This window comes from Cupressus sempervirens, chromosome 1 (assembly GCF_028749045.1).
Source record: "Cupressus sempervirens isolate cs-2001-9-10 chromosome 1, ASM2874904v1, whole genome shotgun sequence".
NCBI lineage: Eukaryota > Viridiplantae > Streptophyta > Pinopsida > Cupressales > Cupressaceae > Cupressus > Cupressus sempervirens.
This window is the reverse complement of record NC_143118.1, coordinates 333839804-333911892: the sequence shown is the minus strand read 5'-3', so window position 1 is coordinate 333911892 and position 72089 is coordinate 333839804. Positions and strand designations below refer to the sequence as shown.

Sequence of the window (72089 nt, the reverse complement as noted above, 5' to 3'; positions counted from 1 at the left end):
TTTGTTCAAAATTAATGTGAAAAAAACTTGCCTTAAGTGTGATAAACATATATTTTTATGGCAATAATTTTTCATCCTTGGTCTAATATGTGTCGGTGACTTGATTGATGATCAACTAGGAATCTCCATAAACCTCTAGCACTATTAGTTTCCATTCTAAAGCTAGTTGGAGGCCTAAGCCTAAAGCTTCATATTCTACCATGTTGTTGGTGCAAGGGAAAACTAATTTGTAAGATTTGGGGATGGTAACACTCAGTTTCATGATGAACAAAATACCAACATCTGATCCATGGTGTGTGTAAGAATGATCAAAATAGAACTTCCAAGTTACTGACTATGTTTGAAGAATGTTCATATCTAGAAAATTAGCTACAATAGGATTTGAGCTTTCAATAGGTGCATGTACCAATTGATCAACAATGGCCTATCCTTATATTTCTTTCCTATCAAAATACTCAATATCAAACTCACCTAGGATCATCACTCACTTGGCCAATCTGCCTATTAATGCTATTTTGATGAGAAGATATTTGAGGGGATCAATCTTGGAGATGAGCTTGACCTTATGTGTCAGAAGATAATGGAATAGCTTTTGGGAAGCACAAACCACAAATAAACATTCCTTTTTAATAAAGGATTAATTAAGCTTATAGTTGACTAGGGTGCGAATGATGTAATAGATGGCCCTTTTCTTTTCCTTGGTTGTTTTCTTGTGGTAAAAGGACTCCGATTGATTTATCCATTAGGGAAATGTATAACAACAATAGTTTGCATGACACTAGAGGTACCAACAATAGTATATTCATCAAGTAGGTTTTAAGTAAGTCAAAAGCCTTTTGACACTGATTATCCCATTTAAAAATTATGTCCTTATGTAGCAAGTGGGTGAAAGGTACACACTTTTCTACCAACTAGGAAATGAAATGATAGACTAATTGAAGTCTTCCTTGAAGAGAGTGTAACTAACTCAATTTCTTTGGAGGTTTCATACAAACTATGGATTTTACATTTTCAGGATCAACTTCTATCCCTTTGGTAGAGACAATGTATCCTAGAAGCTTGCCCAATTTGACACCAAAAGTGCATTTCTTTGGATTGAGCCTAACTTTGAATACTTCTAGGTAGGTAAATATCTTGTCCAAGATGGGGAGATTTTCTTCTCAAGTATGGGATTTGGCAAGCATATCATCCACCTAATCTTCCATGAAGATGTGCATCATGTCATGAAAGATAGTGTTCATGGCATGTTGCTAGGTGGTCCTTGCATTCTTTAACCCAAAGGGCATCACATTAAAATAAAATGTGCCCTATGCACTAGTAAAGTCTTTTTTCTCTTAATCCTTTGGCACTATCCTAATATGATTATACCCTAAAAATCCATCCATGAGTGAAAAACATGGAATGGCCTACTATTAGATCTACAATGGTGTCAATGTTGGGAAGGGAGAAATCATCCTTAGGACATGCTTTGTTTACATCCTGAAAATAAATGAAAATGCATATGCTACCATTCTTCTTGTTATGGGAACAATTTTGGATATCCATAATGCATATGCCAAGGGCCAAATGAAATTTAATTCTACTTTGACTAGTTGAGCTATGTGGGGAAGCATCTTTCTAATCTTTTGTTTAACTAGATTGACCTCTAGAGAAATGTTGAGATGATGGAGGATTAAAGATGGGTCTAATACTAGCATGCTGCATAAGAGCATGCAAATTTTATTTGCCTCTCTTCAAAGAAGTGAATGAATGTGCTTCTTTCTTCTGTGCTTAAGGACTATGCCAAATAGATGACCCTCAATTCATGCTCTATACCAATGTTGACTTGTTATGTTGGTTCAATCAAGATAGAAGATCACTTGGGTAAGGTATCAATCACCTCATCTGTGGGTGCCAAAGGTGGGTTTTCACCTTGGGATGCATCACTTGTATTTGTTTCTTTTTTTTTGTCAAGATCAGTTACAACTTGGCAATGATCATTAAGCCTATGAAATGTTGGCGTTGATATTAGACCCAACTATGTGCATCTCTTCTATTCTTCATAGATGAGATGGTTTAACTACATTAAGGTAGACAAATACATCATGGTCAGTGTCAAAATAGAGAATGTGGTGAGGCTTAGTTGTATCCTAGCTAATGAGTTTGGGATGGACTATTAGAAATGCTTTAGAATAACTAAGAGGGGGGATGAATTAGTTATTCAAGGTCCAAATGTCCTATTCAAACTTTTTACTAAGTATAGTGAGCCCATTCAACTATTCATTCATCCAAGCTTTAACTTTTCTAACCAAGAAGTTACTGTAAATCAACATGCAAGCATAACACATAAGAAATCAACACATAACACAATGATTTACGTGGAAACCCAATTTGGAAAAAACCACCAGTAACATGCTACTCAATTCTCACTCTTTTGAAGTGATGCCCTATGAAAGGCCTAACCTGTTAAAGGCTTACAACACATTGTTGAATGTGACCTTGTTAGAGGATTTAGCCACCCTATTAGAAGTGGGCCTAGTTAAAGGACTTTAGAACATTCACTTGGAATGCCATCCTATTAAAGGATTTTAAAATGGCTATTAAACCAACCTAAGTCCATAAGATTTTCCAAATCTAATACAATTGCTAGAGAGTATTAGAAAATCTTGACCTAACTAAAACATACAACTTATCTTGTAGATCTTAAATCACTTCTTAGCTCATACCCTTGCCTAGTCTTCAATCACTGCAACTCAGACAACTTGCCCTCCTTTCAAGCTTAGTCTCCTTGAGTCTCCTTGTTCAATGTACTAGTGCAATAATCTCTTCATGACCACTTGTAGAAGCATAGCCTCTATGCTCTTCCTTATCCTAGATGTCTCCCCCTTGACACTCTTCCAACTACTTCACAGATTGGGCTCTTTGGTAGCAACAATATCAGTAGCTCTTTGCTTCTTGGTCTATGACTCCTTAAGTAGAATTCTTGGAGTTTCTTTTCTTGCTTGATTCATCCATTCTTTAATTTCAATTCGTATGGATTAGGTAGGATTCATTGCATCTAACCCACATTTTGTTTCCTCTAGAAACTTCTTGAACAATCCTTTAGAATTCACCCAAAAATGATTTAAATAGAATTTTGTGCCACCAGCTCATCATTCTTATCTTCCAACTCATTCACAAAATTCAAGGTAACCACTTTATTGGCTTAGATTTGGAAAATCTTCATCATTTGAAATAATGCGGTAGCTTGACACTATTGAAATACTGGTACTCGACACATACTATGTTTCTCGACATCAACTATGTTTTTTCTAATGCTCGGCACCTAAAGATCACTCAACACTGGCTAAGAGTTTTCTGATGCTTGGCACTTGATCTTCACTTAACACTTGAAGATCACTCAATACACACTATAATTTTTTGTTACTCAGCTCCAACTGAGAATTTTCTTAGCTTTAACTAACTTTCTTGGAACCCACTAATGATCTTAGTTTAAGCTTTGCAGTCAACCTTGTTACAACTTCTTCCTACAATTTTTCTAAGTGTAACCAACCTTTGTATCTTTGAGTATGCTATTAATACATCATTTAACCATTTTCTTAAATAATCCTTATACTTATTACAACATCATAACTCAACCTTTCCTTTAGGTACTCTTGTTACATCTTTTTGATCAAATCCTCTTCATCAATCAATTAATTGATAGTACTTGGATCTTATAAGAAAATGTCATTCCTACAAGTAGCAAGTTTGACATCAATGAAAAAAAAATGATTGAAAACAACAATCTTCCTCTTTGATCTTCAACAATGAGCTTTTCAATTAGATTTCCAACATGGATTGGGGAGAGTAATTCATAATATGGAAAGGGTTCAATGGAAGTTAAATAAATGATCTTGTTAGATGGATCATATGCTATATCAGTTGGGTATATGACACATGCTTCCTCTAAAGTGTCAGAAAAAGTAGAGCTTGTGAGGGGCTCATGGTAGTCATCTTTGACTTCTATTGGAAAGAAGTTAGGAAATAGGGTTTGAAACTAAAACCTTTCAATATTTTCATCATCCTCTAAGCTACTTTTTTGTACTCTGGCTCTTGGTGAAGTAAAACTCAGGTGAGAGGTTGATCCTTGTGTAGTGAAACTATTGGATGCAGGCATGTGAACAACAACACATTCTTTGTCATGAAGAGACTCTTCAGATAATGATTCAAATTCCCATTTAGTGGAATCATCATCATCTTCATTATTAGAGGTGTCCATGGGTGGTTCTCCTTTGTGATGTGAACCTGAGAGGGATGAATTTACATTTATGATGTCAGTTTTTTTCTATTTATTACCATCCATTTTTTTAGGTACCCACACCAAGGTGGAAGAGGAGGAATCACTATGCTTGTAATAAGACTTAGAAGATCTTTGTGTCTTGTATAGTTTACCATACCCCACCCCTATTTTGGATATGTTGGACCTAAACTATGCTATTAGAGGTTTGATGATGCCTGTCCCTTTCCCTAAGGGACCACCTCCCATATATCCCATCTTTTTTATTAATTCAAAACCTTTTTCATGTAGGTGGGGGGACATGTCAATATCTGGTTGACAAATTTCTTCTATCGAGCTTAGAGGTGTTCCACTTGCTTCGACAAAATGTGTGTGATAAGGTCTAGTGGTGGATGATGATTTTCCATGAGATCTCAAAGAAAGTGGAGATCAAATAAGGAGACCGAGTGCTTACCTATGCCTTTGGGTTGCAGCTTATACTTTCTATCAAATTCTTTCATTAATCTATCCATTTTTTTGTAGTGTGACTATTAAGCTCTTTGGATGCTAATGGTGAAGGAAGGGAAGAACTGAAAAAACTAGCTTTCTCTTTACCCTTAGTTGATGTAGACAAGTGGTTGTCATTTCGATTGATAGAGCATGAAGTGTCTGTAGATGTGGATTGGTTGGTGTTGTCTGTTAGGGTGCCAGTTTCTTCCCTATTATGAGGAATAAGGGAATTATAATATTGGAAAAAGTGTGGATCCCCAGGTATGGTCACCTCTTGACCCATGTATGGAAATTTAAGACATTTATGGTAAGTAGAGGGAATGGCCCACATGTCATGAATCTATGGTCTTCCTAATAGGATGTTATAAGTTAATTGCAAGTCTAAGACCTAACAAATGATTTCTTTAACAATTGGTCCTACCCTGATTAAAAGAATAACCATGCCTTTGGAGGATCTCTCCTCATTAATAAGCTTGGACAATGAATTTTCTCCTTGGGTCAATAGAATCCTCTATATATCTTAGGGCTTTCATTAAATTTAGTGTGAAAATATTGAGGCTTGCCCCACTACTAACCAATGCTCTCTTAACTCTATTTCTATGGATCAAGACTTTAATATGCAAAGGAGAGTTTTATGGTTGGATGAAAGACATGTCATTTTAGGCTAAACAAGATATGCATTGAGGGACAACTAGATTGTTGACCATGTTTTGAAATCTACTCACATCCAAGTCATTTGGCACTAAGGCATTGGTGAGTATTTCTTTATGCTTTGGGGAAATTTACGACAGTTAAAAAATGGAGATGTGGACAGGAGTCTTAAGCAACTGGTTGACTAGGTTGTATTTGGGAAAGGAGGAACTTGTAGTGGCATGGTCAAAACTTGTCACAGGTCCTAATAAAATGACTTTAGAGGCCTAGCCTCGGGCGATAGCATTTGATAATTATTTCTTATTTTTATCCTTAATTATGATGACATTTACGACATCATTAAATCCAAAGATAATGTTGATGGCATTGGCATAATGGTGTGTGTAACTAACCTTTGTGTGAGGGGGTGTGTTCTAATTAGCTCTAGAGGATTCACCCTTTTATGACTCATGAAAGGGTTCTTGAAGGCCGTATGGTCTTCATTATTGCTAAGGTTATTCACTTTGATAGTTCCATCATTGATCTATTTTTGTATGGCCCCCTTAAGGGGAAAACAATTATTTTTTAAGTGCCCCCTATTTTGGTCGTAGGCACAAATATGCTTGTCATCCCACCACTTTAGCTTGACTTGAGGTTCATAGGGCTTGGCCTCAGGAAGTACAATGAGTTCATTAGCCAAGATGATCACTCTCATAAGATACCTCGATAGGTGTATGCTCCTTGGGTATATCAAAAGATTGATATCTTTGTGGAGGAGTAGCTTGATTATGAGTGACTTATTGATTAGATGTTGAGGGTGTTGTCGTGTTACATCAATAAAATAGACAGGCAATATCTTGTCAAGGTGTGTTTGGATTAGTGTTTTTGATGATAGGATACGACTGATTTGAATGGGGTTGGGTTTGCTATTTAACATGGTTATCTTTGACCACCCCATCATTGACAGTGTTTTTGTTATTGTTTCTCCACCATGAATTTTGTTTCTCAATGGTCCAATCAAAGGAATTATGAGTTTGTGTGGAATTTTTTGACAAACCCTTACTATCTTTTGATTGTTTAATAATGCCATTATTATTAGGGTATATTCTACCTTAGTGACATTCTCTAAGGTAGTTTTAAAATCTTTAGGCCCTTGGAGTTAGAGCTAGTAATTCATAGGTTTGGAGAGACTATTGATGAAGATGTGAGTCTTCTCTTTGTCTAGTATGTCTCTATGATACTTGGCGAATGTGTGTCTCCATCATTGGAGGAAGATCTTGAATGAATCATCAAGAAGTTATTTTGTGTTTGACAAATTGATTATTGTAACTTCCCTTTTGATATTACAGGAATATTGAGTGATGAACGTAGAAGCCAATTGGTCAAAGGTTTTGATGTGGGAGTGTAGTTTGGAGAACCACTCCATGGCTTGCCCTTCGAGATTCCTAGGAAACAAACACATTAGGTAAGTCATGTCATGGAAAAAATCCATACTTAGGGTATAGAATTGTCTGATGTGATCTTGTGGATCTAATGTGCCAAAATATTTATCATATTTTGGCATTTGCACATTTTGGGGGAAATGTGTGAAGGTAACACTTTTATCAAATGGAAGAGGACACACCCTTTCGAGGCTAAATTCTAAAATTTGTGTTTTTCCTCACTTCATCTTTTCCATTTCCATTTGTAGGTCTTGTAATTTTTGTGTGAAAACAACTAGGGGTGACTCTTCTTCATCTTGTTTTAGGTTGGTTATATCAAAATCAAACAACAAATTCACACCTTATTGTGCGAATGCTAGTATATAATGTTCTTTGTTTTTCTCGAGTATCTTGTCCATGATGTCGACAAGTTTAGGATTTTGTTGAAAATATTCAATTTTAGTTTCAATTCTCTTGTCATCCCATATGCTAGATGAACCCATTGTGGCAAAGGATTTTGAATTTTGGATGAACAAGGGTGACTCGTGGGTAACTATGTTTGGTCAACAATCTATTGGTGTGATAGGTTCAATGAGATTCAAAGGTTTTGTGTGTTTGATGGTTCTTTTGGCTATTCTAGCACTCACTATATAGGTGATCATTTTGGCTTCATGGCTATACTAGTTTTATATGATGGCATGAAATATGAATAAGATTCCTTTAATTTTTATACATTTTCACAATATGAGGGTGTTAGTTGACCATGATTCATCTAGAATAACAAGATACATTGGACAAGGTGTTTTGGAAATGTTGATAGGGTGAGTTCACTTTCATGAATTCAGGTAGGGAATGGATGTGTGTCTCCAGATATTTTTGGCTTGATATGCGAAGTGAAGCAATAATGACTATTAGATAAATAATGATGTTTGTATCTTTCCTAGTTTCGAAAATGGTTTCAATCAATTTTAGGATCTCTCAAACTTGGAAAATATTAGTGAGAGAAAGGGTATCCAAATTTGTTGTTTGTTTGCAAGTATCGTGTATGTAGATAGCCTATGTTTTAGTTTTTCTAAAATGCATCACAGGATTGATCAAATGCACTATTTAATTAATTATATGCATTATTTAAATATTCAAATGCATTATTTATCTAAAATATGCATTATTTTAGGATTTAAATGTGTTGTTTTTAATTAGATAAAACATGTTTTACATGGATCCTAAAACCCAAAGTTTAATAGAAAAAATAACAAAAAGAAACAGTCTTAGACAAACAAGAAACAACAACAAAAAGCCAGACACCAAAGAAAGCCCAAAACCAAAGAGCCAAGGCCAGAGACAAAAAACCAAGTGACCAGGCTAATGGACATCCATATCCATGGCCTATAGGGTTTTAGTAGCATCATTATCTTTTTGGCTGACCGCACCCTTCTGAATCCGAGTGAGTGTATCCATCTAGTTCCCCTGAATCCCCTAGTCACTAGCTTCTTTTTGAAGTTCCTCCCGGTTGAAACTTTTCTCTTTGTTCTACCTTGCTTCCCTATCAAGGCTAGCTTTGGTTAGATAGTCCCCCAGATTGACAATATTCTCATTTAATGTGTGAAGGGTGTCCACAATCTGTTTGGTGATTATCTGGTGGACAAAATCAATCCTTTGATCCTTCTGCTCGAGCTGGGTGAGCCTGTCATCCTGATGGTCTCTAGATTGCTGACCTCTATCTCTCTCTTGTCTTCCCACCTGGTCTTTGCTACCTCTGGCATCTTGGTCATTTTCAGTTCCTTGGCTAGTGGGCTAGTTGTTCCTATCCTTTAGAGCCTCAATTTCTTGAAAGAGCCACTTGATGGAATGAAAGTTGTCAATCAGGCTATTCTTTGCATTGTTCAGGAAGTTGAATCCAATTTTGGGCACATTATCAGAGAGGACTAGAAGGGCCGAGTCAATGAGCTCATCGTAGTGGGTTCTTTTGTCAAGGTCCTCTAGCACCTGGATTCTGGTAGGTTCTCTAACAATTCCCAAACTGACCTTGTCCCCATAGAAGTTTCTCCAGACCCTCCTGTTGTTCTTTTTGATTACCTCCCCCCCTTTTTCAACCATGATTTCAATCATCTCCTCTAGAGGTGAAATGGGAGCCTCCTAAGGCAAATTGGGTGGCGAAGGGCTAGGGGGCAGAACAACATGAATGCTAGTATGTTCCTAGGTCGAGGCTTGGTCCAATTTTCTTTTCTTGGGGTTAACCTAGGTGTCTATAGGGGTTGCCCCTTCCTTGTCTTTTTCTCTCCCCTTAACTTCTTCCATCTCACTTTCCTTGCCTAACTCTGAATCCTCCTCCTCAGACTCCATGTAAGACTCCACATCATCTTCCTCTTTCACCTCCTTGGGAGAGGGGGGGGGGGGGGGGGGGTAGGGGGTAGACATTTGGGGCTCTTCCTGCTAGGGATGCGGGGATCACTGGTAACTAGGATAGCTTTGCTTGAGGTGTCCATTTTCTCTAATTTCACAACAAGATCATCCCCTAAATCAGAGCTGGTAGTATCCTCCGAGGCACTACCTGAATCCCCAATGGTTTTTCATCTGGTTTGAGTTTTCAGAAATTCATAAATCAAAAGTAAGAGACCCTCATGGAGGGCAGGATTCTTGACAGGGCATTTCTTAAACCCCTCTATACTCTTAGCCATGGAAGTAAGAATGTAGAAAGGGAAAGAAATTTTCACTTTGTGTCTAAAATGATTTAACAGAACAAAATGATGTGTTATGATTCTATCAAACCTGGGATCAAAAGTGACATATTCTACGATGATCCTAAGAACATACCTCCTAATCTTTTTGATGGATTTGATGTCATAGTAGGTGTCAATCTTGACCAGTTTATTTTTCTCCTTTTCATCCTTGACAAAGTCATTGACAACACTAGTAGACATCTTCTTGTCCCTATAGAAGTTCAAGCCATCTTGAGGAAAGCCAGTCACCTCCACAATGAGACCCTCTGTGATTTGGTGGGAAACACCATCAATTTTGACCCTACCATTTTGCCAGGAATCAACCATAGCTTTGGCAACCTTTGCATCAAATCCATGAAGCTTCTCCATGAATTTGGTAATTCTACCCTTGTGGAGCTTTCTCCAGACCTTCCTCTTCTCTTTCCATTTCTTCGCTTCGCCCCAAGGCTCTCTTCTGATCCTTTCTCCCACCATTGTAGTTTTCAACTTGACTAACCCTAAAACACAAGCAGTTTTGCCTTGTTCAGAGTAGCAGAAAGAACTGAGAGAGAAAATAAAGACATGTTTTTTTATGGGTTTGTTTTTGGCTTCATTCTGCTCATGTCTTCCATAAACATGATTATGGAGTGGAGACAGTTTCGCATAACTCCAAATTATTACCTTTTTGAAGTATGATTTTGTAAATCCTATCATCATTAAAAAGACTTGATGTAGGTGCCATAGATTTTCTCATTTCGGATGAGCTCAATCACCACCACCGAAAAAACCTTATTACTGCCCCACATCATCACCATATTGCTAGCGATTGCTTCATTGGCAAACCAGTCAGCAACCGTATTGGCTTCACGATAAATGTGGCTGATGTGGTATTTTGAAAATTTTCTAAGGTTCGATTTAAGGTCCTCCATAATTATTTCAATGGTCCAAGAGGGTTTGGTGATTCCCAAAATACAATTTATTATATTTAAGGAGTTTCCTTCCAGCCATAGCTGCTCAATCCCTAAGGCTAGGGCCAACTTAACTGTGATCCTAGCAGCACTAGCTTCAGCAAGATGATTGGTTTGGTGACCAATAGCGAAGAGATAGCAGCAATGCCACCTCCCAAGCTGTTTCTTATGATACCTCCATAGCCAGCTGGACCAGGATTCCCCTTGGCTGCCCCATCAAAATTGGCTTTATGCTAGTTCTCAGGGGGAAAAGACAATATAGCCTCCTGCCTTCTTTTGATCCTATCTTCTTTCCTTGCTTTACTGTTCCCCCCAACCATTATGTCTCCTTCTCTGGTTATGGCATAGTTCTCTATCATAAGGCTTTCAGTTTTCTCAACTATTATAACCTTAGGACTTCTCTATCTCTAAATATCTTGTTGTTGCGCTCCTTCCAAATTCCCCAACAAAAATGTGGGAGAATCCAAGAGCTCAATAACTGAGAATTCAGACCTTGGTGTTGGCTTCTCCACTGACTAAAGAAATCCTAGATACTAGCTAGAGGGCACCAGTTGAAGTCAAGTTTAGTGGTCAGGTGGCTCCACACCCTAGAGGATAAGGGGTAGTGGATGAACATATGAATAACCGTTTCAAGATCTTTCTTATAGAGGCAACATCTATTAGTTAAGGTATGGCCTCTCTTGGTTAGATTATCTTGGGTGAGAATTTTATCTTGTAATAAGAGCCAGAAGAAAATGTTTATCTTAGGCATAAGCCTAGGGATCCAGGCTTTGGCCCAGATAGGTTTCTCCTCATTACTCACAAGGGAGAGATAGCTAGAGGCCATAGTGTAAAGGCCCCCTGAAGTATCTCCCCAAACTAAGGAGTCACTAGTCTAGTTTATGATGATGGAATTCAGAGAAAGCATTAAAGGCATGAGATCCTGTGATAGATCAGCCAGATTATGACATCCATTACAATTTCTATAGTTCCTTACCATCAAATAGTGTCTACCAATACATTGATCAGCCCACCTACCAAAAATGGGATGATTAATGAGGGGTTCCTGAACAAGCCAGCTATCGTGCCAAAAAAGGATTTTGTCTCCCATTCCAACTTTCCATTTAGCCTTGGATTTAGCAAGGGGGAGGGCCTTCAAGATTCCATTCCAAAAGTTAGATCCTGCTGGCAACTTAGCCCCTTGAAATATGGAATTGAGAGACAGACTACCTAGGTATTTCTTAGCCAGAATGTCCCTCCAGACACATGTGCCTTGGAAGATACGCCAAGAATGTTTAGCTAAAAGGGAGAGATTGAGGTGAGAGATTTTTCTAATACCAAGACCTCCTTGGCCTTTGGGCTGGCAAACTAGGTCCCAGGTGACTAGGTGGTATCTCTTGTGGTCTTCAGTCCTTGACCAGAGAAAATCCCTTTGAATCCTCTCCATTCTTTCCGCATACTTAACCAAAATCCCAAAAAGACTGAAGGCATAGGTAGGGAGGTTTCTGAGAGTAGAGTTAACCAGGGAGCATTTTCCAACTTGGTTAAGGGTGGCCCCTGTCCAACCAGAAAGTTTCCTATTGAAATTGTCTATAATGCTGATCCAGAAGGAATCCAGAGGTTTAGTTCCAAGAGGTAGCCCAAGAGAAGTCACCGGCATGGACCCAATGCCACATCCCAGGATTCCAGCAATTTTCCTCTACCTCTCCAAGGGGGTGTTAAGAAAGAACACCGAGCTCTTATTCAAATTAATGGCTTGTCCTGAGCCCCTAGTGTAGGAGTTCAGAATGCTTTTGTAGGACCTAGCCTCCCGAACTGAGACTTCACCCTCCAAGATAGTGTCATCCACAAATTGCTAGTGGGTGAAAGTAGAGGGTCCCAAAGAAGGCTTTAGGCCTTTCAAACTCCTATCCCAGATCTTCTTTTGGATGAGTCTACCTAGGAATTTCGCTAAGATAACAAAGAGGACAGGAGATATGGGGTCACCCTGCCTTAAACCCCTTGAGGGGGAAAATAAAGGAGAGGGGAGGCCATTTACTAGAATAGACAAGGAAGGAGAAGACACAAGCTGAGAGATGAGCTTGCAAACTTGAGCATCAAGACCAAAAGCTCGAAGAACAACGAACAGGAATTTCCAGTCAACCCTGGCGTAAGCTTTAGATAAGTCTAGTTTGAAGAGGAAACCTTCCTTTTTTCCCGCCTCAAGGGAGTGAATGACCTCATGAATAGTGACAATGGAATCGAGGACCTACCTGCCAGGGATAAAACCAGTTTGCTGGGGTGAAATGATTAGGGGAAGAATGCTGAGGAGTCTGGAGGTAAGAACCTTGGATATGATCTTGTAAAAGGAATTACAGAGGTTAATGGGCTTGAATTTGTCCAAAGAATTAGCTTTTGGAGTCTTGGGGATGAGGACCATGAATGTGGCATTTAATTCTTTGAGCAAGTTTCTAGCCCCAAAGAATTCTTGAACCACCTTTACCACATCCTTGTTAACCACATTCCAAAAAGTCTGAAAGAAGAAGGTAGGGAAGCCATCCGGGCCTGGAGCTTTATCCCCCAAGAGGGAAAAGATGGCCTGGTGAATCTCCTCCAGGGACGGAAGAGCTTTTAGCATGGAATTATGATGATCTTGTAGCAAGGTGGGGATAGCTGCCAAGATATCCTCTTGATCAGACACAGAGAGGGAGGGATCAGCTGAGAGGAGAGAGGAGAAGTAGCTAACAACTCCCTTCGCAATTTCTTCTTCCTTAGAAACTAGAACCTGGCCCTTTTTGATATTAGATATCCTATTGTTAGCCCGATGCTTAAGGATTGTCAAATGGAACAATCTGGTGTTACGATCTCCTTCTTTCAACTAGCTAACTCTAGATCTTTGTTTCCAATAAAGCTCTTCCTTAGATATGATGTTATGCAGATTTGAGAGAATAACTTTTTCCCCCTGCTTGTTAAGATTATTATATCTGAAGAGCTGAATTTCTTCCTGGATAGAATTAAGAAGGTCAGTTTTATCGTCTTTCTCCTAGAAAATGTGGCCAAAGTCTGACTTATTCCAAGATTTGATAGTCCTTTTCACATTTTTCAGCTTTTGGGTAACTCTGTACATAGTAGTGCCATCCACCTCAAAGTCCCACCAAGAATAAATTTTTCCTTCCAGTGTAGGATGGGAAAGCCACATTTTCTCAAATTGAAAAGGGAAGGCCCTTTTGCAGGATAGGGGGGAGACAAAGAGAGAAATTGGGGAATGATCAGATCCCACCCTAGGGAGGAGGGACAATCTATAGAAATGGGAAATGAGCCATTTGGGAGAGATGAGGGCTCTGTCAAGGTGAACCTGAATGCTATCTCCCCCAACTCTCCTGTTAGACCAAGTGAAACTTCCCCCTTGAAGGTCTATATCCAAGTAGGCAAGATTCTGAATGAACAAAGCCAGGTCACGCTTACTATCCTGATCCGGGGTGAGACCCCCCCATTTTTCAGCATCAGAGAGAAGCAAATTGAAGTCCCCCATGATAATCCCTTCATTAACCTTGCAATTGGAAAGGATGTCAAGGATTTTGGCCTAGAAATAGTTCCTTTCCTTCTTGGTGTTGGGGGTGTACAGGTTTAGGATAAGCTAGGATTCATTATTGTGGGTTAGAGATACCTCACACAAGAGAGCATTAAAAGTGCTAAAAATAATAGATAACTTGAAGGCCCTAGAGTTATACAAGATTAGAACCCCTCTGGAGGCACCTTCCAAATCCAAGGGTAGATGTGCTATTTTGCAATCATATGCCCTATAATAGAGTACATATGCATCATAGGATAAGCTAGATGTATTATTTCATATAGTAGATGCACTATTTAGAGTCTTTCAGCAATGTTCTTGTTTGGAACTTGGTTTCTTATATCAGTTTATACTTGCATCTTTTGGAATGAATGTGATCCGCATTGGTGTTTTTTATTAAGTTTTAAAACACATCCAAGAAAAATAGTAGTAGAAACTAGAAAAAATTATAAAACCACACACACCTAGAAAATGGAAGAAAAGGGCTTCCTAGCAAGGCTATCTAAAGCTGGTGACTAGTGGGTTTTAGTTTTTAACTAACAATATTTGGATATACCTCTCTTGTAACAAAGAGCTTTCCACCAATGCTAAGGAGATTTGGCACAATCCCTAATGAGACTACTAGAGGAAGGCTATATTTCAAACACACGTGGCTTGCATTCAATTGGGAATACATTGAACTTGCTAAGGCAACTCAAGAGGTAGCCTTTCTATAGCAAGATAATCCTACCTAGTGGAAAGTAGGAAAAAAGAAATCACAAAAATGCTTGGAAATTTGATCACTTGGAAAGAGTGTCGAGCATATCCCTACTATCTTGACTTCCCAAACATAATAGATAATTTTTTTTAATCACCAGCTCTTATACTATGGAAGAAAAAGGGGCTCTTAGTTAAACTATGTGTGGGTTCTTTTCTCATTTGATTGTAATTGATCTTTACAGAAGGTTGGGCATTCTGATTAACTAAAGAGAGTTGAGAGCATAAGGCCTACTCCCATTTAGATCAATGAGATCAAATGCTTCTATTAAACTAGGCTTGGAAATAAAGAATGTTGCACTTTGAATTAAAAAGGGTCAAGGTCCACTTACCTGATTTGGTGCTAGCAAAGGCTAGGTGCATTTTTGAGGATCTTCATTCTTGTTGTCTGTTGTCTATAGTCTGAGAGTTCCCATTAGCTTGGAAGAAACCTTCAAGCAATCAATATTTAGATCTAGAAGTTAGATTTAACAAATTATAACTTTTATCAAATGCACTATAGGAATAAACATTTGCATTACAGAATGTATTGTATGTGTTATTTAATCTGGAAAATGTGTTATAATAAATAGCAAATATGTTGCAAGAAACTTTATATGCATTGTATAAATGCTTAAATGCATTACAAAATTCTTTAAAAGTGCTATAGAAAGTTTTAAATATATTAAAATAGAGTTCAGATGCATCAGAAGGTTGCTTGAAAGTGTTAAAATAGAGTCTAGAAGTGTCACAAGATTCAGATCTAGCCTTTGTGCATTCAGAGAAGACTTTGAGAGTTTACTATCACTATTACAAAGCCTCCAAAATGTTGTACAATCTACAACCAATCAGATCTATGTAAGAAAAAATCAACAAACATAGATCTATACTAGAAATAAAAGATTATACATAAAGATTGAAAAATAGAGAGACTTTGAGTTCAAGTCCCACAGTGGGTGCCAATTTGTACATGGTATATTTGCATATTCATGAGACTTTAATGTAGAATGTAGATAAAATGACAACAAACTAGACTAAACCTAAGAAATCATTTCCAAAATGTAAACTCTACAAGTGTCTCATGTTTCCCTAACTACAACTAATAAGAAATCTAGATCTCAAAACAACATCTCAATGATAGTTCTAGAATGGGAGTATGCTTAAAATATAGATCTACCAAAATGCATGCAAGATCTATGACTATAATGCAGATTATATGTGGGTAAAAACTCTTAGAATGCTATCCAAATGGACATGAAATGAGCTAAAGATGTAATAAATGCTAAATAACATAAAAACAATGCTAAAATGTTGTGAACTTGTTAAAATGACAAATTAAAATGTGCCTGTAGTACAAATGCCTAAAACTTGGGTCCTTTAGCTCTTGGATTTCCCTCCTATTTATAGGATTTTGGAAGGGGTTGGGGTAAGAATAAGGATTTTTACCTTTGACTAGTGGATGGAAGTGAAATTGAAAATATTTCATAAGAGACCAGAAGAAAGAGTCCAACAGACTTGGTTTTGAGGCTAAATGATAATTTTTCTAATTCTTTTAAATGTAAAAGGGAGATTTTCATTTTTGTGAGGATAAAAGACTTTATTGATTTAATAAATGTTCTATTTATTTTCAAAAGTTTTTCTTTTTCTTTCTCCCTTTTTGAATTTCATTTTATGATTTTGAATTCTTTCCTCCTCTTTTAAAAGTTGATTTAGGTTTTGTTGATTTGATAGATGATTAATGATCTGATGTGATTTTTGATTTGAAAGTCTATTGTGTTCTTCGGATTTCCTCCTTAATTTATGTTGATTGATTGAAATTGTGTAATTCAAGTCTTTGCCATTTTTTTGGGTGTCTACAATATTAAATCCTCAAATAAACCTTGAAAAAAACTAGAAAATGATTTGTAGGAACTGAGATGAAATAAATAAAACCTAGTTCTTGCTCAATGAACATGAGATTAGTGCCTGACCTCTACAGAGCTCATCTAGATTGACCTAGGTTCATTTGAAAGGAAAATTGGAACCAAAACATTTTCATTTCAACATAATCCATAAGAAATATGAAACAAGAACTTAAAATCTACATGTAAGATAATAGACAACATACCCAAAAAAAATGTGACATAAGATATACCCTAGGAAACCCTCATCGAGGGAAAATCCTAGCCTTCAAAAACATCGACTAATTTATTATTTAGAAAAAAACACCATTGTAATACAACCATGGAATCTTTTAAAGCCATAGAAAAAACTAATTAATCCGTGTAACCAAGCATGAATTGACACATCCCATGCTATGCTTCCAACTTTCATAAATTCTCCCTTCTGCTAACTTGTCTTGCTTGACTTTCTTGTTTTTCTTTCTTCCCTTACTTCTAAAAATACTCTTATGGTTGATTTCATAGTAGCGGGCTCCACAAAATAACCAAGAGCTATTACATAAACCATGTGCTAGCAAACCCTCATTGACCTACATTTAATATTGGACATTTAATTCTTTTTTCCAATATTAAACAATTACATTAAATATTATGACAATTGTAAGATACAACTCATCAAGTATATCCCATTAGAATCTCTACATGTTTCATATCCATCTAGGTGATCCTAGCCGGAACATTACGTAATAATATAAAATAATACAATATAAAAATATTATGCAATATCTATAATACACATTATCTTGACAATCTCCCACTTGTATGCATTGTGTAGGGTCAATCCATAGGCACATAAATAAACAAGGAAAAAATCCCTACTACTACATCCACCATCATGGATCAAAGTACACCATGTGCTCCATCTTGGTACCCACAAAAAAAAAAGTATCCAACATCTCAACCATGATTGATCCACCTCCTATTATGTCATTTCCACTAGACATATACATAGAAGCCATCCAAAGAGAATGCTACCCAACCTGTCACATACTAATAATAAAATATTGTACCAATTGAAATACTGAGAAAAAAAACATATTCCAAAGGTGATCACATGTATTTATAACTATCAAAATCCATAGCTGAAATAGAAACCACACAAATTGCCAACCCATCCAACTATCCATACCTCTAAAGGTATACCAAGCAAGTCTCATATCATCAACATATCCAATCCATAACCTACAATAAAAAACCTCAAGAGAAATACATGTCATATATACAACAAGAAGCTCACATTATAAAAGATAATGTCAAATCTATAACCAATCCACTCACAATATGTCATAGAAGTGAATCAATTGATGTAGTATCAAGGACATCCACAACATACATAAACAAATACATTACAAGAAAAAATCTCATAACAAGTCTCCAACACTCTCCCAAATTCTCCACAACCAACAAAGGAAAGAGATAAAGGAATAATCGTGTCATCTTTCACATGACATACATGAACACAAACCATTGATCACAATATCCAACAAATAAAAAATCCAATGTAAGTGAAATTGAACATCTAGGAAGATAATTGAGCTGATCAAAGAGAAACCATGCAAATAATAACTTGTATCATGTCCTTCTACACACACCTCTTGATGTAAACTATGCCAAGTAATATTCCTCAATAAAACCTCAAACAAGAATTCATAATAACATCATAACCAAACTATATAACTATTCATGGATGTAACGCTCTCATAAAATTCATAATCCATTACTAAACCAAGGAATATGCCCAATATAAAACTATCTCCATAACTCAACCAACATAACAATAAGATATGCAAAGGACATAATCAGTGCTAAACCATCTCTCAAATGAACCCTCATGAACTAACTCATGTTCCATGGCTCAAGATCCATATCAATGAAAGAAAAGCATAAACTTAATGCACCTAAGAGAAATAATGGGCTTTACCTCTCAAGTAATTTTTTGAGTAGACTAAGAGTGGGGAATGGGAATGCTCATCAAGATGTCCCAGTCTCCAAACCAAGACTAATCTAAGAAAAATCTCCTCTCAAGTTATATCAATTGAATAGTATTGTTGTAGGGGTGTGTGAAAAGATGAACACTATTAGTAGTCAATCTAGGTTAGCTACTTGATCCTTTAATACTTTGGATAATGAGGTTCTCAAAATGTGGCCAGACTTGAAGTTAACTTCATACAAGACTTACAATATGAGACTTAAGGGTAACAAAAAGGAGGTGAGATGGTGTGAATTGATTGCCCCGTGCTATTCAAATTGAACTTTGATTCGACATCATGGGGTTATCCATGAGAATCAGTTGTAAGTGTTTGTATAAGGAACTATAAGGAAGATGTCATAGTTGGAAGAGCTATACCATTTCCTTTGGGAACTAATAATCAAGTAGAGGCCATGGTAGTGTATTATGTTCTTTTATTGGCCATTTGAGATTGCACTTCTGAAATCTACATTGAAGGAGACTCAATGTTAATTATTTAGGCTCTCCAACAAGGATGGTCTGATAATTGGGAAATTAACTAGATTCTTCAGAAAGTGCTACGATTACTAGAGCAGTTTCACTATTATGAAATCTTGCATGTAAACCAAGAAGGCAATTCTCTAGTAGATTTTTTAGATAACCTCATAGTTGAAAAGTAGTATTTTGAGTTACTCCCATGTGAAGGAGTTATAATGGTTTAACTGAATGTGTTTGACATTGTTGAGAAAGAAAGGAAACTTTATAATGATGATTTGGAAACCTCTGTTAGTTGAACTATGTAGTGTTGAGTTACATTTTGATATGAGAATATGCAAGTTGGGAGGATGTGGGGATCCCTAATCCCAATCAAAGAGACTAAACATTCAGCTAGTTATTAGTTGTAGCATAAAAATATCCTACAACCAAATTCAAATAATCATCATTAACCAAAATTAACATCTCTTGTGCAACAAATTTCTTGCTGTACAGATGTCAGAGTTTATATGATTTTAGATTTCTTTAGTTGGGATATGTCTTTACACCTTTGAAGCTGAGATGTATTTAACCCTAATTTATTATACCATTTTGAATATCATTTTTCATGGTTACCTTTCAAATGGTCACATTCTTGTGTAATGAGTGGATAACTATTATATATTTACTTGGTGAATAGAATAAAATCTATGATATAATCACCACTCTGGCAGAAACTATTAGGGGAATCAATTAGTACCAAAGGATTTATAAGGTTCTATTATGTCTAGTGTCAAAGAATAGGGCAATTTAGCTACTTTTTTTCACGTTGATGATTCTCATCTTGCATACAATATGCTCTCCTTACTCGGAAGAGAATTCAATTAGCAAGGATGATGAGAAGAACACAATTTTCTTCAGCATTTTTTTTTCTACTTGGTATATCACACACGATAGAGGTAATCCTTGTAAAGATGCATGCAACAATCTTAATTTACTCAAATTACTATTTCGTTGAATGTTTAGTAGGATTTTTAGCCTTGTTATTTTCTTTGCAAGTAATTCTTAGTTTAGAGTTTGAGGGTTAGACTAATGTGTACATGGGCTCATTATTCTAGCATGACATGTTGCATAGATAGAGTTAATACTTATATAATTTTTTTTTCCTAGTGTCTCTTTCCATGACCACTTATGTAGTTGACAGGTATGCAAAACCTAGTTTGAGACATTCAAGAGATCAATTGGATTTTGATGATGGGGGTGCTTCACTTTATACTAGAGTTGCATATCGTCAATCAGTGAGGCATGGTCGAGCTCTTGAAGAAGGTTTCAGTGGTCATCAAAGGAGTTCATATAAATGGTTATGACAAAGGTTTTGGATATGCATGGAGTTCACTCTATTGTCAACATATTCTTGCTGCATTTACCCCATGAGGCACTAGTATGGGTGTAGCTTGGAGTATCTTTGAGCTTTAGATGTCTTGGTTAGGTTCTTCTTCTCATAAATGATAGATTATACGTTATCTTTGAATTCTTATATTTACTTGTCCATTTTTTAAATGGTTATTTTTCATATAGAAAGGTATGTTTTACCTCTTCTAGTTTGAGATTGAATGAAGATAGGATGATCTATGCTAGCATCATTATTGTAGAAACAATATACTATGAATAAAAATATACAACCATTTTTTTGCCTTTTGTCCAAAAAAAGTAGAAGATTAAATAACATGTATATCTTTGATTTTTTTTTTGAAGGCTTGGCATTTGGTTATTTCTGATTAAAAAAAATTCTAGCTCATTGCTTGGTTTTCATGGCCTAGGGTGTAGCTAGGTTGTCACTATTTCATGGGTTCAAGGAATTTCCCTTTCTTCTCTATAAAAAATAGAATATGACATGATATTATCCTTTTTAGTATTATTATATCACTCCATAGTTGTATTCATAGTGATCTCTAGGGATGTGTTCCTCTTTGATCATTTAGATGTAAAATCTTCCTAGTGAAATTTCATAGAATCCAATGTTTTGTGCACTAAATCCTTGCTAAAGGCCACCCTATCACCCAAATATATTCCTATATCCATTCATTTCCCTAGGTAGGAAAATTTTCCATAACCATTTTCTTTATTTATTCTTCTAAGATCACATTTATCCTTAACATCCATATCTAGATTATCTAATCACATAACTATCTTTTCTAGATCATTAGCATAACGAATGGTTTTTATTTGAAATAGTGTTGATTAGATGTTCTATTTTAAGGAACTCAATATGCATGGTTTGATTTTAATAAAGAAAATTTGGGTGGAAATTTTGAAGGTGAATATCTAATACTTATCATCGGATGGTAGATTAAATATAGTTTATATGCACCACTTTTGTTCTATTCAATCAATTTAGACATAATGTTCATATATCTTTCCATTTCTTCCTTTATTCTTCACTTTCTAGAAATATCAAAGATTGGGCTAAAATCATGGAAATCTCATTTTATGTGAAAGTCGTGTCTTCTTTATAAAAAAGCCCTATAAATCCTTATCATCCCTTCAAATATAGGTTTACTTATTCCTCTAGTCTTAACTGCATGATCAAGGACTCTAGGCATGATACTCGAGCTAGTTTATACTGAGAAAGTGGATGAATAAATATCTTAAAATTACATTGATTGTGTTTCACCCTCTAACTCCCCAAGTTGATTCTTTCTTTCAAAGAAATTCTATAGAGATGGTGCCCAATAATCAAGCATGTGGTGAGAATAGGGAGAGTAGGTCTTCTTTTAACCATGAACTTCCCATTGACTCTACCTTGCTCAATTTTAAGCATAGAACTACTCTATATTTAATGGCCACCATAATGTGGCTAATAATTTATTTATAATGAATAAGTTGATGCTTCAAGAGATTTCTAAAAATGATATTAAGCTTAGGGGCATTAAGAGATGGGTCAAAAAATAAGAATATTTAGAAAAAATACATCACCTAGGATGAAAATGAAACCAAATTCCTCATGGTATGTCTAAATAGAGGTATTGAGTATGTGGAGATAATGTGGACTAATTCTGAAGGACAAATTATCAGTCCAAAAAATAAAATTTACAACATAAGTAATAATAATTTTTTACTCATTACTTTTAGCCATAAATTAAATTGTTGAGAACATTCATACCATGGTTAGTAAGTTGGAAACACTCCTTAAGCCTACTCTAGTTATGAATATATATATATATATATTGGAGATAAGAAGACTCAAAGGAGTGTAGATAAAAATAGAGGCATTTGTATCAAAACAAGATGGTGTGTCAAAAGGGCATGGTTCAATTTGTTCAATTATTCCATACTTGAAGAAAATCATCTAGGATACTTCTTGACTAGAAGTCATGACCAATGAGGCTATGAAGTTTTTGTTTATTCTACTCAATCTTTTTCATTTCCTACTATTGTCTTTTAGTGTTTTAAGTTTGTAGCACTATTAGAACAAAAGTAAAATTATTTATAAAGGTATTAATAGTAGTAAAATATTCCAATAAATTAAAGACAACCTTTGAACATTAAGACATATTAATGGATAATTTAATTGTTAAATAATAAAAATGATACCTAAACATCCCACAAGTCATTCTTCAGGATAGCCTTAGGATGAACAATGTAAAAAATATAGAAACAAAAATCCTTTGGTGATATTTTAGAACACGTCAAACTAGAGCCCATGAGGATATCAATACTTGTTTAACCATTCACTAAACATGATTTTGTGACCAATTTCTCCCAAATAAAATTATTATCATTGCAAAATTATTTAATCATTTAAAAGATCTATCAAATTAAGTTATTGATTAAATGCTTCTACTTGATGAGCAAAAGCTTATCATATTTAGTATCTTGAGAATTATTTTTTGAAGTTGCTCCTTGAGTAGTCACAATGTCTCAAATCTCCAAAGCTTAACACCAACATAAATATTTATGTTGGAATAACTTAATATCATATAATAAAATAATGAAAAAAGATTAAAATATCATTACACAAAAAAATTGAGATTGACAATAAACTTCATAGAACAAGAACACCCAACATAATTTTATCCTTGGAAGCACAAGTAAAAATCAATAAGATTACTTGATTTATTAAGTGATGCGTCAATATGTAGAAGAAGTTGATAGATGAAAAATCACTATAAAAATAATTCTATGTTAAATTATAACATTAACCAAACAACTATTTTACAACAATCATTATACTATGTTTAATGAGAAGTGGTGGGTTCTTCATAGAGTTAGCGTATCTTTATTACAACATGCTTAGTATTTTACTTTTTATCTGTATGATATTTTGAAAAATTAAAGAAAAAAAAACAAAATAAGGAGAATGACATCTATAGTAAGAAGGAAGTTCGGGTATTAGGGTTTCAAGTATACTCTTGACTATGTTGGGGCATTGGTGATGAAAAGGAAAACATATTACTAACATTTTGAATGAAAATGGTGAGGATGAATAAGAAAGTTATATATTTATCATGTATCCATATTTTAAGCATTTTCCAAAATGAAAAAATTTCAAGATTGTCGCTAGATAGAATCTCTTCAATTCAAAATTTGACCATGAGCAAAACAAAAAGCGGATATAGTGTAATAATTGAGCTTAGCTAAAAAAAAGTGCAAAGCTACCATTTATTTGATACAATTTGTAGTTATAAAATTCAATATAACACACAACATAAATTTGATATATCAAAAAATTATTTACCGAAAATCTTGAACTTCGCAAAGATGATCTGTTATAGAGACTATGGCCTCTCAAAATACAATAGATCAACTAATAAAGAAACTTTAAAAATCTAAATAAAATTATTTTAGATTCTCTTTCTAAACATTCTAATTGTATATCTAAGTGGCATCATTAACCAACATAACCTTATTTATTCTAAAATTCATAATATTGATGAGTAGTCCCTTCACTTCTCTAATATTAATCTTAGAGTACTCTTTCTTAACCTCGGCCCGAAATTCATTATTATTAACCTTAAAGTAGTCTTTCTTAATAGGGTTACTGATGATGGATGCAAGTCTCTTTTGTCCAGGTTATCAGTGAGAGGCCAAGATACCTTGGGCTTCCTCTTCGTATTTGAAGCCATACTTTTTGGAGTCGTCAGCAGACCAGACAACTATTCCCTCAAGCTTCTTCTTTTTTTTCAACTCTTTGCACGCGTCAAAGAATCCCTTGTCTGGTTGGAGGCCACCTGACGCGCTATCTGTAGCGAAGCTGCTCAATAATCTCCCTTCCTTGTAATTAGAGGCCTGAGTGTCGAAATACTTTTGAAATTGCTTGACAGAAATACTCTCATCGTAGGCATAGAACTGAAAATTGACATAATCTATGGATCGACCATATTTGTTCCACAGTGCCTTATAATTCGCCTGCACGGGGCCCTCATCTCCATACGGAGCAATGGACGCCATTGAAATGACCTTTTTCTTCTTCAGCTGTTCAATCAATCCCCCAATACACTCAGAAAATGTTTTTGGGTCTGAATGGTCGAAATGCTCGTAGTCGATGTCGATGCCGTCGAGATGGTATTCTTCGATTATCTCTGTGAGAGAAGAAACTGCATTGGTAACCCATGAAGAAACAGAAGATGGTTGGAACTGTACATGGGTTCCATCCTCTCCTGCCACGTCACCGCCTAAGCTGACGGCAAACTTGACATTCTTATGCTTCGACTTCATCTCCAACACGTCATCAGGGCTGAGATTATCAGTGTCCCAGAAGACGCTGAATTTGCCGTTTGTTGGAGAGGGAGAATGAGAAGACGTTGTGTAGTCGATGGCAAATGACAGAAGAAAATGGACCTCAACGTCATCATTGATCGGCACATCATAGAATTTGACGTCGAGGAATTCAGCGCCTATGTATTCCCTTAGTAGATTATTATTACCACCTGCACAGAATCATTTGTTAGTAATAGTCAGCTTAATGAAGCCGCCTAATTAAACAACATAGAAAACTGAAATAACAATAAAGATGCACTAAAAAGATACATGCTATTGAATCATAATAAACATCTTCAACAATAGGATAACCTAGAAGATTACACAGTTAAATCCTGATAGCAATATCACTACAAAGAGATTGTCAAATCAACTAATATTTCCAATAATCAAAGAAGGAAACAGTTAACAAAAAACAAGAACATAAATCATTAAAATATAATGAAATTAATTCAAAAACAAAAATTTGAATTTAATAGTCCCTTCTTGTTGTTCTCCTCATGTAATGTGAGCTCAAAGTATGCCAATGCAAGAATTTACAGAGATTATGGTCACCAATATCATATATTTAGCTCTCTATTTAGATTATTTTTAGTTGAATTTAGTCAAGATTCTATATCTAAAGGATTGGTCCCTAGGGCGATTGAAGCATTAATGTCAAAGTGAGTATCAATTTAAGTAAGATGCTATCTAGGTTAATGAGATTGATTTCTCTACAAAAAAAAGAGAGATTGATATGTTAAGAGAATAATTTATCAATGAGCTAATTTGATTGATTAGATAATAGAATAGATTAGTGAGATAATAGAATGCATGTATGTGTTAACTATTTTTATTGATTACAAGACTAATTATTGTTAGAATGATTAAAAAAACTAGGAAGGGGGAGTGAGTACCAATTAAACTTTTAACATCCTCGTGTCCACCCCCCACCCCTCTCCCTACTCTTTCTATATCTATGTGTCTCCTCTAGTCTACTACTTATTATTTTTCTCTTGCTCTTCATCCTGATGATGGATCACTGTGTGTGATCCAAAACGTTGATGCAAAACACTTCAAACACAATCAAATTCCAGAAGAACTGATATTGATATAACTTCAAATAGCTCAATCAAACTCATAAATCCACTCTAAGAATATAGAAATTCATTAGTAACTCAACTTATCATATCACCACTTAGCTCTTTGTTTAGTATATGTCGAATAAAACATTAAATAGCATGAAGCATGAAAATAACATCTGCGCACAAGTATGACACCAAGATTAAACATGGAAACCCAATTTGGCAAGTGAGGTTAGTTAAGATCCAACTCTCTTAAAGGTTACAAAACACACTGTTAGGTGAAACCTTATTAATGAATTTAATCACCCTATTAGGAGTATCCTTTTTAGAGGTCTTTAAAACATCCCATTATAATGTCACCTTGATTAAAGGATTTACAATATGACTATTAGGTCAACCTTAAATAAAGGATTTTATTGCCACAATGGATGGAATGTAATGGGTGGGTTGATCTGATAAAATACAACTCACTTTGCAATGTTCAGATCTTCATTTGGCTCATTCCTAGTTCATTGAATGGACTTCATCACATTCTCCATCTCTGATCTAATTGGCAACACTTCAATAAATCACTCTTCACAAACTTCTTAGTTTTCCTCTACAATTCAATTCTTCACAAGTTTGTCACAAATTTGCTAATCCAACAACCACAAGAACATCTCTTATGCCTCCTTAAATAAACATGTTTAATCTTTTGTTGCTTAAACATAACTTTAGATCTTAAAGTTTGATTGAATTCATCAAATCCACCCATCATTTTGTCCTTGTACATCTCTCTGAAAAATTATAGAAAATTCTCATTAAATCCCCACCTTATATCACTTAAAATCCATAATTTATGCATTAAATATGTTAGCTCATCAATCCTTATCATTTACATGTTTTAATCAATTTGTAAATTCAATCGTACCGGCCTCTAATCTTGATTCTTTCACAAACTATTAATTTTATGACTCTTGTTCATCACTATGTTTTTCAACTCAGGCATCACTTTGTAGCTTAGTAACTACTAATCTATCTCACTTGACATACACTATATTTCTTGGCTTATACTACACTCAGTCGTTACTTCAATTTTACCTTCATCTTTCTTGGCCATTACCATCATTCAACTAATACTATTTTTCTTAGCTATTACACAAGTTCTTTGATCTTCCACTTCATATAATGATTAAACAACACATTATCTTGTCAAATACTAACTAATCAAGTTCCCATTGTAATTTCAATATGTACTTACTCCTCTTTACTCAACAACTTTACTAGTTCATCTTGTTATCTCTCTTTTCAAGTTCTCTTCACCAATCAATTGATATGGTACTCTACATTGTTAGAAAATGTCTTACTAGTAATGTTTGCCATAAATCACAACATAGCAATTATTCCAATTGTAGTTTCTAACAATTTCCCTCTTTGGCATTGATGTCAACACCTTTAGTTACCATACAATGGAAAAAGTGTTCTCTAGACTTTTAGTATTAATGCCCTCTATTTTATGTATTAGATCTTCATTAATATCCTTAGTTTCATCTCAATTTCCTCATCCATGCAATCTCGTATATGCTTCCTCTTTTCTTCTTTACACTTCTTTTACACTTCTTCTTCTATGAGACCAATTGAGATTCTTCTTTCCAACACCAACTTTGATTACTATCATGATGGTAACTAGACATACTTCTTACTCACACATTTTCAATCATTCATCTTCTCCCTATTGATTTGTAAATTTTATTGAATGGTAACATAGCATATTTCTCCCTCTTTGACAACAATGCCGAAGACACCATCCTTTATACACATCATCACCTTCTTTATCTTCTATACTAATTGATCTTTGAGTTATCTCCCCCTCTTTCTTATTTTACCTTGACTATATCAACATGTGCCAACTTGTAGCTCTATTAACTCATACTTATGTCCTTCTTAAATTAACAACTTTAGGTAGCTCCTAAAATTGACCTTTTGTATCAATTTGTAAGATATTCTGATGATAACAATTGATGTAATGTTGCATCTATTCTTGGTTTACTTTGGATAGGGGAATGTCCCCTAACTTACCTCTTAGATACACAAATGAATCCTTGGGTAGTGCCTTAGTGAATATATTAGATATCTCTTCCTTTGTATTCATATTTCCAGTCTTACTTCTTTGTCTTTGACTAATTCCCTGAAGTAATGATACTTAATTGAAATATACTTGGTCTTTATGTGCATCACATGATTCTTAGATATGTTTATAGGACTTGTGTTATCACAATATATCACATAGTTTTAGAAATATCTTTTTTCATACCTTCCAACAATTGCTTGACCCATGTACAATATTCGAACAATTAATTACTATAAGTACTGCAGCATATTTAACTTTTGTGGTGGATTGAGAAATAAAAGTTTTCTTCTCAATTATCCATGAAATCAATCTTCTTCCTATGAAAAAATATCCTCCACTTGTACTCTTTCTATCTTCAATGTTTCCAATCCAATCAACATCTATGTAGATTTTCAGCTCAAACTTGTCATTCTTGTTGTACCATAAACCATAGTCTTTTGTTCCTTTTTGATATCTCAATATCCTTTTCATAGACATCATGTGATTATCCATAGGATTAGCAAAAAAATATTACAAAAATACCAATATCTAATGTAATTTTAGGTCTTCTGTGAATAACATATTACAATTTGCCAATCGTTGACCTATACTGTGTTTAATTTACTTCCTTTCTAAAGGATTTTAGTATATCCCTTATACAATTTGATTGTGTAATGTTTAAACCTCCTTTCATTTGATAAACCTACAAACCAACAACGAATTTAATCTCTCTAAATTTTACATATCAAATTCTTTCTTCATCTCATTAGAAAATTATTTCACAATGAATCATGTGCTCCAAATACAATATTATAAATAAATATTTCAGCTAGCAAAATATTATTTTCAAATTCACTCTTACAAAACCAATTCTTATCAAATATTTATGTAACCTATCATACCATGCTCTAGGAGATTGTTTCAAACCATTCCATTCTTTGTGCAAATTACATATCATGTTCTTCTTGCTAAGATCAACAAATCCTCTAGGTTGTTCAATGTAGACTTCTTCTTCCAAGATTTCATTCAAAAATATAGACATCCATTTGATGTATCAAGAATCCTTTGTAAGTAGCATATGCAAGTAATGTTCTTACTCCTTCCAACCTTGAAACTTAGACAAATGTCTCTCCATAGCAAATTTCTTCCTCTTGTGCACATCTTTTAGAAATCATGCTTTCTTTGTTCCTTGTGAATTCATCTTTCTCATTCAACTTGTTTCTAAATACCCGCTTGGTTCCAATCACATTCTTATCCTTTGGCCTAGCTACCAATGTCCATGCCTTGTTCTTCTTTATTTGATCAATCTTTCCATTCATTGCTCTAATCCAATCTTCATTTTTCTGTGTAATTTTAACTATTCTTGGCAAAAACTCACATAGTAAAAATGTATCATTCTTTAATTTGTTTTTTGTCATGATTCTTGAACCTTTATCTCTAATGCTTTGATCTAGTGTGTGGTGACTTCTCACATATTTTTCTAAGATAGGCTTAGATCTTCTCTCTCATTGTGGTAATTCACTTGGATCCACTTGTTCATCCCCTCTAGGTATCTCTTTCTCTAACTCAACTTCCTCTGCCTAGTGTTTAGTCTCTTCTGCTTGTGACTTATCTCCTATAGCCTGATGCTCGACAACTTGTAGAGGCTCAGTGGAGCTTCTTTATTGTAACTTGGTAGTGCCAATCTTGTAATGCATGGTAGTCCATTTCTCTAGTTTAGGTAAAGTACTTGGGTCTCTTTTATAGATGTATACAAAGTTTCTATTATCTTCAGGCTCCTTCTTGCATTCTTCTTCATTTTTTTCTACAAATTGATAAACTCTAACATTTTCACTTTCCACAATTTTATTATTATTATTAGCATTCAAAAACTTCTATGCCTTTCTTTTAGTAGAATATCATAAGAATATACCTTCATCAATTTTTGCATTAAATCTTGATTTCCTTGCATTTTTCAGTATATAACACTTGCTTCCAAATACTTTGAAATATTTAACATTACATGCATACCAATACCACATTTGAAAATGGTTTTTGTTTGTACCTTTCTTGACTTGAACTAAGTTAAGTTTATAAAAAGTTGTACTTATATCTTCTCTCCAATACTTTTGTGAAACATTCTTTTCCATCATCAATGAACATCTTTCTTAGTCAATGATTTATCTATTTCCTCTTTCAACTATCCCATTTTGTGGTGGAGTCCGTGGTTCTGACATTTGTCTTTTTATTGCTTTTTCATTGTAGAATGTATTGAATTCCTTAGATATATATTTACCTCCTTTATTTGATTTGCAGAATGTTAGAGTTTTTCACGTTTCCTTTTCAACTCTAGCAAAATACCACATAATTTTTTAAAAGTATCAAATTTTTCTTTAAGAAATATCATAGTCATCATTCTAAATAAATTTTCAACAAATAGGATGAAGTATGTGTCACCATAATAACTTTTCATTCAAATAGGAACACATAAATCAATATGATCCAGCTCCAAAATATCACTAGAATAATAGGTCGTAATTTTGAAACTAAACATTTTCATTTTTCCCATTTTACATTATTTGCACATCATTCTATCAGGTTTTCTCAATCTTGACAATCCTCTTTCTCTTTCAATCTTACTAATGCTTACCAAATTATCAAAGTTCACATGACATAAACCTTTATTGCATAACCAAACATATTCAAATTGTGCAAATAAACATGTATCTTTAGATAGGTCTAGATATAACAAGTTACCTCTTGTTTTCTCTCCACTTCCAATCACTTCACCAATAGTATCATAGATTTTTTCCTTCTTGTTTTGAAATTCAAATTGGTAGCTTGAACTGTTCAATTGTGACACACCCAAAAAATTATATTTTATTCTATCAAACCCAATATTCATTGTCACATCTAATCTTTTACCTAGGTGTGTGCAATAAGATGGTGTACAATTTAGTGGACACCACACAAAAAAAAATCCAAAAACATTAATAACCCAATCAACTTGTTAAAAATTTTAGAAAGTGGCCAAGCTTGGTTACCAAGGCTAGATAAAATACATTAAAAAAAAACCTAATTGGGTTTTGAAGAAATAAAAATAAGCTTTACTTTGGAAGGCATAACTTTTGCATCTAGAGTCTAATTGACTCCATTCAAAATGCATTGGAATGATATTAAAGAACTCTACAACATGATTGATGCAGGATCATATTAAGTTTTCTTCGTAACTACTTTGGAGTTCATGGGAGGAGGCTCAATAGTTTTTTTAAAGGGTGCTTGCACTAGTATTCGATCGAAGGAGGATGTGCCCCATCGTCGAAGGAACTTATCATGGATTGGGAGGGTGGTGCTTGGTTGCAGCGTTGGCTAAGTAGCTTAGTCATTGAAGGACTTGGTTTCCAAAGGAGGAACTCAACATATACTGAGGATTTTAGTTTGTTTGTTTGCTATGCTGGCCAAGTGGATTGGTCAATGAAGGGCTTGGTTATTCTTGGTGAAGTTGTTGATGCTTAAAGGTTGTTTTTGACACTCGGTTTCTATGTTACCCAAGTTTTCTTGGGCTGACCTTGTGCATTTAATTTGTGTATAGGTATTTAATTTGTGATGCAACTAACTTGTGGCATGCATAGGCATTTAGTGTAAGCATTTATTATAATTTGTATTGGGGTAGGCCAACTTTTGGGTTAGTTGGGTAGAAATAAGCGGGTTTTGTGGAGTCTTAGGAGATTCTTTCATTCAGAGGAGGGTAAGCCCACGATAATGAGTTTCACTTTTTGAGCAATTCTGACACTAAAATCAATATTTTTGAAACAAACCTCACAATCAGGTAACTATATCTCTAAAAGCATTAAGAATTTGAAGATGACATAAACTAGTGATTTCTAGTAATTTGTTCTTACTTTGTAACCATATTTAAAAATAAAAAATAAAAAATAATTTAACTAAAAAATTTATTCTCCCTCAAAAAGTGGTACATATGAAAAATCAATATTTTTAAGGAGTGACGATCATTTTGACAAGCATAATTTTTTTTTCTACAAATCATGGTGAGGTAATTCTTCTGATGTTGAATTTTTAACATCTATATCTAGAGAATTCATTTGGTTTGATTCAATTTGCTTGAATATTGTATATTTTATGAAGTTTCAAAGAGACATCAATTGTAATTTAGACATGTGTTCATTTGGACAAGCATAACTTGAACTCAATATATCATAAATATTTTTTTTTTCAATAGAAAGATAACTCAGTAACCCATTTTCCTAGAGATTTTTCAAAAAAACAATTGACCTAATTTAGAATTTTTCCTGAAGTGTTGAAGTCAATCAATGTTTAATTTTTAATCGACCTATAATGAGTTAAACTCATATTTGAAAATCTTAATGAATATAATACCTGTTAAAATTATGGTCATTGGAAAGCTTTCTCTGAGAAACATAATTTGACATTTTAAGATTTATAGTATGAGGTCATTTGATCCTAGTCTAGAGGGTCAAAAGACCATTTTTTTCCCTTTTTCCTAAAACAGAACAAAGTTTCTTTTTTAAAACATGTTCATGCAAACATATACTCTATGTTTGTGTGAACAAACATTCATGTGAACATGTTTGTCAAAAAAAATATAAATTGCAAGGAAAATATGATAATTTATGGGTTCACATGAACCCCCAAAATTTGAATATTTTAAAGAATTGTCAATTTTGTTTGTGCCACAAGAGTGACACCCACTATTGTGGGCTCACCTAGGAGTAAGTTAGATGGAGAGTATCTAAAGAGAAAATTTTCCTAAGTCTGTGGTTAGAGTGCTAAATCTGAGGAAACTTACAACAAGATTATGGTGGAGTTGCAAATTTGTGAATAGATCTAGTGGTTGAGGCTTTGGAAATAAGGAGATTTCTTAGTTGGCTTGCAAGCACAAGTTTAGATCTTCCTTGGAGGTTTCTCCCAGAGTGTGGATCTAGACTAGCTAGTGTTTGAGTTAGATCTTGAGGGATCTTGTAGAACTGTTATTGTAATTACTATTGTATTTGGCCATAACCAAGAAGACCTTACAACCCAACACATTACATGTAATCAACTATTTTATGAATCAAGTATTGTGAATTGGTATTGGATTGAGTATCTTGTATTGTGTTCCCATTGTGTGGTTATTTGTAGGGATCTATATTACCTCCAATAGGAATACCTTCTAATTCTATTTGCATCAATGATGTAGATTAATAAATCCTATGTCATAATTTTTTACTTGCCATCAATTTGAATTAAGCATAGTTTGAAATAGGTAGTCATTATTTTCCAATTGCATAATCAATAGGTAAACATGAATTCTAACATATTTTTAATTTTCTCTCTCTTAAAAACAAGTATGCACAATTTCTCACTAAATAAGTAACCTTTAATATGTCTCTCTTAATAATTCTAAACCTCTCCCTCTCTAACTTTTTATCCTTAAGTGTTGTCTCTCTCTAAGAAATCCCTAAGCCCCCCATCTCTCTCTCTCTCTCTCTTTCCATCCTATCCCCTAATCTCTCTCTTTGTCTTATCCCCTTTTTTCTCTCCATCATACCCTCTCTCTCTAACTCTCTATCCTACCCCCTTCTCTCTCTCTTTAACTAAATAACCCCTAAGATATCTCTCTTACTCACTCTTAACCTCTCACATTCTTCAACTAACTCTCTCTCTCTCTCTCTCTCTCTCTCTCTCTCTCTCTCTCTCTCTCTCTCTCTCTACCTCTCCCTCCCTCCCTCCCATCAAATCATCTCTCACCCACTGTCTCCATCTCTCTCACTCAATCTTATCCTATCCTATCCCTCACCTCTCTCTCTCTCTCTCTCTCTCTCTCTCTCTCCCTCCCTCCATCAATTCATCTCTCACTCACTCTCTCTATCTCTCTCACTCAATCTTATCCTATCCTATCCCTCCCCCTTCTTTATCTCTCCCTAATGTCTAATCCTTTAAGTGGGAACTTCACATAGAGAGAGGGGGTTTAGGGATTAGGGGCCATAAAGATATGGTTAAGGGGTTAGAAAGATTTTTGAGAGAGAGAGAGGGTAGGGGATAGGAAGAGGGAGAGAGGATAGGACAAGAGAGATGAGAGAGAGAGAGAGAGATGAAGTGATGGCGAGAGAGTAGTGGATAGGATGGAGAGAGAGATGCAAAGAGTGAGAGAGAGAGTGAGAGAGAGAGAGAGAGGGGAGGCTTAGGGATTACTTAGAGAGAGAGAGATAAAACTTAAGGATAACAAGTTAGTCAGAGAGAAAGAGAGAGAAACCTAGGAGTTAGTTAAAGAATGCAAGAGTTTAGGAGTTATTAAGAGAGATATATTAGGAAATATTTAGTTGGTGAGTGAGTGAGTGTATGTTTTTTTGAGAGAGAGATAATTAAAAATATGTTAGCATTTTTGTTTACCTATTGATTACATATTTGGAAAATAATGACTAACTATTTTAGATTATGCTTAATTCAAATTTTTGGAATTTTTTTTATTACATAGGATTAATTTATCTACATCATGTTGTAGATCTCTTTAATAGGTTTCCAACACATTTTGCGTGGATTCAATCAGACTTTATATGTGAAATTTATGGCCTTCAAAGTAAAGTATACATTTAGTTCTTCAAATCCCAATCCGGATTTGAATAACCCGATTGGGTTTTGAATGCACTTTTCATTTTCATATCCCGATCAGGTTATTTGAATCCTAGAAACCCAATCTTGTTATGGATTGGTGATAACATAAGGAAATGATCCAAAGGCTTGGGAGATTGTTTTTTTTTATTCATCTTCTAAGATGAATTCTTCTATTTGCCTTCATCATGTTTTCTAATGGTGAAGTGGGTATCTCTAAAATCACCACCATAACCTTACACATCTTCTTATCTTTCTAACAATGTAAGTTTTCCTATTTTTTGACAACATTAACATGGTAAACTTTAATTACTTTTACCAATGCCTTGGCATTCCTCACAGACATTTACCTACCATTTTTTTAATAACTTTTGATATACTTAAAAAGATTCAAAATAATCTATATATTATTTTTCTAAACTCTATTCTATACAAATTTATTTATTTTGATTCCATTTTTTATTATTTTGGTGTAAGTTATGCTCAACACACAGACATGTACCAAAATTTTGGGATGTAGTCAATTTAATAATTCAAAAAAGAAAAAATTATCAAAAAATTACAAAAGTAATATACAACTTCTAGATATGGATCTTACCTATCATCCTTCCAAAGGGATGTGAAAAATAGCAAATATAATCATGTCTTTCATGTTGCACATGAAAATAATTATGTTATATTTTCTTTAAAACCAAGAACTATTTTTCTTGTGCATAGAGTTCAACCCACCTAATCTCATCCATTTTTAAAAAGCTCTAGTAGTTTAAAAGGTAGATTTAGAGTACTACAATTTATATGTTGCACATATCTTGTCATTTTGAGTGGATGAGCTTCAAACATCATGGCCAAGTTTAGGTTTAGCTAATTTTAAAAAAGATGTCCACTTATAACCCCATTTTTGTACACCATCTTGGTGCACTGACCCACCTTTCACATAATATGATGCATCATTTTCAAACTTAATAAAACTTCTATTATAGTGTTTTATATTTTAAAAATTACTTGTATCACCAATCATATGGTGTGATCAACACTAATTTTTCATTCTTACTCACATATGAAATAAGAGTATTTTTCTTAAAAAATTATCTTCATCAGATTCTCCCTTCATTGCAACATAAACAACTTCATTGTCATGTTCATCAAAATAAATTTTAGAACCATCTTCTTCACCAATATAATAGGATTTCTTACCTTTTCCTTTGTAGTCCCTATTACCTTAGTTATCTTTGTTGCCTCTCCTTTCTCAATTTTCTTTTGTATTTCCTTTCCTCCTTTTCATCTCTGTTAAGACACCTTGCAGCAATCTGACCAATTGCATAACAAGTAAAATAGATTATAGGAAGTTTACCTTTGTATTTTCCTCTTCCTATTGGTATCCTTCTTGCCAATAATACTTCTAGGTCATCAAGGTCATCATTTGATTCACTATCACTATCGATAGGCTTACTTTTTGTAATTTTATTTCTTTTATATCTATCAAGGGTTAGTTGATACTTGAAATCACATTCAACACCCAAATGGTAATTATCAAAAGTTGATAATTGAAATGTAGTGAGCTTACCAATTAGACTATCCATGGTCAAATCATTACCAAGTGTACACTAGTACATTTGGACCCAATTTTTGACCAAGGTTCATTGCTATTTTTGTCATTGAAATTTTGACCAAATTGTAGGTTGGTTGAAATTTCGATGAATACATTTGTCAAAATTTTGACCAACCTACAATTTATTCATCAAAATTTTGACCAACTTACAATTTGGTCAAAATTTTGATGAGAAAAATAATGACGAACCTTGGTCAAAATTCGACAAAAATTGGTCAAAAATTGGGTCCAAATTTACTAGTCCATGTATATCTTAGTCCTTGTATTGCATATGCTCTAATCGCATAGATAGGAAGTAAAGTCCTCAACACCTTGCTAATCATAGTCTCTTCAGATATGTCTTCTCTAGCTCCTATAATTGCATTCACCACTTCTTTGATTTAGCCTAAATATTGAGAATATCTCCTTTCATTCTCATGTCATCAAACTTGCCTCTCAAACTTTCAGCTTTAGGCCTTAACACATTTTTTTCTCCTCTATGAATTTTTGCCAACTCATCCCATATTTTCATTGCAATAGTGAAATCCTTCACATCATAAAACTCAACATAACTTAGGTAAGATTTGATATCTATCATCATTTGATTTTTCTCTTGCTTCTTTTTTATTTGCTTAATTGTCATGGGTCTAGGCACTTGCAATGTATTCATAATTGTCCAAGTAGTATAGTGCATAATCTCCAACTCTAGATAGATGCCATCTCATTAATCATTGTCATGTTGGGAAGTTCTCTTTATTTAATTTGTGGACCTCTCTCTTGTACATATTGATCTTTAGCTTAAGTATCTTGAAATTTTCCTTACCAATACCATAGTCTCTTGTACAAATTTTTAGAACAATTAAAATATATGAGATGAGGGATGAATCAGTTTTCCTCAAGTCTAGATGTACCAATTCAACTTTTAACAACTTCAAATAACTTAATCAAATTCATAAATCCACTTAGCTAATATAGAAATTCATTAGTAACTCAACTTATCACATCATCACTTAGGTCTCTATTTAGTATATGTCAAATAACATAAACATATAACAATAAATAACATGAAACATGAAAACAATATTTGCACAAGTATGACACTAGGATTTAATGTGGAAACCCAATTTGGAAAAACCATCAAGTAGCATACTACCACATTTTCACTCTTCTAAAATGAGATCATTTAAGAGAAAACCTTATTAATGGTTATAAAACAAAGTATTAGGTGTGACACTATTAAAGGATTTAATCATCCAATTAGGATTGAGTTTATTATGTAGTGTTGGAAATCTAATTGAAAAGATCATTTTTGAAGATCAAAGAGGGAGATTGTTGCAAAGAATGAAGTTGGTTGATAAAGGATTTTTTCAATCATTGTTTTGTCATTAATGTCAAACCTGCTATTTGCTAGAATGACATTTGCTTATTAGATCCAAGTACTATCATTTAGTTGATTGATGAAGAGGATTTAATCAACAAGATGTAACAAGAGTACCTAAGGGAATGGTTGAGTTATGATATTATAATGGAGTACAAGGATCAGCTAAGACAATGGTTAAATGATGTATTGATAACATACTAAAAGATGTAGAGGTTGGCCACACTTAGAAACATTAGAGGAATAAGTTGGAATAGAGTTGACTGCAAAGCTTAACTAAGTTCATTAGTGAATGTCGAGCAAATTTTTAGTTGGAGCCAAGAAAATAAAAAAGTTAGTGTGTGCCAAGTAAACTTTAGGTGCCGAATAAAGTTCAAGTGCCGAGTGAATCCATAGTAAGTGTCGAGCATCAATAAAATGTAGTTGATGCTGAGTAACATAGTATGTGTCAAGCACCAAAATTTCAATAGTGCCGAGCTACTACATTATTTTAAAAGACAAAGAATCACCAAACCTGAACCAACAGAGTTGTTACCTAGAATTTTGTAAACTAGTTGGAGGATAAGGATGATGAGCTGGTGGTACAGAATTCTATGTAAACTATTTTTGAGCGAATTCAAGAGGATTCTTCATGATGTTTCTAGAAGGAACAAGATGTGGGTTAGATTCAATGAATCCTACCTAATCCATTTGAGCCAAAATTAAAGGATGGAAGAATCGAGCAGGAAAAGAAGTTCCAAGACTTCTATTTAAGAAGTCTCAGACCAAGAAGCAAGAGTTGTCAGAGTACCAAATTGCGAAGTGGTTGAAGGGTGTTAAGGAGAAGACATCTAGGAGAATGAAGAATAGAGCATAGAGACTCTACTTCGATAAGTGGTCAAAAGAGATGATTGCATTGGTACATTAAGCATGGACACTCAAGAAGACAAAGATTGAAAGGAGGGTAAGCTGTCAGAGCTACGAAGATTAAAACTCAGACAATGTGAAGAGTTCAAGAGTAATCTGAGATCTACAAGTTAAGTTGTGAATTGTAATCAAGTCAAAACCCCTTATTGTTAATTTCTAGCAATTGTATCAGTTAGGGTAAAGAAAAATCCTATGGACTTAGGTTGGTTTAATAGCCATTTGTAAATCATTTAATGGGGTGGCATTCCAAGTGAATGTTCTAAAGTCCTCTAACCAGGTGCACTTCTAATAGGGTGGTTAAAATCTTTTAACCAGGACACATTTAATAGTGTGGTGTAGCCTTTAACAGGGTAGGCCTTTCATAGGGCATCACTTCAGAAGAGTAAGAATTGAGTAGCATGTTACTGGTGGTTTTTCCCAGATTGGGTTTCTATGTAAATCACTGTGTTATGTGTTGATCTTTTCATGTGTTATGCTTGCATGTTCATTTACAGTAACTTTATGAATAGGAAAGTTAAAGCTTAGATGAATGAACAAGTTTGATGGGCACACTTTAATTGATAAAAAGTTTGATTTGGACATTTGGACCTTGAATAACTGATTCACCCCTCCCCAACCCTCAATTATTCTAAAAAAATTATAACAATTGGTATTAGAGCCATCTGTTGATTTAGTTTAAAGGTATTAGAAGGAGGAAGATCAAGATGTCCAATAGAGAAGTTTCCAAGCTCAACAAAGACAATTATTTTGCATGTAGAGTCTGATGAAATTGCACCTTGGATCAATAGGTGATTATGCAAAAACCTCAATTGGAGTGGAACATGTAGACCCGACTAGACCCTTCTCTATAGATGATTTGAACAAAAGGAAGGAGCATAATTAGGCAATGTTGGAGATTGCCTCTACACTCAGCTATGCTAAATTTGATGACATCAAAGGATGTGACATTGCATTCAAAATGTGGAAAGCCCTGATAGATATTTATGGAGGAGATCAAAATATTTAGAGAGAAAAGAGAAAAAGCCTCAAAGGAAAGTTTGATGACATGAAAATGGAGGAAGGTGAAAATGCTACTCAATATGGATCCAAAATGAAAGAAGTAGTAAGTGCAATAAGAATTTTGGGTGGTCAATTGGAAGAAGAGACTATCAATAGAAAATACTTGAGAACCGTACTCCCTATTTATGCTATTAGAGTTTCAGCCACCCAAGAGCTAAGGTGTGTACAAGGAAACACACTAACCTTTGAAGGAATAGTGGGAAGACTTACTATATTTGAACTATCCAATTTTGATAAATACAAACCTAAGAACCTTGAATCTTCTTTCAAGGCCAAGCTGACATTGAAAGACACTAAGGAGGTGACATTAAAGAAGAAGAGTAGAAAAGAAAAATGTGTATCCAATGATAGTAGCACAAATGAGGAAGATGTGGAGTAGTTTGAAGCACTACTAGCTAGAAGATTCCATAGAGCCAAAGGTAAATTCAAAGGTAAGATCCCTATTATTTGTTTTAATTGCAATGGAGTAGGTCATATTGCTGCAAGGTGTATGTAGAAGAAAAACTACAAAGAAGGAAATAAGTACAAAAACAAGAGAGAAGATGATAATAGAGATTACAAGGGCAAAGGAAAGAGATGCTACATCATTGAAGAAGATTTAGATGAGAATGATGATGAAGTAGTCTATGTATCATGAAGGATGAATCAAATGGAGATGAAGCAATAGCATTGGTAACCTGTGTGAACAAGAATGACAAGTAGATCATAGATAGTGGATGCTCACATCACATGATAGGAGATAAAAGTAAGTTTATTTCATTTCCTCAATATGATGGAAATAGTGTTAGATTTGGAAATGATGCTCCATGTCAAATCAAAGGGAAAGGTTCTATTAAACTTACTAAGAGAATTTCATGTGATAATGCATACTATGTTGAAGCATTAAGCAACAATTTGTTGAGTGTATTAGAGTTAGGCAATGTAGGTTGCAAAGTAGAATTTGGAAACAAATCTGCCAAAATATATGACACTGATGGGAATCTCGTAGGGAAAGGTGAACAAACTAGGACTAACTTATTTTACCTAGATATGTAAGATACAACTTGTCTTGTTAGATTTGATGATGTGTGGCTATGGCATAAAAGAGTGTGTCATGTTAACTTTGGCAATCTGATTAGCATCAGCAAAAAGAAGAAAGTCAGAGGTTTTCCTAACCTAAAGAAACCTAAAAATACAATGTGCAAACAATGTCAACTAGGAAAGATAACTAAGTCTAGTTTCAAAAGAAAAACATACACTTCCAAGGAAGTACTAGAGCTAGTCCATACAGACATATGTGCTCCAAAAGAAGTACAAAGCTATCTAGGAGATAGATACATAATGTTATTTGTAGATGACTACTCCAGGATGATGTCTTCCATGTTTTTGAAGCAAAAATCTAATGCATTTCAAATGTTTAAGTGGTATCTGGCTAGAGTTGAGAAGGAAACATGAAAGAGTCTGAAGTGCCTAAGGTCAGATAGAGGAGGTGAGTTTACATCAAAAGAATTTAAAATATTCTATAATGGCAAAGCTATCAAAAGGAAAACATTAGCACCAAGAACTCTACCTCATAATGGTATTGCTGAAAGAACAAATAGATCAGTGATAGATTGTGCAATAACAATGATGATGGAGAAAGATGTTGCTCTAAAGTAGAGAAGCTGTAAGTTCTACTGTTTACATTTTGAATAGAGTTCAAGTCAAGAAAGGTACAAATGCAACACCTTTTGAATTATGGTATAGTCACTTAGCTAATGTAAAACATTTCAAAATATTTGGTTGTAAATGCTATATTCTTAAAGATACTAGAAATGGCAAGTTTGATGCAAAAAGTGATGAAGGCATATTCCTTGGATACTCCACTAGAAGTAAGGCATATAAGTGTTTGAATACTAACACTAACAAGATTGCAAAGAGTGAAAATGTAAATTTTGATGAGCATGCAAAAGCCCAAGTTGATGAATCTAGGAAATTAGAAGGTTATCGATCCTTTGTATACTTCTATGAAGGAATGAGTGCTAAAGATGATGTTGCCAATCAAGTTGGAAATCAACAACGAATTTTAATATCAGCTGAGTCACAACTAGTGAATGTCAAGCTACATTAAGAAGCTGAGTTGCAGAATGAAGGAAATGCACATTCAGACTCTGAAATTAGTTCACATGAAAGAGACAATGAAATACGAGATGAAGAAGAAAAAAATGACTCTGAAATTGAAGGATCAAACATGAAAAGAAGGACAAAACTAAGAATAACCAATTATGTAAGGAGACATCACCTTGTAGATCAAATCATTGGTGACAAGGATGCTAGACCTATGACAAGGAATAGACTAAGGATTGAATCATGTCTACTGAGCAAGGTTGAGCCTAAAACAGTGAAAGATGCACTACAAGATGATGACTGGTATGAAGCCATGGAAGAAGAGATAGATCAGATTGAGAAAAGAAAAACCTAGACCCTAGTTCCTTGACCAGCTGATAAGAATGTAATTGGTACCAAATGGGTGTTTAGAAAAAAACTTGATGAGAATGGTGAGATAGCTAGAAAAAAATCCAAATTAGTTTTTGAAGACTATGCACAAGAAGAAGGACTAGATTATGGAGAAACATTTACCCCTGTTACAAGAATGGAAAGAGTAAGAACACTACTTTCATATGCTACCTACAAAGGTTTCAATGTCTACCAAATGGATATGAAGTCTACTTTTCTGAATGGTATACTAGAAGAGGAAGTCTACATAGAACAACTAGAGGGATTGTTGATGACAAGAACAAGGATATGGTTTGAAAACTACACAAGGCACTCCATGGTTTAAAGCAAGTACCTAGAGCATGGTATGAGAGACTGCACAAATATATTGTGAAGATAGGATTTGAAAGAATAGATGAAAATAGCAACTTTTCTATCAAGGAAGAGAAAGGTAAAGATATTTTGACATCTAAAATATTTGGCGATGATATAATATTTGGAGGAAAAGATGTTCTATGTAAAGATTTTGCTGATCAAATGAAACATGAGTTTGAGATGTTAATGTTTGGGGAAATCAAATTCTTTGTTGGATTGCAAGTACATCAACTAAAGTATGGGATATTTGTAACTCAATCCAAACACGTCTAGGAGATACTTAAGAAATTTGGATTAGAAGATTCAAAACAAGTAAGTACACTAATGGTAACTGGACATAAGTTATCCAAGAATCATGAGTCAATTGAAGTGAATCGGACAATGTATAGATCAATGATTAGAAAGTTGTAGTATGTTGTACATAGTAGACCAGATATTGCATTAGCAATTGGAATAGTGGAAAAAAAAAAATTAAATCCAAGATAAAATTATCTAATGGTAGTAAAGAGAATACTGAGGTACCTAAAAGGAATTGATGATTTTGGTTTGTACTACAAGAGGAGTGAAAACTTTGAGTTGAGAGCCTACACTGATGCCAATTAGGGAGGCAACATTGATGATAGAAAAATCAGTAGTGGAGGAGCACTTTTCCTAGGTAGAAGGGTGATCACTTGGACCAGTAAAAAGAAAAGTTGTACCTCACAGTCCATAGCAGCAGCTAAATATGTTGCAGCTACTATCAATTGCGCTAATATTGTATGGATCAAAAATTTGTTGCAATGTATGAAGAAAGAGGTAACTAAGCCCATGATACTTTATTGTGATAATGCAAGTGCCATCAACATATCAAAGAACCCTGTAATGCATGCCAAAACTAAGCATATTGCAATTAACTATCACTATGTAAGAGAATTGGTGGAAGATAAGAAAGTAAAGATGAAATATGTTAGCTCAAAAGAATAGATTGCTAACATGTTCAGAAAAGCACTACCTAAAGATGCTTTTGAGTATCTTAGAGTTAAGTTAGGGGTGATACCCCTAGCCAAAGAAACTTGAAAAAAAAGTAAGACTTCCCTACATCAAATGAGTTGATTGTTGAAATATTACACATCAATGCAGAGGATACATACTTTAGGATTTTTTCTAAAGTAAAAAAAGTGCTAAAGTTTCAAATTAGTCACAAGCAAGGTGATAGAGGGAGAAAATGAAGGAACCTACAAATTCTACACTTGCATGATAAGATGCTGAGATATTACATCTTTGGCATTGTTGTCAAAGAGGGAGAAAGTCTATATCACAAATTGATCAGATCCAAAGAGAAAAAGGGAAATTGTCAAATCCAAAGAAAGAGGGAGAAATAGTAGAAATTGATCAATAGACAAAGAGGGAGAGATATCAAAAACGTTCAGTTGGATAAAGAATAAAAAAGTGAGCATAACTAATCAATAGTAGAAGATGAGCAATGCATATAGAGGGAGAGAATGAAAAAGGATACATCAGCTAAGAGGGAGAAGTTAACATAAAGCAATTAGGATAATTATGTAATCCAATTTTCTTTTTGGCATTTGACTTACTATTCTAACCTAGTTAGCATGTTTATAACTTAGTTAAATAGTTTGGTCTGATGGTTGATCAGTTTGGTTTGCCAACAATACCAAAGAAAGAGATTGTTGGAAATCTTATTGAAAAGATCATTGTTGAAGATCAAAGAGGGAGATTGTTGCAAAGAAAGAAGTTGGTTGATAAAGAATGTTTTCAATCATTTTTTTGTCATTGATGTCAAACCTGCTATTTACTGGAATGACATTTTCTTATAAGATCCAAGTACTATCACTTAGTTGATTGATGAAGAGAATCTAATCAACAAGATTTAACAAGAGCACCTAAGGGAAAGGTTGAGTTATGATATTGTAATGAAGTACAATGATCAACTAAGACAATGGTTAAATAATGTATTGATAACATACTAAAGATATAGAGGTTGGCCACACTTAGAAACATTGGAGGAATAAGTTGGAATAGAGTTGACTGCAAAGCTTAACAAAGTTCATTAGTGAATGCCAAGCAAGTTAATTCAAGTCAAGCAAATTTTCAGTTGGAGCCAAGAAAATGCAAAATCTAGTGTGTGTCGAGTGAACTTCAGGCGCCAAAATGAAGTTCATATGCTAAGTGAATGCATAGTAGGTGCAGAGAATTAGTAAAATGTAGTTATTTCCGAGTAACATAGTATGTGATGAGCACCAAAATTTTAATAGTGCCAAGCTGTTGCATTATTTTAAAAGATGAAGAATCTCCAAATCTGAGCTAGCAAAGTTGTTACCTAGAATTTTTTGAACTAGTTGGAGGATAAGGATGATGATTTGGTAGCATAGAATTCTATGCAAATCATTATTGAGTGAATTCAAGAGGATTCTTCATGATGTTTCTAGGAGGAACAAGATGTGAGTTAGATTCAATGAATCCTACCTAATCCATTTGAGCCAAAATTAAAGGATGGAAGAATTGAGCAGGAAAATAAATTCCAAGACTTCTATTTAAGGAGTCTTAGACCAAGAAGCAAGAGTTGTTGGAGTGCCAAATTGTGAAGTGCTTGAAGAGTGTCAAGGAGAAGACATCTAGGAGAAGGAAGAATAGAGCACAGAGACTCTACTTCGATAAGTGGTCAAAAAGAGATGATTGCACTAGTACATTAAGCATGGAGACTCAAGAATAAAAAGCTTGAAAGGAGGGAAAGTTGTAAGAGTTGCAGAGCGATCTACAAGTTAAGTTGTGAATTGTAATTAGGTCAAAACCCCTTATTGTTACTTTCTAGCAATTGTATCAGTTAGGGTAAAGGAAAATCCTATGGACTTAGGTTGGTTTAACAACCATTTGTAAATCCTTTAACAAGGTGATATTCCAAGTGAATGTTACAAAGTACTCTAACCAAGCCCACTTCTAACAGGGTGGTTAAAATCCTTTAACTAGGTCACATTTAATAGTGTGTTGTAGCCTTTATCAGGGTAGGCCTTTCATAGGGCATCACTTCGAAAGAGTGAGAATTGAGTAGCATGTTACTGATGGTTTTTCCCAAATTGGGTTTCCACATAAACCATTGTGTTATGTGTTGATCTTTTCATGTGTTATGCTTGTATGTTGATTTACAATAACTTACTGAATAGGAAAGTTAAAGCTTGGATGAATGAACAGGTTTGATGGGCACACTTTAATTGATAAAAAAATTGATTTGAAAATTTGGACCTTGAATAACTGATTCACACCCCCCCCGCTTCTTAGTTATTCTAAAACATTTCTAACAATCTAGGTCTTTAAAACATCCCACTAGAAAATCACCTTGATTAAATGATTTACAATATGACTGTTATTGTAGACACCCAAATATTTTTAAAGACCTAAAGCAACAAAAATTCTAATCAAGTGACACAAATTAAGGATAAAATCATAGGAAAATAATAGAATTTCAAATCAAGGATTACATCAGGTCATTAATGTAATACCCCAAAATTGGCTTATTGGCACGGTCACCAATTCTGGTATATTTTTTATCGATTCTAAAGTCCTATGTCACTAGGCAATTCTTATTTAGCTACTCGCTACTTGACTTAATTTTCAAATGCAGAAAACCTAAATATGCATTCATCATACTCTTTATTTAATTCCTAAAGTGTTGATTCATATTAGTGACATTAAACCTACTTATTACAATTTAATTTAATTGAAAGTATTTACACTTAATTAAATTAAATCATCACCTAAGGCTAATGTACTATGGAATTAAATTTATTTAATTTAATAAATATGCTTATTTTAATTAATTAAACAAAATTATTTAATTAAATGGGAAGCCATTCCTAATTAATTAAATGAAGTTATTTAATTAAATAAGAAAAGTGTCTCTAATTAATTAAATAGAATTATTTAATTAAGTGGAAAAAGGTAATTATGAGAGCATATCTCATTTTATTAAATTAAATATCTCTCCAAAATCTCTCTTTAGTTCAAAAAAGGGAAATTTTCTGTTCACTGCTGATCAAATTAGAAATGACTCATATCACTTGCTTTTACACTAAAGTCTATCTGAGCTGGCTAACTCTTACACTCATATCTAAGTTAGTTAACTCCCTTTAATTTGGGAATCTTCCTTTATGACTAAATCTCACCTTTAATCCTGACCATTGATTGAAATTGATCTCAACCGTTGATGGATTTCAGAAAAATCTATTTAAGAGACCCTCATCTCTTCATTTTGGGGGATGAATTGCAATTTGCATCGAATTACTGTTGAAATTCATACTCATATTTGCTCACATTTGCTCACATTTTTGCATACATCTTACATTCTTAGTTTAAATTTATTTAGCTTAATTATGCATAAGTAAATCTAGTTTTGTTTCAATTGTTCCTAGATTAGAATGCATTTTTTATTCTAGATTAATCTACATAATCATATAGATTAATTTCATTTCTTAAATCATTCGTTCTTAGAGGGTCTGGTTGCCTATACCTCAAATCTAAGGATATTAAACAAGCAAAATCCCTTTAGATAGAAGGCAATAGGTCACCTTGTTGGCTGATTTTCGGATGAACAATCCAATGTTCATTTTGGGATGAATTTGCAAATAAGGACCATGTTGAAGTGTCTGTGTTAGTATAGGCCACATTTTCACATATACATTTCTGGCACCCACCATGGTGCCAAGAAAATCAACTTTTCTAGCCTCTTTTTGCATTTTTTAATCATTTTTGTATTTTTTGTTCATACTGTTTCGTACAAATTTGGGAATCTTCGCACGAGACTATTCATTTTTGTGTGAGGATCTAGAATCTTCACACGAAGATTCTTTTTGTATTGCGCAAGAAAGTGTCTGAGTGCATGAAACTTCATGCGGCACCTAGTTTCTTCGCATGAGCCATAAAATAATTTCACGTGGGCTCCAAACAATTTCACATGGCTATGACAGAGATTTCGTGTGAAATCTTGTGACAGTAGTTTCAGTTTTAAGCATTATTTTTCTATCTTCAGATTGTTTGATTTCACTAACGTGCTTGTCTTGATCTGTTCCTTTGGATTTCTTGTAGTTTAACTGTTGTTTGCAGGATGTTAGCCGAAGACTCCTTTTAAAACCCACTCAAAAATCGACTGATTGTTTGCTTGCAGGATGCTTGTCAAAGATACGCTTTTCAAAGACCATATTTCAAACCCACAAAACAATGTGTGTCTTCTTTTCCTTCTTTCAAAACTATTCTAATTAGGGGCTTGTGAACTTTGTAGGATGCAAAATAGAAGAATAGGGGAATATGCTCTTCACTTCTTGGAGGTCATCACCAAGAGTGAATAAAAAACCTAAACGCTTTCGAAAGATGACATTCTGAAGAAGGCAAGCAGCTTGGTGGTTCCCCAAAGCTTTTTTTCTTCTATGATAAGATAATGATTTCCTTTAAGAGAATCGAAATCTTTAAGGAAGAATGAGTTTGGATTGATTAAGCCAAGTCGATAATTAATTTGTCTTGCATGTTTGGGCAAGGAAATAAGGTAGAGGATTATGCTCTTTCCCCTTGATGGAAATCACAAACTTGGACCCTTAGATCTAAACCACCAATCTGTGTCAATCCTTTAGAGGGCCTACCGGAGTGATCCAACCTTCAAGAATGACCCAAGTGAGCACACTTCTTTCACCGGAGATTCCAACTCACTATAATCAAGATATTTTGTAAAGCAAAAAAATCCAAAGCTGGATTAATTTCTTCCCCTTAATTTTCGATATCGCATATCAAGAGGAAGCTTTGTTTGTGCACTGGTCAGCACCAACCTCTAGCTTGTTAAGCAAGTAGTGTGCACTTTTAGATGCTAGTGTGGGCTTCTAGCCTCAACTTCACTTGTGGAGCCATTGGGGATTAATTCAAATAGAAGCCAAGTAAAAACCTCTTAGTTAGAAGCCACCCAGTTCACCTCCAAAAGGAGGCATAATCTTTGTGCAAGGAGGGGGAAGAATCTCTCCTATAGAAATCACCATAGGCATGCTACTAGACCTTTGAAGGTGGTATATGTGATCATCCCTTGCCACAAGGGTGCTCATTCAGTGTATACTATTGAGTCCTTTGAATATACCAAAAACACGAGTGCCCTCTAGGGGGTGATATGACTGTGTGAGGTACACGCATGTGCATAAGATGTGGGACAAAGGTTTTGCCTTCTCTACCAATTTTTCTTTCTAGGGATAAAGTGTGTTTTTTTTATCGATTCATCAACAAAGTCCAAACCAATTACAACAAACAAAGGTCAAGACTCCCTTATCCTATCGAGTTGGTTTGTCCTCAGTAGGACTACTTTCAACTACTGCTTGCTTCCCACTATCTTGTTAAACACTTTTCCTGGATTAAAAACTTGAAAACTTTGTCCAAATGTCTTACTTGATTAACCTTGCTACCTGTCCAATTAGACTGATAAATCTATCTACTCTGTCTGAAAAGTCCAGAAATCTTGTCAAATTCAATTGTTGTTCTAAAACTAGTCTGCATTCTCGCGCGAAAAAAATTTCAGTATTGCATGAAATCATTTTATCCTCATGCAAAATCATTATATCCTCACATAAAATTAAAATGTTTGCATGAGTCTTTGTGCGAGCCTCTGAACGTATCACTATCACTGACTTTCGTGCGGCTTAGAAAACTTCTTCGTGCGACCTGTAAAGGTTTCTCACGTGAGATCTTGTGTTAGCATTTCCACTTTTGGTTTGTTTTGGCTATCTGCAACCTACACGATGCCCTTTTCTACATCCATTTTTCACTCTCTATCTGCGAATAGTCCTGAAATAGTGGCACTTTGCTTTGGTAAGGGCTTGTATCTCGCACTTTGACTAGTCTTGTCTCATAAAAAAAAATTTGGTACTCGTCTTAATGCTTGTCATACTTTTTGTCACATTGGTCATAATCTCTAGCTGTTCTAGCCTTTAAATCAAACCATTTGTGCCTTAGTGAACAAAATTCTTACTATTATCTTTTCCTCTTTGAGACTCAGTCTTAGTGTAGTCCTTGTCCAGGTTCTAGCTTCTTGTCTTTGTCTATGACTATTGCAACTAGAAGCGGCAATGTGTTTTACCCCTATAACCTTAGATGTGGTCGTGCTATGGGTCATAATTGTAGTAGAGGTCACTTACCTTTCATTACACAATCTGTACATACTTTGGCTAGTAAGGCATCTTCACGATCCCCCTCACCTGCTAGGTCACCTCAAAGTTAGAAAAAATTTTCCATAAACTTGCAACAAATTAGGAATCCTTTGTACCAAGAGGATATTGAGATAGGTAGAGATCCTATATTACCAAACACGATGTCTGATCCTTTTTTTAGAGGATCTTTTAAAACACAACACACTAAAACTCAACACATTCCTATAATGACTAATCATGAACCTAAACATGATAGTCATAGTCAACATCAAGACACACCTAAAAATGACAAAGAGAAAGAGAAAGACTATGACACCGATGAGGAATAGGAAGAGGTGGAAATAATCCCTGAACACATAGAAAAATGTCGAAGAGATAAAAATTTCTAAAAGGTCATGGGAATCCTACTTAACAAAGAGAAAGAAAAATATTTTCTCAAACTTGCTCAAGAGGGAGCAAAGTTACCTTCTCATTTCAATGTGGAAACCATTGTCACACATGAAGAAGAAACTTAGACTTCCAAACTCCAAAAATAATTGAAAATTATGCAAGACCAATTGGCTCAAATGATGCATGAGAAAAAAAAACCCACAAATACATACACATTGGATGCTCTTTGTCCATTTCCATTTGACAAAAGCATAAACATGCCACCTTTCCCACGAGGCATAGAACTACCCAAATATGACAAGTACTTTGGTACTACTGATCCCCAAGATCACTTGTGAGAATTTGGTGCTTTATCTATGGAGTTTATACACGATCAAACCTACCTCATGAATTTATTCCCTAGAAGCCTAGGCGGTCAAGCTTTGGAGTGGTTCTCACATTTACCTCTTGGTATCAAGATGTTTGACGAAATTGCCAATCTCTTTGTTCAGAAATATTCTCATAACATTCAACATCCTGTTAATATTTGAGATCTACGCAACTGTAAACAGAAGGTTAGTGAACCTTTCCTCACTTTCCTCCAAAGGTGGAGACAACTATACACTAAGTATTCTTGTAAAATCTTAGAAATGGAGAAGCTTGACATTTTCATTGATAACCTCTTACCTAATCGTGGGTATAGAGTCCAACTACAAGATCCACGTACCTTTGAAGACATGATTACATAGGCTATCTATATCGAAGAATTTATGGTCAAGAAAGGTGAACTCACTCTTCAGAGAGACATAAAACAAAGTTCCACTTCCAACAGGGATAAAACCAAACATGTCAACAAGAACCAAGAAATTGTACATGATGGAGTTGTTGACAATGTCACACCAAAACTTGCTAAATCTGCATTTAATCTCATAGATGGCCTCAAAGTGGCCAAAAATGCTGAGAAACCTCCTCTTGACAATAAGACATCTAGAAACAAATCGAGAAACTCTTGGACAACATGTCCCAAGTGAGAGTATACACCCTTGGGAGAACCTTTGGGTGTGGTTTACAAAACATTGCTACAATATAAGCTTATTTCACCAATGGATAACCCTCATCCCTATGATCCACAACCACATCCACCATGGTAGAATGAGACCTCATTATGTGAGTATCACCAAAACAAGGGACACGAAACTAGCAACTGTATAAACTTGTGCCATAAAGTCTAGGACATGATTGATGCTGGTGATCTTGTGGTAGATGGACATAACAAAAACTCAAATCACAAGGCATTCAAAGAAACTTTCCCAGCTTATGAAAAAGGAGAGACTTCAAAACCACAACCCTACAACAAGGTCAACTATACATATTCCAATGATGACAATGTCATTCACATGGTTGAACCTATGGATTCTGAATACTACAATGTTATTACCATTAAGGGCAAGCAAGATAATGACAAACCCTAGACACCATTTGTCTTGAGGGGCCCTACCTCCAATGAAATGGATAATACACCTTCACAACACTGTGCTAACATTGTTACTCGCTCATGCACCAAGTTGGTGCTCAAAGGCCCTATGCCTCCTACTTTGAATCTTGGACAACACAAAGATAAAACCCTTGTTAGTCCATCTAGCAAAGGTGCAAAACCCACAACAAACTTGACCATAACCAGTTATAGTGTTCTCGATCAACTGAAATGAACTAATGCTCAAATTTCCATCTTTGAGCTACTTAAAATCTTGCCTGCTCACAGGCAAATTCTGGATAAAGCCCTCACTGAGGCAAATGTTACCCAAGATCTTGAGCAATTTCAATCCATGGTAGGTCACCTGACCTCACCATATCTTATGACTTTTTTTGAGGAAGATGACAACTCGCTAAGTCACCTACACAATCAACCTCTACACATCGAGGTTATGATCCATCAGACACGTATTCATTAGGTACTCATTGATAACGGTGATGGCCTAAATATTGTCTCTGCTGCTTTGCTTAGACAATTGAATTATTCTGAGGACTCTATTGATCCACGAAAAAAGATCACTATCAAAGCATATGACGAAGTAGAACGTAAGTCTCTAGGTCTTGTGGTTTTACCAATTTGCGTCAGTCCTGTCAAAAGGGATGTCACCTGTCAGGTACTTGACATTCCCTTGGCCTACAACATTCTGTTAGGATAGCCATGGATACATGAGATGCACATTGTACCATCCACATACCACCAATGCATCAAGTTCCCATTTCATGGCTCTAAAGTTACTATTCTTGCCACTACTAGCTACACCTGCAATATGCTCAAAGCTGCTAAAAGTTTCATCCTTGCTAACCGTGAGTCCATTGATTATCACGACAATAAGTTGAAACAAATTGAGTAGTCATTCAAACTAAAAGAAACTAGTATGGGAGAGTACCACATTGAACTAGTGCTATCATTAACGTCTCTCCTAGAGTCCCCTCGACATTATGGGAGACCCTTAGAGGCAAAGAAGCCATTCGTGCTGACACCTCAGACCAAGTATAATGGTGCTTTTGTCAAGGCTACAGCTCCCTTAGAAGATGAAAGTGAAAATAGAGCCATTGTTGCATGGCTTTACAAAGAAGAGGCTCTAGTGGACCTAACAGAACAAGCTCAAGAAATCACTCCTAAGAAATATGGACCTGGTCTTAGGCTTATGAAGTGTTTTGGTTACAAGGGAACTGGCCCTATTGGGTGTAATAACAATGGCCTAATTGATCCCATCAAAGCAAGAGCTTGAACCAATAGTGATACAATTGGCCTAGGGTTTAAAAAGGTCCCTTTCCATTTGGGATCAAATACCCAGAGGATGAAGGTGACTATGTCCCTATCACTATTGGGGAGTCCTATAATCTCTCACCATGTAACACTAATTCTAAGGAATATGAGTTTGACTCTCTTTTAGAAGTGACTACTGATAAAGACATTGACCAAGTGCATGTCTACAAAAACCAAATCAAAGTGGGTGAAACATCTAGGGTTAGGTCACATGGGTTGGATCCAACTAGTTTCCTAGGATTGTCAATTACTAACATTCGTACTTTGAGGTGTTTGAACACACCTGTGGATGAGGTCACCATAGGTCTTGAATTATTGGTCCAAAAACTTAATGATTATACTGTGAATGCAATTGAACCAACCACTACTCTCTCACTCACACATCTTGAGCTTATAGACTGAAACCTTAATACATCTAGTGAAGTCCCCATGTTCTAGAATGACTATGCTCTCACCTGTTACCTAAATGCTATTGAACTTATAACGTCTTCCACCAATGAGCAGAGTGTCAACATGACTAAGGCTGACATCAAATATCTTAGTCACACAATTAAAAGGAAGAAATGCAAAAGGTCTAATGGTGAAAACCACATTGTGGCAGTGTCGAAACCCAAAAAAGTAAAAACAAAAGATGTATCCAAGGGTGAAAACCTCTCTAAGGTGCCCGCGGATGAGATATTTGATGTACTTCCCAGTCACTTTCAAGAGAGATAATCAGTGTTGATAGAGCTGATGTAGCCAATTAACCTAGGCACAGAAGAACATCCTCATATGATACATATGGCATAGTCACTATCACCTAAAGAGAAGGAACAATTCATTGCCTTTTTCAAGGAAAAGAAAATAAATTTTTCCTGGACACACTTTGACATGCCAAGATTGAATCCTGATCTTATCATGCATCATTTGTCCATAGCACCAGGCATCAAAATAGTTAAATAGAAGCTTCAAAAAATGCACCCTCATGTTGCATTGCTTTCCAAAGAAGAATTGTAGAAATTCCTAAAGGTTGGTTTCATCCGTGCAATTGATTATGCTGAATGGATATCCAATATTGTTCTAGTTTCCAAACGTGATAAATCTATCAGGATTTGTACAGACTTCTATGACCTTAACTTGGCATGTCCTAAAGATGACTTTTTTCTCCCTAATATTGATATGATTGTGGACATGATGGCTAGCTATGAGATGTATTCACTTATGGATGGTTTTTCTAGATACAATCAGATAAAAATTGTGCCAGAAGACTAGGAGAAAATGGCCTTCACGTGTGCATGGGGAACCTTTTGTTGGAATGTGATGCCATTTGGTTTGAAGAACACTGGTGCTAGATATTAGCGAGCTGTTACTACAATTTTGCATGACATGATACATAGAACCATGGAGGACTACGTTGACGATACCTTGGTCAAAAGTGCTAAATGCAATACTCATCTACAAGATTTGGGTCCCTTCGTAGATTGCATGGAAAAGTTTAGTCTTCAGCTCAATCCTAAGAAATGTGCGTTTGGTGTCACATTAAGGAAGTTGTTGGGATACATTGTTTCTGCAAAAGGAATTGACGTAGATTCAGAGAAGGTACAAGCAATAATGGACATGCCACCACCTCAAAACATCAACCAAATGAGAGGGCTACATGGAAGGCTTCAATCTATTTGTAGGTTTATTTCACAATTGGCGGATAGATCACAACCCTTCACAAAGACCTTACATAAGGGCGTGAAATTCAATTGAAGCCAGGATTGTGAACAAATCTTAACACAAATCAAACAATATCTTGTTAATCCACCCATCCTGATGCCTCCTATTCATGGGAAACCTTTTCTTTTATACATTTCAGCCACTGAAACATCTCTGGGTATCCTATTGGCTCAGGAAGATAATGACAACAAAGAAAGAGCTATTTACTACTTGAGCTGAACATTGGTCTATAATGAGAAGAACTATAGCATTATTGAGAAAGCTTGTTTGGTAGTTGTCTTTTCTTCCTAGAAGTTAAGACACTACATGCTTGCCCAAACTACATGGCTCATGGCTAAAATAGACCCACTAAAGTACTTGCTCAGTAAGGTAGCTCTCACAGCAAGATTAGCTAAATGGGTTATGATACTTAGTGAGTTTGACATCCAATATGTTGAATGAAAGGTTATTAAGGGATAGGCAATTGCAAACCAGTTGGCCGAGGCACCCATGCAAAGCCTTTTACCAATGAACATTGATTTCCCAGATGAGTCAATTCTGACACTCACACACCACACATGGGTTGTGTTCTTTGATGGGTCCTTCACACAACAAGGATTAGGTACTGGATTACTCTTCATTACACCACAAAGATACTCATTGCCCAAAGCGTACAAGATTTTGTTTCCTTGTACAAACAACATTGCTGAATATGAGGCTTTGATCAATGGCATGAAAATTGCAGCTGAATGGAGAGTGGATCAGTTAGATATCTTTGGTGACTCTCAGCTTGTTGTCAACTAGGTTAATGATGTGTACCAAACAAAGGATGAGAAACTAATTCCTTAAAAGCACATGGTTGAAAACTTAAAGAAGTATTTTGTACACATCACTTTTTAGCAAGTTCCATGAGTAGATAATAAAGTGGTTGATGCCATGGTCACTCTGGCCTCTCTACTACAAATGCCTGAAAATGATTTTTGACATGAGTTCTTGGTGGAAGCGTTACACTACCCAGCCTATGACACCCCTAATTCTAAGATGATGTGTTCCATTATAGGACAAGAATCATCTTGCTACCATCACATTTATTCCTACCTTCATAATCAAACCATTCTGGAAGGTCTGACCCGAAATGAGAAACATTACCTAATCTGTAATGCTTCACATTATGTCATTATTGCTGACAATCTATATAGGAGAGGTCTCGATGAAACACTCCTTAGGTGTTTAGAAATCGAAGAGTCAAAACACACACTAATTGACGTTCATGAGGGTATTTTTGGATCTCATTCTAATGGCTTGACACTAGCTCGCAAACTCCTTCATGTTGGTTACTACTGGCCCAAAATGGAGCAAGAAGCTATCAAGTATGCTAGGTCCTGCAAGCTATGTCAATTACATGGGAATCTCATCCATGCTCCAACCAAAGAGTTGATTCCCTCTACTACAACATGGCCATTTCAACAATGGGCCTTTCACTTGGTGGGACAGATCCACCCAACCTCCTCTAATGGACATAAGTTCATTATCACGGCTACAAATTATTTTATGAAGTGGGTAGAGGTAGTACCTCTCACAGTTGCTGATGACAAAACTATAGCACTTTTCATCACAAAATACATCATCTGTAGATATGGTGTACCATCCTCAATCATTACTAACAATGGAGGAAAATTCAAGAATAAAAACCTCAAAGAACTGTACAAGAAATTCAAGATTACACAACATTGGTCTTCCATTTATTACCCCCAGGGGAATGGCCAAGCTGAGGCAACCAATAAGGCAATCCTCAATATTATTCATCGCACAGTCAGTAAGTCAGTGAGAGACTTGCATCTCTAGATCAACCCAGCCTTGTGGGCATATAGAACAAGTATTAGAACTCCAATGGGCACGACTCCCTTTGCTTTGGTGTATGGAGCGGATGCTATGCTTCCAATAGAGGTTGAGATTCCTACCTTGAGAATCTCTATGAAGGGCCTTATCACTGATAATGACTATAGGATAGCTTAGCTTCAAGAGCTTGTGTGACTGGATGAATGATGACAAGTGGCATGTGATCATCTATGAGCATATCAACAAAGAATGGCCAGAAGCTACAATTAGAAGGTCAAGCCATGTAACTTCCAGCTAGGTGATCTCATCCTGAGAGAGAACACCAAGAATCAACAACAGTGAGTACAAAAGGGAAAGTTTGAACCAAACTAGCTCGGTTCGTACATCATTACTACAGTATATGGATTTGGTGCCTATCAGCTTTCCACAACCAAAGGAGAAGTGTTTAAAGAAGCTGTCAACACTCTCCACCTGAAGCAGTTTTATAGTTGATCTAATATCAATAAGCTATTTGTACATATCTATATGTTCTAAAAAAATTCTAAAAAAAAAAAAAGTCCTTAAAAACAAAAAAAAAAAAGAAAAGTGCCATTGGTGAAAACTTGGAAACAAGCATCATGGTAACAAGAAAAAGGAAGATCCTACCAAGAAGGTGAAAACATGGTAAATAGGTGCCTCTTGTTCCTAATGCTCCATCTTGTAGCACATCTTCTAGCTTTTTGTACAATCACTTTCATGATTTTTCTTTCTTTCTTTTCCTACTTTCTACTCATGTATCCATGGATTGAGTCTTGTTACAGCTCAAGGCATTCCCCCTTAGTGTCAATATTTTCAAAGATTCTCCTCATAGAATTTCCTTTGCAATAGTCACTAGTGGTCCTCACTACATCTGCCTACTATCGCTAGTGTCACTCTTTTCAAGATTCTCCTCATAGAATCTCCTTTGCAATAGTCACCAGTGGTCCTGACTATGTCTACCTACTATCACTAGTGTCACTCTTTTCAAGATTCTCCTCATAGAATGTCCTTTGTGACAGTCACCAGTGGTCCTCACTACATCTACCTCCTGTCACTAGTGTTAATATTTTCAAGATTCTCCTCATAGAATCTCCTTTGCAATAGTCACCAGTGGTCCTCACTATGTCTGCCTACTATCGCTAGTGTTACTCTTTTCAAAGATTCTCCTCATAGAATCTCCTTCACAATAGTCACCAGTTGTTTTAACTATGTCTGCATATTGTTGCTCGGGTTATGTCTCTAGATTCTTTTATGAAAGATCTCTCTTGCATCAGTCACCAGTCGTCTTGGCTATGTCTGTCAACTATCACTCAGTCCTTCTTAGGTTCTTCATCATGAAGATTCCTCTTTGACCTCAGTCACCAGTGGTCCTCACTGTGTCTACCTACTATTTCTAGTGTCACTCTTTTTGAGATTCTCCTCATAGAATCTCCTTTGTGACAATCACCAGTGGTCCTCACTGCGTCTGCCTACTATCACTAGTGTCACTCTTTTCAAGATTCTTCTCATAAAATCTCCTTTGTGATAGTCACCAGTGGTCCTCACTGCATCTTCCTATTGTCGCTAGTGTCACTCTTTTCAAGATTCTCCTCATAGAATCTCCTTTGCAATAGTCACCAATGGTCCTCACTGCATCTGCCTACTATTGCCAGTGTCACTCTTTTCAAAGATTCTCCTCATAGAATCTCCTTCGTGATAGTCACCAGTTGGTTCAACTATGTCTACCTACTATTGCTCGGGTTATGTCTCTAGATTCCTTTATTGAAGATCTCTCTTGCGTTAGTCACCATTCGTCCTGGCTGTGTCTTTCTACTATTGCTCAGTCCTTTCCTTAGGTTCTTCATTGTTAAGATTCCTCTTTGACATCAGTCACCAATCATTCTGACTGCGTCTGCCTACTGTTGTCACCCTACTGAAGAGATTTCTTTCAAACATGTTCTGGACACTAACACCTAACATCAATCCCAAAAATATTGAACTCAAAAATGATATACTTGTTTGGATATATTGAGCATTTTCTTTGTTTTCTTTGTTTTGCTTTATCATATCTCCTTGAGCAACTTGATGATGTCATCTTTGACTAGAGAAGCAATGACTAGGGGCATGATCTTTTCTTTTCTTTCTGTTTATGGTTTAGTTCCAACAAATTGATACATTCCTATAAAAGGGGTGTCCACTATAAGAGCCTACATCTTGTATTGGATGGATGGCTGTACCTTGACTCCTTTTATATGAATTCATCAATAACATTGGTTCTTCTCCTTATTTTTTGGAGTGAACTCTTCATGCTACAGTAAATACTAATACTCATCTTGCTAAGTGAACATACGGGTCACTACAAGTATATCTAGCACACTTTTGTCTCAAGTTACAAACACAAGGGTCATTGCGGATAGAACAAAATTGAACACTTAGCATAAGATGGATCTCCCATGTGTCTAGTGTGTCTTTCATGCAAGCAACATTCTAGTCATCCTAGCGTTTGTGCTTTGATGCTTATGTTAACTTGCTACATTAAAAGGGACAATGTTCTGGTCATTCTGGCTTCTTGTGCCTTGAATGCTTACATTTAATCCTGACAAACCAATAATGTATGTTATATTCATATTTTCATGATTGCAATGTCAGTGGAAATTCCATGACCTATGAGCTTTGTTCTATATCCAGTGATGATTAAAATGTCACGGCTTGGTAAACAGACCTAGGGTTTCATTTTAACATAATCTTGCATTACATACTTCACTTGCATATGCACACAATTTAGTTGTGATTCTATTTCTCCCTTGTGTGATGAAGGATTGGGGGCATCTTCACAGCTACACAAGCATTTGGTTCATTGATTTTCACTCCTCAATGAAATCCCTATCACTGTCAAGCAAAAACATGCAACACTACCTAAGATGTCAGTCCATTTCCATGTGCATTGCATCCATATACTCATGATATCTACTCTACATGCTCATAATCACATCACATCACATCACATCAGAATACATATGCATTCATATCAAAGTACAACATGTATCTCATCATCATCATATTGATATCTCATGTACATCAAGGTAAACAAAAATAGAAAATGACATATACACAGGAATACTCAGCTCAAGATCTCATACATATATATATATATATATATATATATCTACATATATATTCATACATATATATATATACATATATATATATATATGTATATATATATACATATATATATATATATGTATATATCAAAAGAATGGATTAGTACAAAAAAATGGGTGCTACTTGAGAGCAATCGATCAAAATGATAAATGTGGTGCTGGCACACCAGTCGATACATAGCCAAAAATCAAAATCAGAGTCAGGCATAGAGCATCTAACTCTGTCCCACACCCTCACCTCTAGGATTAGCAAGAGTAGTAGGTGGAAGAGGTGATGGTGCCTCTCTATTCTGGCAAGAGGTCATGTGCCTTCAAACTCTCACGCATACTGAGAGAAGAGTTGAACCTGAAGGGTCTCATCTGGTACTACACTCATATATGTAGCATAATAATAAGTTGCCCAAGTTGACTAAAATTGGACCTCATCCTATGCTAGCTCCAATCTCTACTCGGCAGTCTCTGCACGCTCTCTCCATTGATCTATCTTTTGCTATCTCTCCACTAGCTGCACATCCCAAACTGCCACTAAAATCTGCAGATCCCCCAACTACTGAGAGGCCTGATGAATCTGCTCTTGGTACCATTGTAACGTGTCCTACACCCCACCTACTGGTTGATCTGGCATATCCTCATCCAACATCTCAGGTGCCTGCTATTGTAGTGGCACCTACTGCTATGGAGCCTCCTGCTGAGGGGCCTGCTCCTCTATCCTCTATCTTTGCTGATGACTGTGTCCTGTCCCACTGCTTCTAGCACTTGGGTTTGATCCCATCTGATGTGGAGGAATTTACATCTGCTATACTCAGTGCTGGACTTATGACTGTTGCTCTAGCTGATCTAACGGTAGTGGTTGTGCCTGCTGCTACTGGGGCACCTACCTCTATGCTTTCCCTACCATTCCCACTGGATATGTAAGGCATGGGAATGAATGGATAATAAAAAATGCTTGATATGCAGTGTCATCCTTGCATCTACTACCTCTAGAAGGTAGTCCCACTGAACTATAGCTAAGCTACGAATATCTATCATGGATCACCCGGGATCCATCCGTGGTGGCCATCCTTGCTCAACATCCTTCTGCAACTTGGAATAGTCACAGTACTCAGTAGAAATGTCCTATGGTCTTCCATAATGCCACCACACTCATGAAATAACAAACCTCTCTATGACTGATGTGGTCTTGCCTGCTAGAGGTCGAGAATTAAACATCCATGGTAACTCTCTAGGGGCATTAGCCCAGTCCTCTATCTCTTGCCAAGGTCATCATACAATGAACACCAGGTCATCAAGATGTATCCTCCAATGCTCAATCTTACCTAGGTGGACCTAGGTAATGTACCCTCAATATTTTCATATATAGGGCTACATAAGCTCTTTGGCATCTTCAAAAATGGGCCTACATACAGGAAGGTGCTCCCATTCCCATACCTGTAAGATGTACACTCTAGCAGCCATCATCTTCTTCTCATGAAAAAGATGGGCCAACATACACTGACCCCACCCAAAGATCTTGGGTGCCTCCAACATCCTGCAGAGCATGACTCCCCACTTGCACTCCAAACCATGTTATTCTCTATTAGGACATAAGAAACAACTCAAAAATATAGCCAGCATAGATGCCAGCTTGTGTGTCGGTCCATAGGTGTGCATCAGCTCATCCCAGCTTATGGGGTTGCCCCTCGGTAGCTCTCTCCCAAACACAATAGATAGTTCCTCTATACTTGCTCTAGGCACCGTGAAAGGGGATCCTTAGTATCCTCCATATATCCTCTAGGGTGATCTTCATCTCACCCATCAGCAAATGAAAAGTGTTCATCTCTGAATGGAAACACTGCACCAAAGCTATTAGTAAGCCATGATTCACCATCATGGCATGAATTTGGCACAGTGAAGACAAACCCAATCGAGCTATATGTGCTCGATCAGCATCATCGAGACTCCACAATAACTCCCCATATGGTGGGTAGTGCAATTTGAGTGCGACATCACCAAAGATGTCCTGCATGCACAACAAAAAATGACAAACAAATGATCAATATCCAGTCAAAACGATACATCAAGTCAAACTAAAATGCAATTTTTGAGCATGAAATTGAAATTTTTCAGCATGACTATCATGAGATTTCACGTGAAATTTCTTGAAATCTCACGTGAATTCGTAAAATTTAATGCAAAGTTCAAGAAATCTCATGCAAAGATCTTAAATCTCACATGAAAAATCCCATTGTCGCATGAGAAAAGATCTTTGCACATGAAAAATGAATCTCGTTCGTGCAAAAAATCTCATTCTTCATGCGAGAGATATATGCCTCTTGCACGACAACCCTCCAGCCACGCGCGAAGAAATAGCGCACCCTATTTCTTCACGTGAAGAAAGAAGATCTTTGTGCAAAAGACAACAAGTCTCACATGAAGACCGATTGGACCCTCTAAAAACATGCTAAAATACACCATAAATGACCCCATAAAGCATGAAAGTGAAATTACAAAGATGGGAAATCGATGACTCACCAGTGGTCCATAGTCTATTGGCCAGTTGTGTCATCTGAAGTGCTCAAAATGATGGTATCTCATGTTCACTACCATGCCTCTCTTAGAGCTCAAAATCACTAGAAGACAAAAGCACAAATGAGTTTGAAAATGACACCTTGGACCCTTAGATAGCTATTGATCAAATTTCTCAAAGTGCTTTGATTTGCACAAAAATCACCCCCCTAGCTAATTGGACCATTTTGAATCCATTTTTGGGATCAAATTCAAAATTTGACCCACCTAAGTGCCTCAAAAATACATTTTAAAGTTTTGGGGACTGACGCAATCAAATGCTTGTGTAGTCTGAATTTATCTGATATCTTGGGATTCTTGAAATCCTTTCAATTCTAAATTCTTCATATTGTCAAAATTCATTTTGAAAATCTTCACCTCAAGTAAACTTTTCTTAATTCTAGTCAACTATTGGTCAAACTTGGTCTTTTGGACCTCAAAATCACTTCGGATCAACTTTCAAATTTCTTCAGATTGTTCTAATCTCTTCATATTATTTCCTCTATATCTCATGATATACTGCTTCACATCATATTTGTGGTGTGTCATCTTTCAATTTCTCTCTCAAGGGGGCAAGATGATTACATCATTGAACTTGAATTTCAAATCAATCTAAATCTTCATCACTTGGGGAATCTTGTTCGTATCTTATGTCCTCGTCACTTGGGGCATCTCATCACTCGGGGCATCTTGTCCCCCTTTTTCTGGCATTATTGTCATTTGTTTCATCTTTTGATCAAATTGACCAACCTTATAACAAATCTTCTTAGAGTTCGAGGGACAGGTATTAGGACAGTCTAAACCCTGACTCTTGAGGATCAAGCCTCCTTCTGGGGATGATTCTATGACTCATAATTGGATCTTATCAACTCAGGTGTCTAAATGTTCTATCTAGATCCTTGAAGGTTATGCTCTGTTCTGGAGATGATCTTCTAAATGCTATCAATTTCAAGTATCTAGATGTTTTGTCTGGATCCTTAAAGGTTACGCTCCATTCTAGAGATGATCTTCTAATGCTATCAATTTTAGGTATCTAGACATTCTATCTGGATCCTTGAAGGTTATGCTCTATTTTAGAGATGATCTTCTAAATGTTATCAATTTTAGGTATCTAGACGTTTTGTCTAGATCCTTGAAGGTTACACTCCATTTTGGAGATGATCTTCTAAATGCTATCAATCTCATATATCTAGGTGTTCTATCTAGATCCTTGAAGGTTAAGCTCCATTCTGGAGATAATCTTCTAAATGCAATCAATTTCAGGTATCTAGACATTATGTCTAGATCCTTGAAGGTTATGCTCTGTTCTAGAGATGATCTTCTAAATGCTATTGATTTTAGGTATCTAGACATTCTGTTTGGATCCTTAAAGATTATGCTCCGTTCTGGAGATAGCCTTTTAAATCCTTATCAATTTTGGGTATCTAGGTATTCTACTTGGATTCCTTGGGATTAACCTTTGTTCTAGAGATAGTCCTTAAAAGCTTATCAATTGGTCTTGGTATCATCAACTTTGGAACCAATCTCATCTTCGCATCATGCTTTCTGATTTTCTTTGAATTGAATGTGTTGTTCACACATTCATTCAAAGAGGGGAAAAATGTAATACCCCAAAATTGGCTTATTTCCATGGTCACCAATTCTGGTATATTTTTGATCGATTCTAAAGTCCTATGTCACTAGGCAATTCTTATTCTGCTACTCGCTACTTGACTTAGTTGTCAAATGCAAAAAACTTAAATCTGTATTCATCATACTCTTTATTTAATTCCTAAAGTATTGATTCATATTAGTCACATTAAACCTACTTATTACAATCTAATTTAATTGAAAGTATTTACACTTAATTAAATTAAATCATCACCTAAGGCTAATGTATTATGGAATTAAATTTATTTAATTTAATAAATATGCCTATTTTAATTAATTAAACAAAATTATTTAATTAAATGGAGAACCTACTTTTAATTAATTAAACGAAATTATTTAATTAAATAGGAAGCCATTCCTAATTAATTAAATGAAGTTATTTAATTAAAGAAGAAAAGTGTCTCTAATTAATTAAGTAGAATTATTTAATTAAATGGAAAAAGGTAATTATGAGAGCATATCTCATTTTATTAAATTAAATATCTCTCCAAAATCTCTCTTCAGTTCAAAAAAGGAAAATTCTCAGTTCACTGCTGATCAAATTAGAAATGACTCAGATCACTTGCTTTTACACTAAAGTCTATCTGAACTGACTAACTCTTACACTCATATCTAAGTTAGTTAACTCCCTTTAATTTGGGAATCTTCTTTTATGACTGAATCTCACCTTAATCCTGACCGTTGATTGAAATCGATCTCAACCATTGATGGATTCCAGGAAAATCTATTTAAGAGACCCTCATCTCTTCATTTTGGGAGATGAATTGGAATTTACATCGAATTGCTGTTGAAATTCATACTCAAATTTTCTCACATTTGCTCACATTTTTGCATACATCTTGCATTCTTAGTTTAAATTCATTTAGCTTAATTATGCATAAGTTAATCTAGTTTTGTTTCAATTGTTCCTAGATTAGAATGCATTTTTTATTCTAGATTAATTTGCACAATCATATAGATTAATTTCATTTCTTAAATCCTTCGTTCTTAAATGCCTATACCTCAAATATGAGGATATTAAATAGGTGAAATCTCTTTAGATAGAAGGCAACAGGTTGCCTTGCCTACTAATTTTTGGATGAACAATCCAATGTTCATTTTGGGATGAATCTACAAATAAGGACCATGTTGAAGTGTGTGTCTTAGTATAGCCCACATTTTCACATATACAAATAATTGATCAAATTATCTATTAAATCAAAAGGATTTAAATCAACTTTAAGAGGAAAAATTGATTCAAAATCATAAAATGAAACAAAGAAGAGGAAAAAGGAAAAGACAAAAAGTTGAGAATAAATGGAACATTTATCAAATCAATAAAGTCATTTATCTTCACAAAAATGAAAATCCTCCTTTTTACATTTAAAAGAATTGGAAAAATCCTCATTTATCCTCAGAAACTAAATTTGTTGGACTCTTCCTCTTGGTTCCTTATGAGATATTTATAATTTCACCATTACCCCTAATCAAAAGTGAAACCCAAATTCTTATCCTAACCCCTTCTAAAATCCTATAAATAGTAGGAGAATTCAAGAGCAAAAGAACCCAAGTTTGATGCATCTGCACTATAGACATATTTAGAGTTGTCATATTAGCATGTTAGCATTGTCATTATAGTGAATTCATGTCATTCTACTTTTATTTTAGCATGATTATGTTGTTCATTTGACATCATTTAGAACTTCTTTAGTCTATTACATGAATATTCCATAGCATTCTAGGGCTATTATACTCCTATTATTTGTTTTCTCACATAGATCTTACATAGACATTTATAGATCTACATTCGTAGCATACTCTCATTCTAGAACTATCACTGAGATGTTGATCTAAGAGAAATATTAGCATCTATAGTTAGAGAAACATGGGATGTTTGTACAATCTCTATTTGAAAATAATTTCTTGGGTTTAGATTAGTTCATTGTCATTCTATTTGCACTCTACTCTAAGGTCTCATGAATATAGGAATCCACTATGTACAAATTGGTGCCCACTGTGGGGCTTCATCTTAAAGGCTCTCTATTCTTCAAGTTTTCTTGCTAATCTTTTCTTTTTCCTTTAGATCTATATTTTTCTCTATTTTTTGATGCAGATCTAACTCATTATAAGTTCTACAACATTTGGGAAGATTCACAAAAGAATTAACAAACTTTCAAAGACATTCTCAAGCTCACAAAGATCTTGTGCCATTTTCTCGACATTGTAGCACTTTTAAACATTATTTTAATCCTTCTAACTAGTCTTTTAATGCATTTAAAGTGTTCTATAATGAATTTGAAGCTTTCTACAGTGCATTTGATTATTCTTATAGTGCATTTTCTTACTCTTATAACACATTTGCATTATTTAATAGTGCATTTGATTATTCTTATAGCCCATTTATAACTTTCTATGACACATATGCTATTTTCTATCATACATTGGATTTAGGGTATTAACCATCACATCTAACATTTAGATCTAATTTCTAGTTGTTTATAGACCTCTTCTAGGCTAACAAGAAATCTTAGGATGCTAAAATCATGAAGTAGGAATGAAGACCCTAAAAAATGTGCCTAGCCTTTGCTAGCTTCAAAATAGGTAAGTAGTCCTTGACCCTTGTCAATTGGAATGTGGCATTTCTAAATCCATAACCTAGTCTAAGTAGTAAGTTTGATGTCATTGATCTAATCAAAAGTAGGCCTATGCTCTTCACTCACAAGAGTTGATCAAAATGCCAAAACTTTTGTGAGGGTCAATAATAGACAAACAGGGAATGAACAAACACCTAGCTTAATTACAAGCCCCTTTGTATTATGTAATTAAGGGCTCAAAATTGAACAAATCTTGTCTATCATTATTGAGAGATCAAAGTAGTAGGGATATGCTCGCACTCCCCTAGAGTGATCAAACTCCCAAACCTGCTTTCAATTCCTACTTTTTTTACTTTTTACTAGCTAAGTTAGTTTGCCTTAGAAGGGCTACCTCTCAAGATTTTTCTTAGTAGGGCCAATGAAAGAGAATGCCTTCCAATCTTGTAGTCTTAATCAAATGCAATCCAACTATGTTCAAAATATAGGCTTCCTCTAGTAGTTTCACAAGAGATTATACCAAACCTCTTTAGCATTGGTGGGAAGCTCTCTACCATAGAGAGGTAAATTTTAACATTTTTGGTCAAAACACTAGAACTCAGTAGTCACTAGGCTTAGATAGCCTTGCTGGAAAGCCATTTCTTTCATTTTCTAAGTGTGTGCGAGTTTTAATTCATTATCATTTGTACTACAATTGTGTGTGGATGTGTCTATTGTAATACACAATAATTTCAATTTTTCAAGACCACAATCCTTTCAAGAAGATGCAACAACAAAGTAATATGAAAAAAAGTGTACAAACTACTTAATAAATTGAAATAGTGCATTCAATCCATAAAATGACCCATTTGACCTCTTTTGTGATGCATTTTCACTCGAAAACAATACATATAACTGATGAAATAGTGCATTTGAGACTTTCTATAGCTCATTTAAGGAATAAGCTAAAATAGAGGCTACTTGCAAGTACAATTTTCACAAACGAGCATTAGATTTAGATACCCTTTTTCCTTATAAATATTCTACCAAACTGAGAGATTACAAAAGTGACTATCACCATTCTTCAAACAAGAAATTTTCTAGCTCTAACCAAGATCCTTATCCAATAATCACTATTATTTTAGCTCCGTATATCAAGTCAGAAATGAACCAGAAACACATATCAGTTCCCTACTTGACTTCATTAGCTTGAGTCTCACTACTATTAACATTGTCAAACAACCTTTTCCAACATAACTTGTTGCTTAACAAACTATGGTCTACAAGAGACTCTCATGTTTTCAAAATGAAAATGAACTAAAGGATTCCTATCTACATATCATGCCACTACAAAAAACTAGTGCAGCCACAAAACCAAAATGATCACCTATATGGGTGAATGCTAGAATAGCCAAGAGAACCATCAAGTGCACACAATCTCCAAACCTAAGTGAGCCTGTTACACCTACCAACTATTCACCAAATATAACTACCCATGATTCATCCTTGTTCAACTAGAACTTAGAACTCTTTTTCAAAATGGGTTCATCCAATATGTGGGATTATAAGAATATCAAAATCAAAATTGAATATTTTTAGAAAAATCTTGAGCTGGTTGATATCATGGAAAAGGTATTTAAAAAACACAAAGAATGTTACTTGATAGCATTAGCATAATAAGGTGCAAAATTACCATCTAATTTTGACATTTCAATGCTTAAATGGGATGAGGAAGAACCACCATTAGATGTTGTTACACAAAAATTATAAGACTTACAATTAGAGATGGAAAGGATGAAAATAGGGAAGATTCAGCCTACAAAATTTATCCTAGAGAAGGTGTGTCCCCATCCTTTTGACAAGAGAATCACCTTTATACCTTTCCCACAGAATGTGCAACTAGAAAAATATGATAAGTATTTTGGTACATCTAATCCTTAAGATCACCTTAGATAGTTCTATACTCTAAGTACAAAATTTGTCCATGACACAATTTACCTAATGTGGCTATTTCCCAGAAGCCTAGGAGGGCAATCCATGGAGTGGTTCTCCAAGATACCTTCAAAAATTAATTCCTTTGACCATTTTACATTAGTCTTCATAGACAAAAATTCCTATAATATCAAAAGAGAAGTTACCATGATAGAATTATGCAATACCAAATAACTCTTTAGAGAGTCATTCAAAGTCTTCTTGCAAAGGTGGAGACACACTTTTTCCAAGTACCACAGAGACATCCTAGACACAGAGAAAATAGAAATCTTTGTTAACAATCTCTCAATACCTATTAATTACTAGTTCCAAATCCAAGGGCCCAAGTATTTTAAGACCACTTTAGAAACTTTTTCTAAAGTAGAAGAGAACCTAATAAACAATGATATCATCAAGCTATCAAAAGATGGAAAAGGGTTCTCAAACAAATCCTCCCAAAAAAAAAATTCATGTGATTGGTCCATTCATAAGAAAAATTTGTGGTGGAGAAACAACAAAAAAAACACTATCAATGATAGGGTAGTGGAGACTAATCATGTAAAACCATAAGCTCAATCCCTTCCAAACCAACAATATCCTACCATTAATAACACCAACATAAATACTAGACCAAACACACCTAGACAAGATAATGCTCATCTATTTTATCAACACAACATGGCTACTCCTTCAAAATATAATCAAGAAGTAGCTTATAATCAATCTCCTTCCCTAAGAGGATATCAATCTTCTGACATACCCAAGGAGTATACACCTTTTGGGTGTCTTATGAGATTACCTTGGAAACACTCTTAGCTAATGAACTCATTGTACCCCCTAAGGCTAAATCCTATGAACCACAAGTTAAACCAAAGTGGTGGAGTAATAAGCACTTTTGTGCTTACCACCAAAATAGGGGGCTCTTAACAAGCAACTATTACACCCTTAAGGGGGCTATACAAAAATTAATCAACAATGAAACTATTGAAGTGAATAACCTTCAAAACAATGAAGACCACATGACCTTCAAAAACCTATTCATGAGTCATAAGAAGGATGAATCCTCAAGAGAACACCAAAAAACACCTTCTCATGACAAGGTTAATTATGCTGATCATTACAATAATACCATCAACATGATCTTTAGATTTGATGACGTTGTGATTTTCATAATATTTAAAGACAAAAATAAGAAATAATCATTAAATGTTGTTACCTAAGGGCAAGCCTATAAATTCATTCTACCAAGTCCTGTAACTAGTTTGGACCATGAAACTGCAATTATTATTGTACCTAAGTATAATCTAGTTAATCAATTATTTAAAATTCTTTCCCACATTTCAATCTTTGAACTACTCCAAATATCACCTGAACATAAGGAGATTCTTACTAAAGCCTTAGTGTCAAATAACCTAGATATTAGCAAACTCCAAAATATGGTAAGTCACCTTGTCAACTCTCACTATGTATCCTTTTCTACTCAAGATTACATGTCATTCATCCATCCACAAAACTCACCTCTACACATCAAATTATTTATTCACAGAAATAGAATTAAAAGGGCCCTAGTTGACGGTGGAGCAGGCCTGAACATTTGCACATTAAATTTGGAAAAATATTTAAGATATAAAAAAGATGTTGTGGACCCCAAAAATAAAATCACAATTAAGGCATATCGTGATGAGGAGAGATCATCCAAGGGCATGGTCATTTTGTCAATAAGGGTATGTCTTATTGTAAAGGAAACCGCATGCCAAGTATTAGACTTGAAATTGACCTACAACATATTGTTAGGTAGGTCCTAGATACATGACATGTAGGCTAATACATCCACCTACCATTTTTATTTAGAATTGCCTTACATGGGTCAAGCGGTGACCATACCAGGTGATCAAAACTATGCTCAATATTGTAACGCTCTTGTCCCTTATGACAAGGACGAGGTGAGTATTCTAACAACTATTGCTAGAAAATCACATTAATGGATACATCCACATTCATATGACAAGGAAATAACCACTTATCTACATCAACTAAGGGTAAAGAGGAAGTTGGTTATTCCAATTCTTCCACTCCTTTACCATCATCATCAAAGGACTCTAAATAGTTGTATTATGAAAAAATGGATAGGCTAATGAAAGAGTTTGATAGGAAATTAAAACTACAATGCAAAGGTGTAGGTAAATACTTAGTCTCATTATTTGATCCCCCACTCTCTCTGAGATCTCACATCAAACTATCTTCAACCACTAGACCTTGTCATGCACATTTTGTCAAAGTGGTGAACCCTCAAGTTCTATAGAGGAAATCAGTGAGAAAATGCAAAATATTGACATTTCCCCTCACCTATTTGGAAAAGGTTTCTATTTAATGAAAAGATGAGATACACAAATGATGGCCCTTTAGGGAAAGGGAAAGGCATCATTGAACCCCTAATAGCACCGTTTAGGTCTAACAAATAAAAAATGAGGGTAGGATACTCTAAACAAGTCAATGCACAGATTGATTAGAGGTGTCATTCCAAACATGGTGATTCATCCCCTTCCACCTTGGTCTGGGTTCCTAAAGAAAGAGATGGTAATAACCCAAAATTGGCTAACACCAAGAATGTTAATCTATTCTTCTCAAATTCACATCATATAAGAGAACTACTCATGGACACCCCTAATAATGAAGATTATGATGATTCCACCAAGTAGGAATTCAAATTATTATTTGAAGAGTCCATCCATGAAAAATAATGTGATTTTGTTTACATTCCAACAACCAATAGTTCCATAGCATAAGGATCAACCTCAGATTCAGACCTTGCTTCACTGAGAGCCAACATACATCAGAAAAATTTAGAAGATGATACATAAAAGACATGCCACATCACATCATATGAGGATGATGAACCTATTGATAGGTTTCAGTTTCAAACTTTATTTCTTGACTTCTTTCCAGCAAAATTTGAAGATGAGTACTATGAGCCACTTGCCAGCTCTACTTTTTCGAATGCTTTAGAAGAAGCACATGTTATCAACCTACCTAATACAACATATGAACCATCAAATGAGGTCATGTATTTAAACCCTACCAAATCTTATCCATATTATGAACCCCTCTCCTTAGTCCATCCTAAGGTCATCAACTAGGATATAATCGACCCTCACATATTGCCAATTTTGACATCGACCATGATGTTCTTGTGTACCTTAATGCAGTTGAACAATCTCATTTATAAAGAATAGGAGAAATGTATACATATAGGCTTGGTATCAATCATATTATTCATACCAAAAAAGGTTGAGCATATCAAAGCACTAATAACCAAGACCATGTTGTAGCTAATCTTGAGAAAAAATTGAAATAAATATAAATGGCACATCCAGTGGTGAAAACAAAATTGTGGCACTCATGGATAAGATGATTGATACATTACGTGAGTACTCAGAGGAAACGTTTTCTATTTTAATTGAACCTACATAAAAATTTAATATTGGAATAGAGAAAGAACTAAGGATAATCCATTTGGCACAATCTTTAACCATAGAGCAAAGAAGTGAATTCATTTTCTTCTTCAAAGAACAACAAATAAACTTTGCATGGTCTTACATAGACATTCTAGGGTTAGATCCAACTCTAATCCTCCATCACCTCAATATTTCTCTAGAGGCCAAACTGGTTAAGAAAAAACTAAGGAAAATGCATCCCCACATAGCATTACTAGTCAAAATAAAACTAAAGAAATTGCTTAGCACCAACTTCATCTGGCCTCATGAATATCAAATAATGTACCTATCTCAAAGAAATATGGTAGTATACACATTAGTATTGACTTTTGGGATGTCAAAGCATGTCCTAAGGATGACTTCCCCCTTCCCAACATTGACACAATTATAGACTTGATAGTGCAAAATTTCATCATTTCATGGATGGATTTTTAGGATACAATCAAATTACAATAGCACCCAAGGATCAAGAGAAAAAAACTTTTAC

The 72089-nt window shown here is 35.1% G+C and overlaps 1 pseudogene; it reads right to left on the bottom strand.

Annotated features, from left to right (window-relative positions):
- Positions 1 to 24167: 24167 nt before the first annotated feature.
- LOC149577537 (chitinase 2 pseudogene) lies at positions 24168 to 59699 on the bottom strand (annotated as a pseudogene).
- Between the last annotated feature and the right edge of the window lie 12390 nt (positions 59700 to 72089).